At 37.3% G+C, this 72,089-nt stretch overlaps 3 protein-coding genes and 1 pseudogene across 4 annotated transcripts; 2 read left to right on the top strand and 2 right to left on the bottom strand.

The window, feature by feature from the left end:
- Positions 1-7,595: 7,595 nt before the first annotated feature.
- Positions 7,596-13,717, top strand: LOC114308826 (serine/threonine-protein kinase D6PKL2). Its single transcript, XM_028254496.2, has 3 exons — positions 7,596-8,144; positions 9,227-11,095; positions 12,668-13,717. Exons 2-3 carry the CDS (start codon positions 9,426-9,428, stop codon positions 13,527-13,529), a joined length of 2,532 nt encoding a protein of 843 aa, XP_028110297.1. The 5' UTR covers positions 7,596-8,144; positions 9,227-9,425; the 3' UTR covers positions 13,530-13,717.
- Positions 13,718-19,274: 5,557 nt separating this feature from the next.
- On the top strand, positions 19,275-22,796 carry LOC114308825 (uncharacterized). 2 transcript variants are annotated; one of them, XM_028254494.2, is made up of 6 exons: positions 19,306-19,666; positions 19,773-19,908; positions 20,368-20,435; positions 20,513-20,599; positions 21,056-21,117; positions 22,359-22,796. In XM_028254494.2, the coding sequence occupies exons 1-6, from the start codon at positions 19,478-19,480 to the stop codon at positions 22,651-22,653; spliced, it is 837 nt and encodes a 278-aa protein (XP_028110295.2). In that variant the 5' UTR covers positions 19,306-19,477; the 3' UTR covers positions 22,654-22,796. The 2 variants fall into 2 exon arrangements, with proteins under 2 accessions (XP_028110296.1, XP_028110295.2); XM_028254495.2 differs by lacking the exon at positions 21,056-21,117 and having other exon boundaries at positions 19,275-19,666.
- A 1,082-nt stretch (positions 22,797-23,878) lies between these two features.
- EDA7 (embryo sac development arrest 7) lies at positions 23,879-48,075 on the bottom strand. Its single transcript, XM_082905833.1, is given in 18 exon segments — positions 23,879-24,664; positions 24,900-25,114; positions 25,391-25,573; positions 28,161-28,256; positions 28,749-28,907; positions 29,006-29,052; positions 29,055-29,075; positions 29,078-29,174; positions 32,929-33,037; positions 33,159-33,211; positions 36,536-36,604; positions 37,054-37,174; positions 37,282-37,340; positions 38,080-38,170; positions 46,155-46,255; positions 46,680-46,771; positions 46,881-46,979; positions 47,691-48,075. Coding segments are annotated over 18 exon segments (2,124 nt in total). The 5' UTR covers positions 47,824-48,075; the 3' UTR covers positions 23,879-24,285.
- On the bottom strand, positions 31,215-32,158 carry LOC145807865 (uncharacterized; annotated as a pseudogene).
- Positions 48,076-72,089: the final 24,014 nt, after the last annotated feature.

Here is a 72,089-nt window from a genome sequence, read left to right as displayed (position 1 = left end):
GGGAAAACATGCTTTTCACATTTAATGGTGGGGACAAAAAAAAATCTTTTTATTCACAAACACAGCTCTTGCCGACAAAGAGAGAAATCAAAATGAGAAAAAGGCAAAATTAAAAGTAAGAAATTAATTTATGGGCATAGCAGAGTATCTGGGCCAAAAAGGGAACTTGTTGGGGGCCCAATTATCCGAAGCCCTTATATTAGCCTTTACACTTGGGCCAGCCAGAAAATATTAGAGACATTTGAAAATATCACCAAACCATGTTCAGCTTTTGCTATGAATGCTAACTAGTAACCCAATCTTCCACTCTTAAGGCCAATATATCTTTTCAACTAATAGACAAATGACACGTAGCACATGTAAATAATGACAAAAATCTTTTTTGCACCATGTTATTTCATTGGGGTAAATTACACCAACACCCTAAATGCCCATTTTTCCTTCATAATAAAATGGATAAATTATAATTTTCACACTTTAAAGTTTAATCAAAATTTTACCTTCATGTTTATATTTTATATCTAGTTTTAGTTTAGTTTTTTTTTTTTTTCAAGTTATAGATTAAAAGTAACGATTTTAAGGCACATATCAGTGTTTTAAGGTGCACACGTTGAAAAAAATTAATAAAAATTTAGATTGAAAAATTAAATTAAAATTAGACTTAAAGTATAGAAAGTAAATTATTCAAATTAAAACATTAAAAGCCAAAATGAAATTTAGGTCAAACTATAATAATAAAAAGTATAATTTACCCAAATAAAATCTATCTTCTCATAATACCATACTATCCCTACAACCAAACACTCCCACCTTGTTATTCACCTTCCTATCAAATACCACTATCTTCCACTTCAATTTACCCCCTATGTTCTTTCACTTCTTGTTCCTCTCTCTTAGTTAGAGTTACTTCAACCCATAACCATCTCTAGAAGCTCTACCACTCCACAACTTCGAACCACCATCATCTATACCCCTAAATCTCAAACCAGCAACCTTCACTCTCACTAATCACAACCATTAATTGACAACCTACCACAACCCATCTAGCTCCTTTTTTCACTACTGCCACCAGCTCAATATCAGTTCCAAGTCAAATCATCTCAGGATGCAGCTCAACTGCTTTGCTATCAACACCTATGGTTGTTAGGAAGTTTGTTAGAGAATCTGTTATAAGTAATTAGCACATGCGTGTGTTAGTTTGGTTAGTTAGAATATTAGATACATATCTGTTGTATAGTTTAGGATGGTGTATAAATAAGAGACTTTGTATCATTGATTAAATATGGAATAACAAGAATCAATTTTTCATCATCCTCTACTAATTTTGAAAAAAAAAAAAAAAAAAATTGGGTTGGGTTGGGTTGGGTTGTTAGAGAAGCTAGTAGAATTTGAGAAAATGAGGGTTTGTGGTTGGTGTTCAACCTCTACACTGTCATCTTATAGAGGGCATCATCACCACCGGTTATCTATCACATATTATGCTAAATCTCATGAGATGAAGCATTACATATATATATGGTGAATAAGAGAGTCAATCAAGAATGAGAGAAAGAAGGGAAGCGGGAGGAGAGATGGTTGGTCAGGTTTATCATAGAGAAGAGAGAGATAAGGATGAGATAAAAGGCTAGATCTACCACATTATTGAAATTTCAATGTTGAAAATGATAATTTTAAAGCTAAACAAGGTAGAGAAGGGTTACACAAAGCAAAAATAGAATAGAATGACAAAATTTTCTATTGATGGGTATAGAGGCACCCTTTGCTAAGCAATAACAATGTATATTAATGGGTATAGAGCCACATTTTGCTAAGCAATGACAATGTGGGATAGAGTTGTTCATACCCGATTTTTTTTTTTTTATTCATAAAATGGTTATATAGATAGGCTACTCCAACATATCTGTTAGGGAGTATTACCCCTTAACACCTACAACATATTTGCAGGGAATTTCACTGCACCTACGTCGGGATCGAAACTTAGGCCCCTTGTGCTACAGGTGCTAAAGAATATGTTTAAGTCTATCAAGAGATTATAGAGAGTCAAACCTAAGTCTTAAGCAAGGGTTTCGAAAGTCTTATCTATTAAACTAATCCCCGTTGATAAAGTTGTCCATACCAATACTCGTATCCATACTTGTATTATTGCCAACTCTATTTATTATTGTCTTTTAGTATTTAACATTGTTGGACGCTAGGAAACCTTAGGATTATGATAGATAGCTTGATTATGACTCAAATAGATTTTTTTGTGAACTGCACTTAAAGTAGATTTCTTGAATTGGACTCTCTCAATAAAAGGACAAAATTGATGGGATAGGATAAGGGGTTTCGAGTTGATGTAGAATGGAAATGATTTCATAAAAATTAAAATGACCTTTTATTGAAATCACAATTTAATTTTTTTTTTCTTCTTATTTTTCATATTCTAGTAACTAGTAATACACTTCATTTAATTGAAAACATGGTTAGGGAATTATTGTGGGTTGTTGTCATTTATTATAATATTTTTCATCCAATTGTGATGGGGCATTTTATAAGATGACTTTGTTTAGTTGAGTTTTTATAATTTATTTTTTAAAATAAAAATTATAAACTAGTTTTACAAAAATATATTTTTGGATTTTAAAAGAATTATTTTGCTTGGCAAAAAATGAAATAATATGAAAATAATGAGTGTTTTTATTTTATTTTATTTTTTTTCCAGCTAGTTTTGGAAAATTTAAAAATAAATAATTTTTGAAAAATCAACCAATTTTCAGAATCTGTTTTTTGGAAAAAGAAAAATAATAAAACTAATTTGGTGAAAAACTAATCAGATTTTTCTTGTGATTTTATATTTGTGAGAGATGGAAATAATTTTTGAAAATTTAAAAATATAACTTTCATTATCAAATTAATTTTTGCATTACTAAAAAAATTTCAAAAAACAGATTCTAAAATTGAAAAGCAAACATAATTGGTTTTGGATTTTGGACCCTTCTCATTTTCTCGATCATTTAACATATTGAATTCACCAGTTTTGCACAAGTAGAGTGGCTAATAAATTGATTTGCCTAAATAATAGTTGATTTAGATCTAAATGCAATCATTGATAAAAAAAACTAGAGCACTTATGCTGAATCAGAACTCAAAACAATGCAGATTGAGAGAGACCTTTTTTACACATCAATGCCATTTTGTTTTTGGAAAAATGGTCACAAATAGTTATTTTATTTTATTTTTTTAATAAATTTATAGAAACTTCATAATAATGATGTGTTAGCGATAATCTTTATTTTTATGAAAATTATATGTTCAAATAGTTTTTATACAGAATTCATGACAAGAATGATATGATAATGACATTTGTGAAATTATAATCACAATAGTAGGTGTTTTAATTGAAAATAAAAGGACTATAAGAAACCGCATTATTCTGTATAAAAATTATGTATACGAATTTTGTTTATATATCATTATACTTTTTTAAATCATAAGTCACATAAAAAAAAATCTTGATTTAAAATGAGTGGATGTTTTGATTGAAAATAAAAAAAAATATAAGAAATTATATTATTCTGTATAAAAATTATGTACAAAAATTTTGTTAATTTATATATCATTACACTTTTTAAAATCATAAGCCACATAAAAAAATCTTGATCTAAAATGAGTGGAATGCAAAACATCACTTTTTTACATTTGAATTATATATATGTATATTATGTTAGTACAGTATTACTATATATTTGGTGGGTTCATTAAAACTTGATTTGTTTGTTTAACTAGGTCTCAGCTGTTGGATTTATGAGGGTAAAGCAGCCAGCACCAGCAAACATCATACAACAAAAAGGGCCACACCCAACAAGCCCTTTTTCCTTTATTTGGGTGCTGGTGGATGAGAAATATGAATGACAATCTTATTAGGTCTATATATAAATATATATATATATATATAGAAAATAATGTGTAATTTATATTTTTTTTAGATTGTGTTTGAATCATAAATTTAAGTAGAGGTAGAATGGCAAAAAAAGGAGAGTAAAATGTACTTTTATTTCATTTACATTTCACCTATATTTTCTTTTTTTCTTTTTTAAATTTCTATCCAAATTCATTGTCCAAATGTAGCCTTAATGTGTGATTCATATTATAGCTTCTTCTTATTTATTTATTTTGGGAGTACAAGGCTATTTGGCATAATTTTTCTGAAGTTGAAAGTTTGGCATAATTTTTCTGAAGTTGAAAGTTGATAATAAAAAGTAGAAACTAAGGGCATGTTTGATTGGAAGGATTAAAGTATGAGATTAGGATTATTAATCCGTGAGCCCAATCATCCTATGTTTGTTTTGACATTTTGGTTTAGGACTATTAATTCAATGGATAATTAATCCAACAAATTTGTAGGATTATTAGTAATGGGGTAGGGGTGGGATAATTAATACCACACTAATTTGATAGAATTATTAATACCTCACTATTAATATTGTGAATCAAACATGACCTAAAAGTACTCCATTTCCAATTTTGAGATAATTAAATATTTTTAATTTATTTAATTTATTTCTGTCTCATAAGTAAAAAGTATAACAAATAAATTGTCATAGACTCCCAATATATATATATATATATATATAAATTATGAGTAAATTGTACCAAACAACACCCTTATCAAAATGGTGTAACTTCTGCTTGAATAAGTTAAGGATTGATATTTTTATTTTTATTTTTTAATTATCAATTTTAGGTTTATAAAAAATAATACCAAATAACTCTAAATTATAATTTGAATCATATACTCTTTTTTCCCCCATATTTTATGGTTGGTAACTTTATTGCTATTATGTTGTTATAGGAACCCTTTTGACTTTGAGAATGCATTTTTTTTAATTTGGGCATCATTTTTGGAGAAATCTATCATGTGGTGGGGCCTCTCATTATAATTTTAAATCATGGACTTCACAGCTTTACATGCAAAAATAATGGGTGTGCAACAAAGTAATCACTAAATAGATTTTTAAATTGAAAATGCTTTTTGGTGATATTTAAAAATTACAATTAATCCTATTGATTTGGTTAAATTACACTTTTTTATTACTATATTTGGAATTGTATGAGCTGCTTCTTTGTTGGGTTAAAAATGCTTCTTTGAACAAATACCATTTTGTTGGTTCATGCAAGTTGCAACTATTGACATGGTAATGTCTAACTACATTTTTTTTTTTTTTGGTTATTATTATTAGCAAATCTAGGTCTATTTTTAAATGAAATTAAGGGGTTGTTTGGGATGTTCTAAATAAGTACACTTTTCGACTTTTTATAAAATATGGATTGGATTTGAAGTAATGTGATAGAGAGATGATGTAACTTAAATAAGATGATGTGACTTAAATAGAATAATGACTTTTTAAATTTTTTTAAAAATGCCAAACTTAACCTAAATCCAGAACTCCAAAAAGATGATTATGTTTTGTGCTTCATTTCATATGGGAATTTGAAGGTATACTCTCTCTCTCCCCAAGAAAGGACGCAAAATTATAAACAAGAGCCTATGAAAGGAGCCTTAACCTTTCAACTTGGGGGCATTCAAATCCTATTGAGAGTGATTTAGGGTCTTTGTTTGTTTGTCTGTCTTATGAAAATTATTCACACACAATTGTGCTACTTTCTCCTTTATCTTTTTCTCACTTTCCATTATTTATAAAATATAGGAAATTGTAAACAAAATTTTCCTTAGTAACAAATTAAAGTTAGTGTTAGAATGTCTCGCACATTTGAGAAAAAAATATAATATATAACAGGTATATCATGTATATTCTTTCATTTATTATTTGTTAAAGGGACTTGAAAAGTCACTTTATGTTCGCCCCAAAATATTGAGTGTTCGGTTACATTAAATTTTGACCCTCACTTTTTACCACATAAAAATGAGTGAAAGAATACACCACGCCAGTTAGTCATGTGACATGTCTATTAAATAAAATATTTTTTTTCATATTTGAGAAGAAAAATGGTTGAGAGCACTAAAAGTGGTGCTCTAATAGCACTACTAATGATGTGGCAATGGGCCCCGTCCACTGCCTATGTCTTTTTTTTTTTTTTTTAGACATTCTTAATGCATTAGTGTTATTAGTGATTTTTTTTTTAATGGTATGAATCATTATTGATTTGAGAAATCACTAACTTTATCAATATTTGCCTTTTTAATGATTGGAAGAGAAAGAGTGCAATGACCTCAATACCCTTACTTCTCCCTCTTTCTCCCCTACGGAACCATATACACCACCACCTACAACTATTTTCCATGACCCACGACCACCTTCTACCACCAAATTAAACCCACACATTACACTTTAGCCACCCCCCACGGCATTACTTACTACTACCCAACTTAGCCTTTGTCATCGCTACCCTTAAATTTCCAACCGCCCCATCGACCAACCATCAACCTATGTGTAAAACTTCGACCACCATCACCATCACTCATAGGTCAAGAACCAAGCCACATTGCTTCACCTTCACTAATTTTCCCACCACCACCATGACCCTAGCCACCAAACACCGTTGCTCGTACCTAATGAAAATACCCTCAAATCAAAATCCCAAATTAGAGAGAGACAATGAAATGAGCAACCAATGATGGCAGTGAGAAAGTAAAGTATGGTGCTAAGGCTTTTGGTTGAAATTCCTAATCAACAACCCCTAAATCTCAAAGATAAGAATTGAAATCAATCATAAAGATTTCTCTCTAAAAATTTACTAGAAACTAGAAGGATGAAAAAAGAAGACAATCCTTAAAATTTGACTAGAAACTAGAGGGATGAGCAAAAGATAATTGCAGAGAATCAAGTTACTTGAATTGATCTTCAATGAGTTCGCATGCTTTATTGTCAACATGTTAGTGGAGTGCCTAGGTAGGTTCACACGATTCCTTGTTGATCTTCAATGGGTTCATGTGCCATAGTGGCTCTGGTTGACTCATAATCATGGGTGGCAATGGTGGCACAAAGGTTAGTGATGGTGGAAAGAGGAAAAAATGATAAAGAGAGAGTGATAAAACAAAATAGAGTAATATTGTAAGGCCCGTTTGATTACTTGGAGTATTAGTGATGGGATTAACAATATTATAGGATTAACAATCTCATAGGATAATTATGTGTAGGATTGTTAATATACCTACTCGTTTTTTGTATTAAATATACTATAATTTTGTGGGATTAAAAGTCCTACGTATTACTAAGTTGGATGTCATTTGTGTGATCCAAACGTAAGAATATGAATTTAGTAGGAATTAATAGTCCAATCCTATATCATTATCTCGGAATCAAACAGGCTGCAAGGGTGGAATGCTTGGTTTGTATCTCTGTATGTATTGAGAGACAAAAATAATGTAATATAATGAGAGAAAAGTGAAGGTAAAGCAAGCATTTAAAAAAAAAAAAAAATCAAACCTTGGGAAAAATTTATAATAAATACAAATCTTAGGGTGTTGTGAGTATAATTTACCTTCTCTTTCCTCTTCTCTCATGCACATAAAATTTATTCAAAAAAATAAATAAAAAAAGTAAAATTGGCAGATAAAAAAAAATAAAAGATGACATAACTTTGGCAGCATCACCATCCAATAGTGAAGTATAAAAAAAATAAAGAAAAGAAGTAGGTGGGAGTGACCTCTTCGTCCTAATGTCCATGAAACCTCTTCAAGCTGAGACAGACCAACGACTATCCCAACCATATGAGTATGAATATGAATATTATGAGTATGAACATAAATACCCCCATCTAATAATATCTGTATGGTCTACACTCTAACCCCTACCAAGCTACTCCACCACTCCTAAAACCCTCTCTCTCTCTCTCTCTCTCTCTCTCTCTCAACTTTTCATTTTCCGCCAATTTAGAGAGGGAGCAAAGGAACAGTGTGACTTCTCGTGATTTTCAGCTAATGCTTTAACCATTTTCAACTTCTCTCTCTCTCTTCATTCAATCCCCCAAGCAACGATACCCTTTCTCTCTCGTGCCCTAAACAGTCCTACTCTCTCTCTCTCTCTCTCTCTCTCCATTTCAATTACATTCACCTCATCAACACCCACCTCTTGGTTGAACTGTTATTTGATCGCTGTATCAGTGTTTTGGGTTTGGGTGGTTCTGATCTTGATTTTTGGGTAAGTGCATTTTGTTTTTCTTCTCTCTCTCTCTCTCTCTCTCTCTGTGTGACTGTGCTGATGTTCTTGTTAGACCCTTATTTTTGTTTTTAATTTACCGGAATTGAATTTGATCAAATCTCTATTGATGTTTAGTATCCTCTGTGTACTTCTGAATGAAGATATATTTTTTAATGTTTTTCTTTAAATGTATTGGAATTGAATTTGATCAAACTTTTATCTTCAGTTCTCTTTTTAACCTTTTACGGATTTACTCATTTTGATGAATTCTGATCCAAAAAAATACGACTTTTTGGTGTCAGTAGATTGTTTATTCACTTTTTATATGTTGAACCAAATTTCTTCAACTGGGTTGTGATGATCTATCGATCAGGGTAGTCCCAGTCATGGTGGAATCAGGATTTATGTTTTCCTATTTAACAATCTGATATCCAAAATTTAAATGATGAAAATCCCAAATATATATGGCCAGTCTGGAAATTCGAGAGGGGGTAAAAGCAAAATTTTAGATGAGCAAATTAAAAAAAAAAATTAATAATAATTACAGATAGAAATGATTTTCCAGAATTTTAGTGAGGGAAAATAAATTTTTTTTTTTAAATAATAGGTAAAATAATATTTTAATAATTTATTGCCTTATGGATAGAAATGATATTTTCCAGAATGTATTGGTGGGAAAATTGAAAAAATTTAAACTAACTGGTAAAATAATATTTTAAAAAATTTATAGGGAAAAATTTTAAAAAAAATTAAAAACCCCATATACAATTGGAATTTTCCTAAGTGGCCAACTAACCTCCATTGGCCATTGGCCCATTGCCGTACACTGGCTCTGCCCATGGTCCAATTTTGAAGCTAAGATTAGTTTTAGACAGTTGATAAATCAAATCATGGGCACAAACTGCACACCTGAAAATTGAGAAACAATGAGCTTAGTTCATGTTGTGGGTTTTTCTATGTTAAACTGGAAGGGAAATTGGTATTGAAGCATATTTTTACTAGATTATGAGAATTTATATTTCTTCTAGAATTAAGAGATTACTCTTAATTTGAATCTATCTGAAACTTGGCAACTTTGGCAGGATTTGGATGCTGAATATTAGATGGAGTCTAGAGATCTTAGCATGTCTTTCAATTTTGGGATTTAGTATGATCACAAACAACTTTGGAGGATAGGTGGCATGTTTTTCCGTTTATGTGGTTCTTTTCCCGGGAAATGCTTTGTTGAAAAATGGGTTAGCATAACCTTGCAGCACCACATCCATAATTTGTAGTATATAGATGAATCCAGTAAATATGGGTACTTCTGAAATTGTTGAATCAATGGAAGAGTTTGATTCAGGATTGAAAATGGATGAACATGATGGAAAGCGTCATATGCTGAAGCCTGGACAAATATGTTCTATAGAGGACGATATTAATCAACTTTTCGAGGGAATAGACGTCAGGACTTCTGGTAGGAGTTCAGGTCTGTTGCAGAAAGTTTGTAAAGACAGTTTAAGGAAGAGTGCCATGAAAAGACCAATGAGACCTGGTTCGTCTCAAGCTTCTGGAATTGGAATTTCAGAGTCTGTGAGTTTGAAACAGGCATTGAGAGGGTTATGCATCTCCCAGGCATCGGAGATGGCAGCTATGAAACGGTTATCAAAACCAGGAGGTTCATCAAGGGCCTCAGAAGCAGGAACTATCAAAAGATTGTATAGGTCGGTGGTAGTTGAAGCTGGAGAATCTGGCCTAGCCCTTAATGAAGGTAAAGGTAACTTGGTGGAAATCTCACTTGTTCCAGAAGGAAGCACATCGAATTTCTCTGAGAAAATGTCTGAATCTGGCCAATTACCTGAAGTGGAACTATTGAACCAAAGTGCTCTAATGGGAGAGGATGAGATTATTCCTTTGCCCAATCATGGTGGGTATGAAATTTCATTGGCCAAGTTAGGGCGGCATGGAAAGCCGAAATTGACACGTTCTTCATCTAGCACTCACGCGAGTGAGAAACAGACAGTGGTTGATGAGATTGTTCCTGCCTTAGCTGAAGTTCCGGTCAAACCAGTAGAACCAGACAAGGAACAGAAAGGCAAGTTGCATTTTACTTCTTCCCCGTCTAGTGACAATAACGCTAGCAATAATGTTAACAAATCTGCAAGCATTAGTCGACATATAATCAGACCCGTTTTCAGGAACAAGAACTCTGCTAAAAATAAAGAAAAACAGGATTCAACTTCTGTCCCTAGCAGCTCCAATCAATCCAATGGTGGTGTAGATAATAACTTGGGTCCTATTACTAGTAAAGAAAATGAGAAATCTTCAGTATCAACCACTACAAAAGTTAGCAGTGAAGTCAGTTCAAATGCTACAGACTCTGGTCCTGGTAAACCAGTTTTGAATTCAAATATTAGTAACAGAACTAAGACTGTAGTTTCGAAATCGGATGAAAATTCAAGGTCAAGAGAAAAGGGGGAGTTCTCTCAAAGCTCGAAGAGTAGCATCGGTGAATACAGCAGTAGTACGAGTATTAGTGAGGAGAGCACTCTAAGTGGATCGAGCCGCAGTGGGTATAGACCACACATGTCGAAAGACTTGAGATGGGAAGCGATTCGATATGTTCAGAAGCAACATGGGAGCAGCTTAGGTTTGAGACACTTCAAGCTAATTAAGAAACTTGGTAGTGGGGACATTGGGACTGTTTACCTTGCTGAGCTAACGGGCACAAACTGCCTATTTGCTTTGAAAATTATGGACAATGAGTTCTTGGTTAGCAGGAAGAAAATGGCTAGGGCTCAAACTGAAAGAGAGATACTGCAAATGCTGGATCATCCATTTCTCCCTACACTATTTGCTCATTTTACCGCAGATAAATTCTCGTGCTTGGTTATGGAATATTGTCCCGGTGGAGATCTGCATGTGCTCCGGCAAAAGCAACCTAACAAGAGTTTCTCTGAACAAGCTGCAAGGTAATTTTCATGTTGAAGTTCATCACTGATAATTTATGCATTTTCTTCCCATGTCATAATAAAGTATCTTATATTTGATGAGCTGTATACTTAAACACATTACTGCAACATGTCTGATTGAATAGACGGGTTTATTATGTGTATCATGTAATCATACTTTTCTGCATCAAATAGTAACACAAGTGTAAATTGAATGAAATTCAAAATTCATCATAACTTTTTTTTATTGTTAATATAGAGTGAGAATTTGAATTTGAATTTGATTAATGGAATATCTGCAAATAGAAATTGAGTGGATATTTGCCCAAATTAGAGCATAAACCTAAATTGATTTAGAGGACCATTCAGGAACAAGAAAAATGACATTATGATTTGGGTTGGATCTTGCATTTAACTTGGCAATTTCCCATGATACATGTACGTTGTCACATCATTTTTTTTTTCTTTTTTTTCTCCCTGTTCTATGTATCAGAACAGTTTTAATAAGGCTGAATGTGTGCATTGGACAATAATAGTAATACAAGGTATTATTTTCTGACCATTAGTATTTATTTTTAAAAAATTATTTGCTGACCATGTGTACTTATATGTACTGTTGTCATCTTTAGTGGGGAAGTTTAAATCCATAAGGCTCACTTTTTGTGCCTACATTGATTTCAATGGAAATGAGGAACTTTGTACCCTACAAGTGCTCTTACCTCAGTAAAAGACAACGCACAATTAGTACGTATTAATGTGTATTTGAGAGGGCAAAGATTAGGTAGGTACACACCTAATCTTTGGCATAGTGCACAAAGTGGTTGTCTCGAGCTAGTCAGTCAGTCAATAAAATGGGTAGGCCACCACCACCGTAGGAATGATTTTTTTTTCTTTCCCTCAGCTGATACATGAATGTGAAATGTACACAACTACCAGTGTGTGGTTCTGCATTTGGGTGTCTGTTTCATCTAAACCTTGAATTTGCTGACATTGGACATGGATTGCATCCTTTTGAATCATCACTGACTTCACATCCCTTGTTGTTTCTCTCACACCGCGTTAGGTTTCATCACTCCACCTCTCTCATTGTCTCTGTGTGTGCAATTAGACTAGAAGCAATTGAATTAGGGGGGGCTTTGACACCGGCAATAATGACAACTCACTCTTGGTCATTGCCTCTTGCTTCGGCATCCTGTATTTTCTGGGTCTACCTCTCCTCTCCTCCTAACATGGCATGACCATTGGAGGAAGACCTTGTGATGGGCCCTCACGGTGTTTGGTAAGATTCTATTGGTGGGTGAAGTGGTAACGTTGGTGGCCACAGCAGGGCTTTGCTAGCGCAGTGGCTAGTGGCATTGCTGTTGGTGATAGTAAGAGCTCAGTCCTCTTTAATTCAGTTCCATTTAAGTAGAGGTAGTGTGGTGAACCTTACCATAAACTACTCATGTGGCCAAAAAAAATTTGTTATAAAAAAATCTCATATTTTACATATAAATATTTTTGTTCAATTTTATGAAATGATTTGCAGTTTGTTTCATCCATGAATTATCTTATCCCTTGTCTTATTTTATTTTCCGGTCGAATTTCATGCAGATTTTATGTTGCCGAAGTCCTCCTGGCATTGGAGTATCTACACATGCTTGGAGTTGTCTACCGAGATTTAAAACCCGAAAACATACTGGTCCGGGAAGATGGTCACATCATGCTTTCGGATTTTGACTTGTCACTCCGATGCGCTGTTAATCCTACACTGCTCAAATCATCACCAACTGTCGAGTCTCCTAAAAGGGAATCAAGCCCATGCACGGAATCAAGCTGTATACACCCTTTCTGCCTCCAACCGTCGTGGCAAGTCCCCTGCTTCACCCCTAGGCTTATATCCGCTGCAACAAAAACCCGAAAGCTTAAAGCCGACCTTGCAGCCCAAGTCAGCCCATTACCTCAGCTTGTAGCTGAGCCGACAAGTGCCCGGTCCAATTCCTTTGTTGGGACCCACGAATACTTGGCTCCAGAGATCATCAAAGGAGAGGGTCACGGGAGTGCCGTCGATTGGTGGACTTTCGGAATATTCCTGTATGAGCTAGTATACGGTAAGACACCCTTCAAGGGACCTGGAAACGAGGACACGCTGTCAAATGTCGTGTCACATAGTCTCAAGTTCCCCGGGAGCCCCATTGTGAGTTCTCATACGAGAGATTTGATCAGAGGGCTGTTGGTGAAGGAACCCGAGAATAGGTTAGGGTCTGTGAAAGGGGCAGCTGAGATTAAGCAGCATTCGTTTTTCGAGGGCCTTAATTGGGCTTTGATACGATGTGCAATTCCACCAGAGTTGCCTAAGGTGTTTGATTTTGGGAATGTCCTTGCTGACATGTCAGCATCGCAGAATAAGGAAAGCGGTAGGTGTCAGGAAGAGTTTAAAAGTACAGGAGAGCATATGGAGTTTGAGATGTTTTAGCGCTCGAACTACTTTGATGCTGCGATAAAAAGGTGTTTGATTTTCATTTTAAAAATGAGATTTCATATCCTTGTTTTTATTTTTATCTGATATATATAGTATATAGTGTACATGTAACTTGAAAAATTGGTGGCGAGTTAAAGATTATGACATATTAATACTGAATTATTGTCCTGAGATTATGCAAAGAGGCTGAGAATTGCAGAGAGGCATTGTTCTTATGAGAGGCTGTGAGCATTTTTCATGCAGGATTTGCCATCCGTTTGGTTTGGACATGAATTGAGGTTTTTTGGAAGCCTTCTCTGCATTTTTTTTTTTTTTTTTAAAGACATTTTGAAAAGCTAATAGATTTTCAATTACTGAAAAATCTGACACTATAGATAACATGGTTTGAAATTGGGTGGAAAATATTTCCATTGAGAAGATTTTTATATCTTCTTTCTCTAGTTCAATGGATAAACTGAGATATTAATTATGAGTTTTAAGTAAGGACTTTGTAATGTGGCTAGGATTGATCACTTAAACTGGTGACATTGATTTTCCACCACAAAATGGAGATCTGGATTGGATCTCAATTTGGAAGGATGTGGATCCAAGGGGTAATTTTATTTTCACACATTAGTTCTCTTCAATTCACACACTTAATAAAAAAAATTATTAATACCATTTTATTCTAAAATAAAAATATTAGCGTAAATTACAAACACACTCTTGATGTTTATTTAAATTACAAATTACTCTATATAGTTCTAGACATTACATTATGCCCTTAAAGTTTTTAATTTCATAATAAATAGGTCTTTTTATTAATAAATCATAAAGTTAATTAACAGTTTTTAATAATGTTAAAATTTTATTGCAATTAATAATTTAGATAATTTTATTATTGCATAGGTGAATAGTTAGAAATTTTACCTTTTCAATTAATTTTGTTAAATAAAAAATTCTGTCAGGAAGGTATTTGTAATTTTTTAAACCATAGAGGGCAATTTATATTTTAAACAAATCTCATAGATGTATTTGTAATTTACCCAAAATATTATAATACTCTCATCTTCTTGTACTCAAACTCTAATTCTAAAACATCACAATCATTTTCTATCATTAGTGTCACCTCTCTTATCTGCCATCCCCTCCTATTGCCTCTTTCCCTTTTCGCCTACGATCACTTTTCGCTATGAATCATACACTCCCACAATTCTTTTTCCGCGAATTACTCAAGGTTGGCTGTGGAGGTCTAAGATGGAGGGGGATGAACTAAAAGTAGCGGTGATGGTGGTGATAGAGGGTTGAAAGTGGCGGCGGCGGCGGCGGCAATGGAGGGCTGAAAGTGGTGGCAACAACAATAAAGAAGTGGGTGAATAAAAAAAATAAGCTAAAAATAATCTAGTTATAGAATATGTTTTTAAAAACAAATAAATAAAAATTTCTCATTTCAATATGGTTTTATCTTTTTAGGGGCAAAAAAAAATAAAAAAAATAAAAAATATTGTTTTAGTATTTATTTTTGTCAAATTAATTTATAATTTTTTCAAAAAAATTTCAAAAAATTGATTCAAACATTGAAACCAAACATAGCCTAAATGAGGGTAATATTGAAGTATAGAGATGTGTACTAAGAATTTATATTTTTATAATGTGTGTATTGAAAATGTGTTCATTAAGTATGTGTACTAAGATAAATTAATGAGTAGAAATAAAGTTATCTGAATCCAAAGTAATATAAACTTGCAAGTAACTTTATTTCCCTAAAATGTCCTTTCTTTGTGATTTTCTCTTCTATAGTGTCTTCAATTATTCCGCTTAATATGGTCCTAAAACAAAAACAAAAATAAAAATAAAAAATAAAAACCCTCTCTGTTAAATTGTGAAAGGAAAATGTTTGGTAGCTCAAAATTTTGTGGTTCAAATGGCTCAAATCTGTCAAAATGACGTTTTACACTCATTTACACTCAAAACGACGTCGTTTTGAGTGATTTGAGCCATTTGAGCCACAAAATTTTAAACTACCTGACATTATTGATTATGAAAAAGTAAGATCAGGGCTATTTTGATAATCAGCTAAGAACAATAGCCCATCTCTGCAAAATTCAAAAAGTTATTCATTGTTCATTAGTTTAGGCCCAAGATTTGGTAGAGATTATTTTAAGTTAAAAATTGATAATCAGAAATTAAAAATAAAAAACACCCCTCTTCTAACTTTTAAAAAATAATTTTCTTTTTAATTTATTTAACTATTTCTGTCTAGTAAGTTATAAGTAAAAGTTACACTAAATAATTTGTCATAAACTTTCAAATTAAAATAAATTATAAGTTATTTCTATAATCTCCACCAAACACCCCGTGTTTGGCAAGCATCCGTCCAACTTATCTAACGTGATTCAATTGAATCTTAAGTGGACAATTCCAAACACCCCGTGTTTGGCAAGCATCCGTCCAACTTATCTAACGTGATTCAATTGAATCTTAAGTGGACAATTCCAAACACCCCGTGTTTGGCAAGCATCCGTCCAACTTATCTAACGTGATTCAATTGAATCTTAAGTGGACAATTTCAAGGGTGAAGTACACTAATGGTCCTATAGTTTGGGTCTTGTGTTATTTTAATCTTCGACTTTTTAATTGTGACACATTTGATCATAAATTTTAAATCTTGTTCCAAATAAGGACAATTGTAAATACTATTGGATTTTTCAAGGATAAAATGGTCAATTTGATAAAATATAAATTAATTTGACAAAAATAAATGTCAAAAAATTATTTTTGAATTTTTAAAAATTATTTCTAACTACTAAAGATAAAATTATATAAAATTAATAAATCTTTTAGACATTTATTTTTTTTTATCAAATTAATTTTTATTATGTATTTGGATGATAATTATGTAAATTTAATTTTTAAAAATTAATCATGTAATTTTAATTAATTCTACATAATTTTATTTTCGATGAGTAGAAATAATTTTTAAAATATTTTAAAATATTTTTTTGACATTTATTTTTATCATATTAGTTTATATTTTATCAAATTGACGATTTTGTCCTTGAAATTAAGCAATGGTATGTTCAATTGTCCTTATTTGAAATAATATTCAAAATTTATGGTCAAATATGTCACAATTAAAAAGTTGAAAATTAAAATGATATAAGGCCCAAACTATAAGCACTATTAGTATAATTTGCCCCAATTTCAATGTAATAGACAAATGGATACAAATTTAGCAATTTAATAAAATTAAGTTTCGGTTCCATAAATATTAATATATGTATATATTATTTATTTGTTCAATAATAAACTATCAAAACTTGAAGGGAGGCTTTTACTTTTAGAATTGTTTCACTACTTTATTTTATTTTAGGGTAAATTATAAATACATCCTTGAAATTTACTTAAAATATAGACTATTTCCTATAATTTAAAAAATTATAAATATCCCCTTATTAAAAAATTTATTTAACAGAATTAACCAAAAAAAAGAAATTCATAATTGTTCTCCTATACAATAATAAAATCACCTAAATTATTAATTGAAACATATTTATCACATTATTAAAAACTGTTAATTGACTGGATGATTTATTAATAAAAAAGACGATTTGTTATAAAATTAGAAACCTCAAGGGGTATAATATAATTTTTAGAACTACAGAAACGATTTATATTTTAATCAAACCCGATAAGGCTTTGTTTGGGAAGAGTGGGTTAGGTGGGTTTGGGACTATTTTAGTTACAAAAAGATAAAATAAATTTTTTAGTCCAATAAGATAAAATATCGCATCTAATCTATAATCATTATATTATTACTGTCATAAAAAGTTAAAAAATCATTCTCAAACGAGATTTTTTAAACCCCAAATTAAAATAGCCAAAAAAATTAACCCACTTTTCAAACAAATCCTAACTATAATTGTAATTTACCCTTTATTTTATGAAATTAAGATTTGTTCAAATAATCCGATTCCTATTTATCTGTCAAAATCCGTGCAGCCCGTCAACTTCAAAATTGTGGTTAATCAGATGCGATGAAATTTGGTCAACCCAAACCATACGGGAGTAATCATACATCTCATTAAAAGTGGTGTTGACAAACACTTTAATCAAAAAAAAAAAAATATAAGACACAAATAATAGATCCCATCCACTATCACATCATTAATGATACTTTTAAAACATCACTTTTAATGATCTCAAGCATTATTATTCGTTCCGGTGGCAAATAACAATCCAACCCGCAACTTGCAAGTACTCTACCCACATCAATTGGTGGGGGCGGGGATCTCTCATCAACTAGAACGGTCAATAAACAGGGACGTTCGTAAATAGGTTTAAATTTGACTCGGTAAAAGTTTATTTAAATTTGGTTCGTTAATTTTTTTTTACGTTCGACGTCGGACTCGTTAAATTTTTAATAAATAAGTCTAAATATTTTAAAATTTAACTTGTTAGTTGGTTCGTTTAATATTTATTATTTATATATTAAATAATATAAAAATATATATAAAAAATAAGAGAAATATGTTATTTATATATTTAAAAAATATAAATATAAATAATAGTTAATTATAAATAGTACATTTATGTAATAGTGGTAGTAGATATTATTATTTTAAGCCTCTGTTTGGGAAGTGTGTTGACTTTTTGACTTTTTAGCTTTTTGGCTATTTTAGCCTGGGGCTAAAAAGCCTGGTTTGAGAAAGACTTTTTGAATTTTTGGCTTTTTTGACTTTTTTTGTGAGAGAGGAGTGTAATGATTATGAGTTGGATTTGATGTTTTGTTTTTTGTGGCTAAAATAGCCTATTTTATTTTTTTTTGGCTATTTTAGCCCCTAACCCACCAAAACCAACTTCCCAAACTATGTAAAATATGAACTTTTTTTTAATATGTTTATTTATGCCTCCGTTTGGGAAGTGGGTTGGCTTTTTGGCTTTTTGGCTTTTTTGGCTATTTTAGCCTGGGCTTAAAAGCTTGGTTTGGGAAGGACTTTTTGGCTTTTTGGCTTTTTTGAGTTTTTTTGTGAGAGAAGAATGTAATGATTATGGGTTGGATGTGATGTTTTGTTTGTTATGGCTAAAATAGCCTATTTTGTTTTTTCTACTTGCCAAACACAGGCTATATTGTATATATAATCGTATAATCAAAATTTTAGTTGTAACTTTAGTCTCACATGTAAATATGAATTTATAAATTTTTTGGCTCGTTAAGGCTCATGAACATGCTTAAGCTCGAGTCGAGCCTAAGCCAATTGAGCTCAGCCAACTCGGCTCGACCTCGGTTCGTTAAATTTTTATTCAGCTTAAACTCGAACTCGAACTCAAATTCAAGCTCATTAAAATCTTAATAAATAAGTCCAAACATACTAAAACTCGGTTCGACTTGACACGTTTGCCATCCTAACATCAACACCGTGTTTGCTTGGCAATTGAAGAAGAAATTTAAACAGTGAAAAAAATAAGTAAAATATATTGCTATTTCATCTAATTTTACATAATTTTTTCTTCTTTTGTTTTATCAAATCATTCTACAAATCACCAACCAAAACAGCTTAAAATGTGCGCCCCCCTTCCCTTAAATTTTTATTCAGTTCGAACTCAAACTCAAACTCATTCTCATTAAAATCTTAATAAATAAATCTAAACATACTAAAACTCGGTTCGACTCGACACGTTTGCCACCCTAACATCAACACCGTGTTTGCTTCGCAATTGAAGAAGAAATTTAAACAGTGAAAAAAATAAGTAAAATATATTGCTATTTCATCTAATTTTACATAATTTTTTCTTCTTTTGTGCGCCCCCCCCCCCCCCCCCCCCCCCCCGGGGAGCATTGCGTTGCCACGGGCATCCAATATCACTCCGTTTTCCCTCACTCCGTTTTCCCTCAAAATTCATACATACACTCATCCTCAGTGACGCGCAAATACAGACCAATAATATTAATCACAGCTCCAATGGCTTCAACTCCATCATCAGCTACAGAGGCAGAGGCAGAGACCAAACCCTTGTCAGTACTCTTTGTGTGCCTTGGCAACATCTGCAGAAGCCCAGCCGCTGAGGCTGTCTTCACTCACTTAGTCAACAAAAGGGGCCTCGATTCCAACTTCATCATTGATTCTGCCGGTACAATTGGTTACCATGAGGTACCCATTTTCTATACATAATAGCTATAACTATAGATTGTTATTGTTCAATTATGTGTTGTGTGATATGGGTTTGCTTCCAATTGTTGTTGTTGATGTTTGGAAGGGTAATGAAGCAGACCCACGAATGAGGGCTGCTGCTAAAAGGCGTGGAATTCATATAACTTCGATTTCGAGGCCAATTCGACCGGCTGATTTCAGAGATTTCGATCTCATTCTTGCAATGGACAAGAAAAACAGAGGTGAGCTTAGATAAATGAGGTGTATTAGATTATGGGTCTTGTTTAACATTTTGGATTCTCTGTTTTTTGGGTCTTGAATTGGATTGGATTGATTGTTTGTTCAATTGTTAGTGTTGTGTGTGTGACATTTGTATGAAGAAATTAGGGTTTGGGAAAGTAAATTAGCATAGAGATAAGTTAAGAGGGTTAGAAAGAAGTGGATAGATTGTCCAAAAATATCCCTTCTCTATTAGTGGAAATTAACATAGATGAATGGATGATTTGAATTGATACCAGTTTCAAAAATAAGAGTTTAATTTGGAAAAAATAAAAAATAAAAAATTCTAGGGTTTAATTTGTTGTACAGGTCAAACCTCGTGGTTATTCTTAAACAAAAATGGATTGGATTTTTGTTTTATGGTCTTGAATTGGATTAATTGTATGTTCAATTTTTGTTGTTGTTGGTGTTTTAAAATGTAGATGATATACTTAAAGCTCTGGAGAGGTGGAAGTTGAGAGGGAACTTACCTGCTGATGCGCATAAAAAGGCTAGTAGAAGACGGGTGTTGCAGTGTAGTCCAGTATAGTTTTGATGGTTGGTCTTATGCATATGTTGATAATGCAGGTTCAGTTAATGTGTTCATATTGTAAGAAGCATGATGAAAGTGAAGTTCCTGATCCTTACTATGGCGGACCACAAGGTTTTGAGAAGGTAATACTTTAACAAAAATGGTACATTGGTATGGTCTACGTAGTTTACTTCTGTAAAAGAACATTTCCATCTGGTGCATGCCAAATATTTCACAATTTTTTTATGATGTGAAGGTTTTGTTTCTAATTATATTTAGCACATTGTGTGCTCAACAATTTTAGCATAAAATTAGAAGAATTCATAAAAGCTTAACTTTAAGGTAAGAGACCTTTTTTGGGGAAGGGGAAAGATGGGACACCTTCGGCCGCTCATCCTCAGCCCTTAATTGCTGGCCACTGCATCACCTAACCCTATAAACCATCTTACCAGTAATGATTTCAAATATGAACCCGGAACAAGTGGCACCAGTTTTCTCAAATATAGTGGTTTTAAAATAAAATAAAAAATTTACGTATCGGAAGATGTTGAGCAAAGATCTTAACATTGTTCCCTTGCTGAATTTTTTTTTTTTTGAAGGGTCAAGAAACGTGGCATGAGACTGGCTTTCATCAATGTGTAGAGAACCGTGTCATGAAATTGTAAGGTTGATATGTATCTCACACTTTTGTCGGAGCATAGATTGGTCCTCAAATAAGATTGAATAAGTGTCATTGTTATGGAATTAGAAATTTGTTCATAAACATTTATCATATCATCATTGATGTTAAAGAGTAAATAAAATCATTTAGAAGGGGGGAAAACAGTAGGATACATTGTGGCAATGTATGAATATAAAAATCGAACCATTAATCAGGCAATATTATCTGTGTACACTTAGCCTCTAGAATTTGAAGTACTTTGAGCAAATTTCAAATCAGCCTCATTTATGTTATTCCTGCATTAGATATAGAAATTTTTTTTTTTTTCTTTTCTTTTCATCCAAGTTTCACTTAACATACACTTATACTTCAACAAAACTCAGTCTCCAAGCTTACATCAGCTATAACCACACGAGTAGTATATTACATTAGTCTAAGACCTAAACGAATGAACTAAACTTAGTATTTTATGATTTTCGGTTTAAAACTGTTAAAAACAAGGTTGTGGGGTAAAAACTGAGATCCCCACTCAAAGCCAGCCTGAAAGGTGCTTAAGCTCGACTCTATGCAGGTTGCTTGAGCAGGTGGCCGCTTGTGTGCTCTATAAAATATTACTTGTTCTTCAGAGTTATCCATCTTAAGCCACTTTCCCATGTGCTATTACCTATTTGATGATGCCATTTGTCTCTCTACTGCATTCATTTCTGATCTATCCTTTCAGTAATAGTCAAATTTTAGGCATAAACATATTTTCTTAACAGCCTGACATTTTGGGCACCAAAAGGATTAATTCCTCCCTTGTTTTGATGTGAAATTTCTCAATTGCTAGATTTAGTAACCATGCTTGATAACCTTAGAAGAGTCCTACCATGATTCAGAGTGATCTATACGGATACTTACAAATATGTGATTTTAATGTTAAGATTTTAGAGTTGGCTCTATTGACTTGGACATTTTGGGCACAAAACGGCTAAATTCTTCCCTTGTTTTCTTGTGAAATTTCTCAATTGCTTAATTTAGCTGCTATACTTGATAACCTTAAGAGGAGTTCTCTCCCAAGATTCATGAGTGATCAACACAGATCTTTGCAAATTTGTGGTTTTGATATTAAGATCTTAGAGTCGGCTCTATTGACTTCAAATTTTGATTTCTGCCACGTCATTTTCTATCCATTCAAAATGCAGAACACAAAAAATTATTTTTTGATGATACTTATCCCCATAAATCTCATCTCATGGCAGGTTCTCGATTTACTTGAAGATGCTTGTGAATCACTATTGGACAGCATTTTGGCAGAGAACAGTAACATTTCAGATTCTCAGAGCCTCGGTGGAAGCTGCTGATGGATTCAATTTTCAGGCTCCTGTTTCTGGAATGAATATTCATTACTGTGCTAATGCATGGAATGTGTCATCTGCTTCTTGGAACTTTAGGATGAATGGCCCAAGACTGTATCATATGATCTGTGTAAAAATAACCGAATTTGGTCCAAGATTTGAGTCATCATGGAACTTTCAAAAATTAGGCTTTCATTGAATCAAAATGCTTGTGTGGTCGAGGACAGAAGCATCCTACTAAATTCTCTCATTGTACTTGTTGAACCTAAGTTAGCCATCATGTCAAGAATCATTTTGGGGTTTTTTCAAACCTTGGTGAATAATGATCTACAAGTTTATTGACTTGGCTAAGTAAAATAGGTATTTAAGGTACCTCTACCAAGGTGTCATTGAAACACCTAAGATTATCTTCACTGGTCTGCTAAACCATAAACAAGGTACCATTTCCAAAATATAGACACGCTTATTAACAAAATTGGTCTCCAACAGTTCTTGTACAGTCGCCAAACTATAACATTTTCAAGTCTTGTGCTAAATTTGGTACAATATTTGATAATTCTCAAATCTCGGTACTATGATCCGAATACATAGTATTCGTTATCCAATTGACGTGATTTTTTACACAGAAAATATTCTTAACAACTCTTAAAATGTGAACGATTTGAATTATTAAAAAAGAATTCAAAAGTAAACTCAATGGGCTGGACTAGACCCTCTAGTTCGGATGGTGAATTGGAGGCAAGCCACTGCCATTGTGAAAATATGATTGACTCTCTCTCTACTTGTCTCGTGATGTGATCTCACAAATATCATTGAGGAAATTACAGCTGAGTGTGCTTTTGAAAAAATATTCACAAATATATAAAAAAATATAAAATTTTAATTATTAATATTTATAAAGTTTACCACTGTAAATTATATAAATATATATAATTTTACACCGAATTTCTATGTCCCTAATATCATTTCTATTTGGCATTATATGAGAAAAGTACTAGAAATGACAATTTGCAACAAAATGCTCTAAAGCTGTATATCAAATTATGTGGTCCAGTGACTACCATAGAGAATAGGCAAATGGAGTTGAAATGTCAATTCTATTGTTCACTAATGGTGTGTTTGGTTGGAAGATTTGGGGAGGGATTTGGAAAGGGAAAGGGAAAAGGTGTGTGAAACTATGTGAAATTTAGGCATGTTTTATTTATATTTCACCTACCATTTCCATTTCCATTTCCAAATCCCTCCTCAAATCCCTCAACCAAACACAACATAACAGAATCAAAATAGCACAACCAAATTCATAATTTTGTTATGGATTTAGACAAAAAAAATCATAGCTGCCCAGAGTTTAAGATCCAAAAGAAAAACCTCTGACTTCCTCTCGTAGTCACTATTGGTAGTTCATGTCATTGGCTCTAGATACAAAAAAATCTAAACTGATCTGCAATTTCTAATTTCATTCAGTGGTTGTATACATTTCCCGATCAAAATTCACCATTCAACTTGTGCTTTGCGAGGCTCACAAAGGGAGGAAGAACATTACATAGAAAGAAGTTTAAAATGTAGGTGTTTTTAAAATCTAAACTTCACTGGAATTAAAAGCAAATACAGAACTCATTACCCTCCACCACATAAACCAGAAAAGAAACAGAGTTGAGGCCTTCAACGTATTCCCATATCCTTGAGTAAGTTGAATTGTACATCGCAGCTGAATCCAAACCCATAAAATTTATAGGTCTCTTTCTTGTGAATGTGTTGTTCATTGAGTCTTCCAAAATAGGCTTAGCAAATATATCCCGTACAAACAAGAACCAAATCTTCATATTGAAATTCACCACCTACCTCTTCCTCTGCTTCTTCCATGACTCCCTCCTCTTCCTCTGCCTCTTCCACGACTCCCTCCTCTTCCTCGGCCTCCAAAACCTGATGATCTATCAGGCTTTAGCCCTAATGATTGCACTCCTCTCCTCTTTGGGTGTGGTTCTTCCTTGTCCTCCTCATCTTCCTTGTACTTCGCTGAGCTTCTAGAAACGAAGGAAATCTCTCTCGATCCTCCTGGTCCCACTTTAACATCATTTGAATTACGTGAATACCGTTGCTTGTTTGCCAGAGCAGCTACCCTTTCACCCAATGGAAGAGAGTCCTCCTTTGCAAGTGAGACACGGTTCCAGAATGCTTCTGCATGTCGCTCATCCTTTACTTCATACAATCTGCAGGTTTTATTAAAAAAAATTATATATTTAGAGGTTTTAGAACATCACTTTCATGAGATTCCTCATTTAACCAACAACCACACACACACCCCCCCCCCCCCCCCCCCCCCCAAAAAAAAATGCAAACAGATGTAGGATCATAGGTTTAACATAAAATCCAAATGGTTGTAAACGTATGATGGATCTGGCTCATAGTATGTTAACTCTACATAAACCAGCTATGAACATTCACCTTGGAACTTGTGATTTGCTTTTTGATTTTCTTTTGTTGTTGGTGCGATCATCTTCTGATGACGAGGATGCTGGTGATGCATCAGAATCGCTTAAATCCTGTTCATCATCTTCCATAACAGGCTCAAAATGTTCCTCAACCAAAGATGGTTGCTTCTTGGATGCCATAGGATGCAAAGCGAGATACTCTTGTGAAAATTCATCAACTTCGAAGTCCTGGATACAACCACCCAAAAGGACCAAAGTAAAATATCATGTGATATAACACTAAGGTTTTCTATGTATTCATATAATTACAAACACCTACATACAATAGTTATCATTCATTTCGAGGTTCTTCGCATTTACAGTTTTATTTATGTTCTTGATACTAGAAATGCTGGTGAAATGGTCACTAAGAAAGTGGTGGACAATAAAAATAAAAAATACATGTCACCTCTTTGAAACAATTATTAGCATTGTCAAATGATCCAAGCGACCAATTTACCGTACCTTATTTTCAAAAATTGCTGCAAAACGTTCATCTTTAAGGTCATCACTTCTGAGTCCTTTCTTTTTCTTGGATGTTTTCTTAGCAACAGCGTCATCTTCATCCTTCTTTTCATTTTCAGCTTCTTCATTTTCAAGAAGACGAGCTGCAAGTACCCGGTTAACTTTAGGCAGTTTCCTCTTTATCTGCAAGAGAAACCAAGGAATTAAAATATAAAATATAAAGAATAAAAAAATTCAGATCTTTTGTATATGAATTATGACATTAGTCATATAACATAAAAGGAAACTGATAAATACATGAATCTCCCTCTATCCCTTACCCTTTTATTGGCCAGAGTTGCACACTAGACAGAAATATCACTCTTTAAATTTGTGGTTAAGGTACACAAATACTATGGAAATTAGGAAAGACAAATAGTAAGAAATGGAACTTCAATCCACTGTTCAGTTGATGAGAAGCATAGGGACAGAAAATGTGTTTGAATTCAATTTTCTGAAAATTGAGTGTTTTTTTTTTCATGTTTTTTTTTTTTTTTTTTAGTGAATATTTTTAAAATTTTAAGCATTTTTTTTTACTTTTTTAGATGCACCTTACTTAGATGTATCTAAAAAGTAAAATATTTGTAAAAAAATATTTTAAAAAATCAACAAATACACAAGAATATAAAAAATATACTGAATTTTCGTTTTTTTTTTTTTTTGTATTTTTGGTATTTAGTGAATTTTTTAAGGATTTTTTTTTACAAATATTATACTTTTTAAGTGTAATTATGTTAGGTGTATCTAAAAATTAAAAAAATTGCTTAAAATATTTAAAAAATTCAGTGAAAACAAAAAAGCAAGGGAAACAAAAAGTTTCAATTTTCTAAAAAGTGAATTCAGAAAACTCAAACCAAATAAAAAAAGAAAATTGGAACCTCGAATATTTGTACCTATGCCGCCATTGCCAACATAATAATATCTCATTTTCATATGATTTCCTGTGCTTTTTTTTTGTGTGTGTGGCTTTTCTCGAACCAAATAGAACACCGAAAAGCATAAATTTGAACTGCTGATCCCAGGGTTAATATTTCTTTTGTCGTCATTAATATCGTCTACCAATTTAGTTACTTCTTGTTACAAAAGAAGACCCCTCTTCTCATATAGTTGCACATAGCCCATATCTAACCTTAGCTTATACTTGATGAAGTACAAAAAGGAATTTATCTTTACTCAACACACGATCATATCCTCAGTTGACAGAGATTGCAAAATAAAAATAAAAACAAAATTAAATCGGAAACTTTCTAGCCATGGATGAAGCTTGACACTGCAAAACTAAAGGCACCTCTGAATATCCCTCAAATTTATACCCTCATAGTAAGCAGACAGGTATCCTCAAATTAGCTCAAGTACAACTTTCAAGTATTCAAATCGATAGTATACAGCCTTTCAGCAAGGTATTTAGAACAAAAAGTGTGTTCAAACGCAGATAAAACTACTGATTTACCCAACAGGTTTCCTTTTCAATGAGTTTCCCTTTATATTATTGAGTTTCAAAGTTATTCATTAGAATGACAATCTGCACTATGAATGAGATTCTCCAGTCTATGCAAAAAGCAACTTATTTTATGTTCACCCAGAATTATATAATGGTTGAATTGAGTAATGGTGTTTCACAATTAGCTTTTAGGAAAATTGTACATTATATGCATATATATATTAAATAAAAGATATGCATAATATTTTGAGGTGACGCACTGATAGAAAAATGATATTCAAACATCAATGGTGCCACTGAGATCTACCACATTACTCTGATATGTTATGAGTTCTGGTTTCTTAAAAGTGAGTTTTTTCCCACATATATATATATATATATTTGTACATGAAATGAAAAATATTCTCAGGCTAATCTTAATGTAAGAACATGAACACTTTATTCCTGAGATCTTTCTTATCATTCAATGTGGTCTATAACTTTTTCAACAATCAAATTATGTATTCATACTGCAAATCAATTTGTGTGGGCCAACAAGAAGTCAAGTCCCATCATCAGCAGAAAGAGTTACATGAACACAATATGAATTACTTCAGAAGCTAGCAAGAATAGACTCTTAAACATGAACCAAATTCTATCCAATATTTTTTGAGTTCAGTTGGAGAGCAACTCTTTTACTTTTCTGGTGTGTCTGCGTTTTGGTACTGGTGTCACTATAACCAAAGAAGACCTTTTTTTTTGTTTTTTTTTTGGGGGGGGGGGGGGGGGGGGGGGGGGGGGGGGCGCACTACTTGTTCATCTTCTCGGAATCTCTAGCCGTGTTTATTTTTTCTAGCAGTGTCTTTCTTTGCTTTTGTTCTCAAATACTGATTGGTGTACATCTTTTCTTAATGAAATGAAATGTTCTTAACAAAAGGGAGAATCATCAGATAATGTGAAATTGATAAACTAATTGCAAATCAATGGAGTGAAAGTGAAACACGTGCCTCGGTGTAAGTGAGGGGCCCAGAGGCACAATTCTCACTTGCACTAAATTGATTTGCAATTAGTTCCCCCATTTCCCATTTGTCTAACGCTCTGCCAAAAAGAGGCCAAGTCAAAGTGATGAAGTAGCTATGGTCAAAATCAATAAGATATGAATTATGTAATTTCTTGTATTTCTTAAGTTCCTGGTTCCTTAACCCAACCCCCAACACGTGCACAAATACAAGGTAGAAAAAATAAAATAAAACAAAACAAAAAGGAAAGAAAAATGAATGAGGAAAGGAAAAACTACTACTGATACAAAACTAACCGTAATTCGAGAGCGCGTCCAGCCTCCAGTTTCTCTCGTTTCCGCTGTTCTATATAAGCATCATAGGCAAATGGATCTGCCAGTGCTTGTGCCTGCAGAAGTAAACCAAAAGAATTATTGATAAACAAATTTGCCATTGCACTACTCCAGAAAGTTTTAATGGAATACCATTGACATGTTAAAACACCCACATTCCCAAAATTACATTGTTAGGCCCTTCAGACCTTCCTGCCATTTGTCTACAGAATGTCATGCATGAAAATCATAAAACCTTAATGGAACTAATAATTAGGTAGTTAGTTATGAAGCCTATGATAGAAGGCCTATTCAAACCAACACCATATTATTAGATAATTCATTCTTTGATTCCTCGAGACTGAAAAGTTCTGACCTTATTTTTTGTGCTTCTCAAAATAGATCAACTAACATATTTAAACTAGAAAGATTTCTGAATAACATAAAAGTATCTGAAGTTTAGAAAAAGAGTGAAGTTCCATAGAAGGCTACAAAGTCAGCCTTGATATTTCTCTAAAATGCAGCATTAGTTCCCATATTAAAACCAAACATAGAACGAGGATCATCACCTTTTTATACAATCGGTAATCAATAAAGAAGCCATGCATGTAGGCTCTTAGAAGATTGGTGCCAATCAAATTTGTCAAATTCAACTTTTCAAGGTCTTCTTTTGTCAAAAATTTAAAATCATCATAAATAGTTGTTTGTGCACCCTCCTCCATCTCTTCCTACAGAAAAAAACAGAAGGTAACATTACCACCAGTAATAAAGATCCAACAGGACATATAAGTCAAAGAAAGTCATTAGAATCGTCCAATAATCACACCGTCAAGTTTTCCAAGTAAGAACACCACATTGGCGCAGGTCCAAGGCTGGTATGAAGTAAGATGGTATCTGCTGCAGTCCAGAGCCAACAACATCAACCCACTTCCATTAAAGACACAAATATCATTTATTTTTCCAGCTGTTGGCTCAATGCTGGTCATGCCTTCTCCCTGAAAATATTAGAGAACTCAATAAAAACCTCAAAAATAAATCGTCTCAGGTAGGAATAAATGTAAAAAATATATGTATTATTGATTGATAATATTGTTTGATGTATTTGTGATAGTTACAAATTCCTATATATAGAAGAAAATGTGGTAGTAGGTGTAGGAGTGAAGGGGAGGTGGTAGGTGGAGTGTGTGGTAGTGGAGGTGAGTGGAGGTGGTAGGTGATGATATATTTTTAACAGCCCCCCGCAACTCAAGGAGGATAGAAACTAACCAACTTGAGTTTGAAGAGAGGAACAAAACAAGAAAATACATAAAAATAAAAAAGGATAGGAGACACTGTATGGTGTGTCAGACCGTTGGTGAAGACACTGAAAAGTGGTGTCATAACGGTGTAGAGGACACTGTATGGTGGTGTCATAACGTTGTAGAAGACAGTTTATGGGGTCATGTCGGACCGTTGTAGAAGACAGTTTATGGGGTCATGTCGGACCGTTGTAGCAGACAATGTGGTGACAGTTGTTGGGACAGTTTACGGAGTCTTGCTGGACCCTTGTAGAAACTAACCGGAATCAATGTCGGGACAGTTTACAGAGTCTTGTCGGACCCTTGTAGAAACTAACCGGAATCAATGTCGGGACAGTTTACAGAGTCTTGTCGACCCTTGTAGAAACTAACCGGAATCTATGTCGGGACAGTTTACAGAGTCTTGTCGGACCCATGAAGGAGCTAACCGGAATCAATGTCGGGACAGTTTACAGAGTCTTGTCGGACCCTTGTAAAAGTGGCACCCTCAAAAGGTGTGCCCAATTTTGTCAAAAGGCGTGCCATCAAAAGGCGTGCCCAATTCATCAAAAGGTGTGCCGGACATGATGGCGAGGCACGTGAGTGCCTTGGTTGGCGTGCCCGTTTGTCGTCTGGCGGCAAGTGGCGCGCGATACGCGTGGCTGCCTCGGCTATTTAACCAAGACGGAGGCTGAGGCCGAGGCAGAGGCAAAAAACCTGTGAAATCCTCTGAAAACCTCTTCGTTGTGCTGAGAGAGAGAGTCTGTAACACTCTGTTGCGAGAGATTATTCTGTAACACTCTGTTGCCCAGAAAATGGCCTCTTCGTCCCGGAGTCTGCTCACTCTCTTTCCCGACCTCAACGAGTCAACAGGAGAGAGAACTGGTGCGGTGGCACTGGAACCTCAACCAAGCGCCCCGGAGTTTGCTCCGTTGAACTTTCCTATGCGGTCTGTGGAGCAAAGAATGGCAGTGCAGTCGGATGTGGAGGCCAATCAGTATACTTGAAGGCATGTGTGGAGTCCATGACGGCGGTCACAAACTTGTCGAACCGGCTGCAGAGTAGGACAAATGAAGTGCAGCATTTAAACGCCCAACTGCTCTGCTCCAACGCATGTATAAGGATGCGCGAGCAGAGAAAGTGTGCTGAAGGCAGGAAAATAAGGAAGCTTAAGCGGAAGGCCACCGTTATGTTCCGATTTGGAGGGCCGCCATATGCTGCAGTGGAGGAGCAGGGAGTAGTGATCATGCCCAGTGGAGTGGGACACACGGAGGCAACACCGGCAAGGGCCGCCCAGGACGGAGGCAAGAAGAAAAGACCGGCGGCAGAGTAGAGAAGACAAAAAAATCCCACCTGTGAATGTGGTTGTTTGTTTGTATTTTTTTTTTTTTTTTTTTTTTTGTGTAAAATTGTGATCGGGGTTGATCCCTGAGATGAATAAAATATGGTTTGGTGTGCAAAGCTAGATGGTATGAATGGAATTGGAAAAAGAGTAAAAATAATGTAAAAGAAAACTAAAGAAAGAAATAATAAAAATATATTTGAAATCAAACGGAGGAGAGAGGATGATGTTTGTTTTTTTTTTTTTTTTTATATAATAAAAAGAGATATATAGATATATATATAAAATAAAGAAAATGGGGAACAAGGAGTGCACCAATTAAGCTTTTAGAATAAAAAAAAAAATTTGGGCGGTGGATGCAATGTGCTGATGGTGTTGGGTGGAAAATAGTTTAAAATGGAAAAGTATATATATAATTAGAAGAAGAATAGTGAAGTGGGTGTAATAATAATAATAATAAAAGAAGAGAGAGTGGGGGACATGATGATGAGGATAAAAGGAATAAAACAAAAAAGTGGTTGTGATGTGGTTGATGTTTGTGCTCGGTGGACTAGGATAGTGGAGGTTAAGATATTATAATGGATTGGTATAGGGCAAGTGTGTATGTAGCTGCCGGTGATAGGAGAGAAATTTAGGGTTGGTTTGAATTCCTGCAGAGAAAACCCAGATGAGTAAAATGAGTTCTGATCCGATATCGGCATCATCGGCACCGACATGGGTATGAAAGAACTCAACAAACATCACTTGAATGAGCTCAGAGATGGCTTTGAAATCATGAGATGGGTAAGTCAAGTTGAGATCTTGGCCTTCATGGATCTTAGGGTTTTGAGGTGGAAGAACCAGATCAGGAAGTTTCTTTGATAAAAATGATGATGAAGTTGTTGTTGATGAAGGTGAAGATGAAGATCTCTTGTTCTTTCTTGAACCTCCTCCAACAGGAATGTTTCTGAGAGATCCACCTTCAGTCCAATACCTTCTACAAGTCTTGCAAAAGTACCTTGGTTGTGTGAGACTGTAGTTGTTGTAGTAACAAAACTTGGTGTTAGATGAATTGCACCTTGGACAGTTCAAAGCTTGTTCTTTCTGAGGCCTAACCTTCCTCTCCACTGAAGAAGGCGGCTTTAGGAGAAAAAGAAAAAGAGGTATGGATGGATTGGGGCAAAAGTTGGCTGCTTCGGGGTCTGTACAGTTTGTGGTGGCCATCTGGGTCATGTATTTAAAAGTGAAGGCTTCAACTTCTGTTCATATTGCTGTTCGGAAAGAGCATACTGATCAGCAAGCTGCTTCAAATTACTTCTTAACCTCATAAAGGTGACTTCACAGAGAGAGAGACCACGCAGATGCCAACATCGTCATCATGCTCATCGGGAACAAGACTGATTTGAAGCATCTCAGAGCGGTTGCTACAGAGGATGCCTAAGGTTTTGCTGAGAAAGAAGGCCTTTCCCTTTGACTTTCCGTGTGGGTTTGGCTCCTTTGGGCCTTACTCGGATCTGAGTTCGCCGGTGGAGTCTGTGATGAGCTCCACCGAGACAGATAGTGATGAGGAAGGTATGTGTAGAAAATAAGCTGAATAGGTTGAGGCCCGGCGGGCGGCCAAGGCGAGATTGCCGCCCGCCGGGGAAGTGAAACTATTAGGTTCTAAACCTGCTCTGATACCATGTAAAAAATATATGTATTATTGATTGATAAATATTGTTTGATGTATTTGTGATAGTTACAAATTCCTATATATAGAAGAAAATGTGGTAGTAGGTGTAGGAGTGAAGTGGAGGTGGTAGGTGGAGTGTGTGGTAGTGGAGGTGAGTGGAGGTGGTAGGTGATGATATATTTTAACAATAAACTATAATTTACAATCAAGAATATCCATCAGATTAGGATAACCTAGAGTTGCAATAAATAAAATGAATATGGTTGCAATCCTTAGAAGTGTTGGTTTTTTTCCTCCTTTTCAATAGCCCACTTCATCACTTCAATTTCAAAAGATTGAAGATAATTTCATGACATTACACATGACCAAAACAAACAATCAGAATAAAGAAACAGAGAATCTCAGATCCATAAACTAAAACAGGATTACCAAATTGCTCTCACTACTCACATTTGAAAGAAGTTGGAAGTATTCCTTACCGTCTCAGGGTCCCAAATCCTGACAATATGATCATCAGTAGTAATTAACTTTGGTTGCTCAGAGTTAAGAGTTCGATGCCACTTAATATTTAAAATTGGGCTGCCATACCTATAAAACATTGGTAAGTTGCAAGAAGCAGCATGTTAGGAGCAAAGAGAAATGTTGGCCATTCAATGGGTACGAAATTAGGAACAGCTAGAGACAATAACCAGCCTTAGAGGTAACTCACATGTGATCCTTCACACGCATTGGATGTGAAGAACGCAAGTCATAAATCAGTACCTGCATATTAAATAGCAAGAATGAATACATGGTTTCATACTAGAGATGATTAGTGGAGAAAAAATGTCAGACACAAAAACAATAAAATTATTAATAAAGAGGAAAACCACAATAAAAACTGATATATGTTTATAGAACAAAGGATTAGTTCTATGCCAGATGACAATGCAAATTTGAAAATTTTATTTTATTAGTGCTAATTTTGAGAAATTTCTACCAGATGCTCTCCACAGAGGAGAACAGAAGATAATGATCTTGAACCTTCTCTAAGCCAATATTGCAACTGCCCCAGACTTGAGTACGCATGTCCTATGATCCCAACCCACCTTTCATCACCAATTTGAGTAATATCTTCCAAAGCAACATTATATAAGGGTCCTCAAAACTCCCCAGATATTCAAAAATGGTTAAATCTCCCATAAAAAACTTCATTTATCTATGATGGAGACCATTCCCTCACCTGCTCTGGCTCCTCTCCGGTGAAAACACCAACATATGTTTTCTGCTAATTTTTTGACTTCCTAAATGCTGATCTGAACCTCAATTTTTCAATTTTTACAATGTTATGTCCCAAGATGTCTTGTCTTTATGCACTTACGATTTCCTATCTCCTTAAAAAATATAAGCCCTACACAACCCTTTTAGGAAAGGGAACTACAGTTGGCATATCATTTCTTGTTGGCCTCACAGAAAATAGACAGACAAATCAATCAGGCGACTTAAACAACTCCAAATCACAGAAGAAACTCAATACCATCAGGAAACTATGTTCCCTGATTACATTACATTGCATGCATACAAATAAACATGCACTTGTACCCACATTCACTATCACAGGGACACGGGTATGCATATGGTGCTGAGGTGGATTCAATTCGTTGAATCCCTATATGTCACAAAATGGCAACACATCCAAAAATTATCACCATGGTCAGGTCCTATGAAGCACGGGTACGGGTACGGGTACGGGTACGATACGGGTACGTCGATACGGTAAAATCCAAAAAAAATAGGGTACGGGTACGGCTTGGGCTTGGTATGCTTGTAAAAAATATTTATTTTTAATTTATAGTAATACAAAAATTAATTAAATAATTTAATTTGTTAAGATTCAACTTACAATTAACATTTAATGCCAAAAGTAAATGTATAAATCAAAATTAAATGTCAATATATTTTACAAACCATAGTTTAATTTTAAAAACGTGCCAACTATAAAACTAAAAATAAAAAAGAAATCTAGTAAAAGGAGTTTTATCTCTATAATAGAAGAAAATATTGTTTCAATTGAGATACGGTATGGCTTGGGTATATAGTAGGTACGTCTGGGTACGTCAAAAATTAAGAAGAAAAAATTTGAGTATATGTTTCGTGTACCCGGTATGTATGTAGAAGTACCATACGAGGTACCATATGCCGGTAAGTACCCAGTACGGATACGGTATGTTTTTTGAAGTACCCATGCTTGATAGGTCAAGTCCATTCATCATTGGTTTAAGGTATCATCTATGTTACATTACATGGACTCTTCTAGTTCCCCCAAAGTACTTATGTCCATCCAATATGACAAGGGTGTGGAATATCTGTCCTAAACCCATACGCAATTTAGACACTTGGATCCTCCAACCTTGTACAATATTTGAAGAATAAGAAACTCACATTTGCTAGAAAATGAACATTTATAACCTCTTTCATAGATGAGAGACAAAAAATTCCACATTTTTTCTATATCTTATTTAATCTCAAGTACATTTTTACATAATTTACATCATCTCATCTAAGAATATTACATAATATTTAATATGTGTGTGTGTCCATAACCAGTTCACATACCCATATCCTAATGTGGATAATATCCGAACATCCTAAGATTTAAGTTTATGAAGGTCTAACATTTAGAGACGCACCTATACCTGATACTCATACCCGATTCCACGTCACATGGGGTATCATGAAGTTTCTAAGCAATGGATTCGAAGGCATGAATATCTACACTTATGAAAAATAAATATAACGGGAGGTAAAATCTTAGAAGATATTCAATAAAAGTGAACTGTCAAATAAGGCAGTATTCCATAATGGAAAGTGCCCTCTCACTCCCCATGTCTATCTATATAACATCATCATGCAACAAGGGTAAAAGGCCATCCTTCAGTGCTATCACTAATGGAGGCTACTAGGAACGATACTATGCATACATACCTAACCTTAACTATTAGCAGGAGGTGACTGACTACTGCCCTCAAGCTTCAACCATTGCACCAGGCAGAGCACATTGCCAACAAGGGTACACAAATATTTGAAGTATCCCTACATCACTATCATGAAACCGAAATACATATATATATATATATATATTTCAATTTTTACAGAATTTATAAAATGCAATTTCCAGAATTACTATCAAATACTAAACACTCATTTCCATTGCAACATTATTTCATATGTTATTATTGCAGACAAACTTTCACAACTGTTATTCTCCCACATGCAGTCCTCCATTCACCAGCTATTTCCTTCCTAAACTTTTATACAGTTAGCTGCCATTTACAATTTTAAATTCCCAAAAAACTGATTATATTATATAACTTTTTACCAGCAGTTCTAGAAATAGCAGTACTATATGGGCAATGATGGCATTATTAGTAAAAATTAACAATAGTATAACAGAAACGCCATATCACATCTTTCCTTTGAAACTTCCCAGTTCCCACATGAATGGAATGTAAAATATGACCTAATACCTTTCCATTTCAATATTTCAGTAGCATAATCATGGTTCATTATGTGAATTCAGAATTTTATAATTCTACATCCACAGATGTTCCTGTTCATTTGTGTAATCAGAATTCTTCTGCACAATTTTTCCTGTTGCTCTACTAGTTTTACTGTTAGATTCCACACTCCTTTTCCATCACTTCTAGAGCAACAAGGTTTCCTTGCTTTATATCTGTTACATAAGAAGAAAAGCAACTCCGTGCTCTCTATTACAGATTCTAGTGGAAGAACAGTTTAGTCACATTCAATTCACCCAGTCAGAGAATTTAATCAGTATAGCACTCAAAATCCAGAGAAGAAAAGCAACTCCGTGCCCTCTATTACAGATTCTAGTGGAAGAACAGGTTAGTCACATTCAATTCACCCAGTCAGAGAATTTACTCAGTATAGCACTCAAAATCCGTAGACCCCCCCCCCCCCCCCCCCCCCCCCCGCGGGGGTTGTGATAAGATTGATAAGTTTAAAGTTATGTAGCAAATATTGTTAGGATAATACAGAGAATATGATATAATTACAATCCATTGCCAAATGATGATTTAATCATACCTTTCCAGCACTACTTCCAACAGCCATGAAATAGCCTCCTTCTCCATCAAACTCTATTGCAGTAACCTCCTACGAATCCATAGATATTGTTAGAGCATACTCTTAGTCACGGAAATTCACTATTGCAATTGAAACCTAAAGCTTCCTCCTCCTCCACATGGTGGAAGATGATTTGAAAAAGAAAAAAAAAAAGAGAGAACTCCAGCTTCCTTTCATTGTTTTTTCAAAATTAATGAGGATGAAGATAAGATTAGGACCCGCCAGAGGAAATTTAAATAAATGAACACTGATATCATAGTAACACCATCAATACAACTTCAGCTTAAAGAACATGCCATCCGTACAAGTACCCAGCAAGTGGTCAATAACATAGCATTCTTGAAAATATAAGCAACAAATTCAACTTCATCTTCATCAAATTTGACCCTCAGGCATCTTGTATTTATGAAAACAATTTCACATGACAATGTATTGCCCCATTTCCACAGATATCACTGAAATTTTTGTATGAATGCTACCTGGTCAATATCACCAGCAGGCGCAACAGCATTTATCCTACCAACTGAAGATCTCAGTCTCATGTCAAAGCATTCCACAGCACCGTCATCGCCACCACAAGCAACTAAACCGTGAACCTTGCTGAATTAGAAAATAAGACTGTCTCAAAACTCGATAAGTGAAGGGAATCCCCAAAGCAAACAAACGTATGATGACTTCGCACTACAGAAGGCATAAGTTATACCAACCTTCGAGTGACTACATTTAGGGCTGGGGACTGTGTGTTAAGTGATGTGAGGAAACGTCCCTGTGAAATAAAATTTCAATTTTTTTAATCCTGAACATATAGTAGCTAATAAATCTGATTTAGAAATCAAATGGATTCAAAACGTTCCTACAACATACAAATATCAATGGAAAAAATATTAAGCATTCCAAAATTGAATCTTATGTAACGATAGAAGGTGAGGCCATATCTGTGGTAAATACAGTTTATAAGAATACAAATATGCCATTGTAACTCACTAGGTAATTGAAAAAGAAGCAGATACATGACATGAGCACTAGCATCTAATACAATGGCCTCAAAGAAATTGAATTGTCATTTAATCAAAACTACATCAACATGCATTAGCACATTGGACACCATCAAGGAAAGCGGAAAGGGGTGGAAAATGCTAAAATTGCTTTCCTTCATCACACAAAGGTCAATCTAAGTTCACAAGGTCTCCATTGGAAAGGTGAACTGTAGATGCATAACCGTGGATACTTTTGACAACTTCCTATCCGCTAAATACAGTTGATCTGGTTTAGCATGAAAACATGGTCTCTCAAATTGTGATATGTCCAGTAAAGTTCAGATGTTCCAGTTGCACATTTTATATTCTAGGAACCAAACGAGAGTGTCTCAGAAAATTTGTTTTCCTAGAAGATGCCAGATATAGATGAAAAGAATTATACTAACAAACATTAGACCGCTATAATGATGAAAGAGGCCATGGAATTATACTAACAAATATTAATGATAAAAGAGTTCAACCAAAAACCTGTTCCAAATTTATTCTGTATAGATCTGGAGAAGAGGCAGCACAAAACAAGTCACAAGACCAGGAATCATATGCAATATCCCTTCCCATCCTGTTAAAAAAGTGACACAGATACACAGGTTAAGTTGACACCCATACAAAAAATGAAAATAAGTTACAGGTAGAAAAGCAGAATGCATCCATTCCAGACACCGGATTACATCATAACAGATGATCATTCTATGATATTTTAGTAAATGTAACCTGAAGAATTCAGTCATGTAACTTCTTTTTTTTGGTACAATACAGACAGTTCATAATTTCAATAAATAGGGATAGTAGAAACCAAGGTTGTTAAAATTGGGATCCTAGGTAGGATCATTAGAAGGGACTTGTGATTGGATCGAAGATCGTAAGATTCTACTTTTAATGTAAAATAAAATGATAAAATATCTATAATGATAATGTATGTTAAATAATTGTAAGGAATGAGGGTGGCATTGGAAAAGGGAATTCTCTCTCTAAAAATGACCGTTACTGAGGCTCTGAAGGAGGGCAATCGGAAAAACGACCATGGGTGCTCGACGAAAGAGAAAGACCACCTAATCCGAAGCACTAAGAAGATCAAGGGCAATACTGATCCTGATGATGCGATCATGGGTGAAGATGTCTCCATGGGGAACCCATTAGGGGAGATGTTACCCAACCCTAACCCATCGATTGAAGCTACGAATCAGGTGATCTCCCCTCTTCACAAAAGGTAACTAGATGCTAAACAGATGGAGACTACTGGGGATTTACAAGCCCCAAAGTCTTTCAAGCAAGCACTACTGAGATCGCGGTTCAATGAGAATGGTAATGAAAAGAACTTTGATAACGATGTGGAGGTGCTTTCATCTGATGATGAAGATGCTGCCACGCCGAAGGCATCTGAGAAAGAAGACGAGGAAATGCAGGAGGAGAGGGATTGGATCCCTAGAGTTAGGCTACCAGCAGTCCTATTAAAGAAGATAAGGGAGCCATGGAAGAAATGTCTGATTTGTGAGACTATTGGGGAAAACCATAGGCTACAAGCTGTTCATGACAAAAATGACTAAGATTTGGGGCCTCCAAGCAGATTTCGAGGCTCTAGATATAGGTAATGGCTTCTTCATAGTCAAGTTCGACCTAATGGATGATTATACTAAGGTATTTACTGGAGGCCCATGGATCGTGATGGACCACTATGTGACTGTGCGAAAATGGCAACATGAATTCAAGGCTAATGAAGCCGAAGAGGATACCACAGCGATATGGGTGAGATTCCCTACTCTACCCATTGAGTATTACAATGAGAAAGCCCTCTTCCACATCACTAAAGTGCTAGGAGTCCCTCTGAAGATAGATATCAACACAGCGATGACTGCAAGAGGAAAATACGCTCGAGTCTGTGTGGAAATGGACCTCTGACAGCCATTGATATCCCACATTGCTATAGGTAAGTATACTTATGGGGTTGAGTATGAACATTTGCACTCATTTTGCTTTTCTTGTGGTAGGGTTGGGCACCGGAAGGAGGTCTGCAGTGAGAGAATGGTGCTGGAAGTCAAGGCACAGGGGCAAGAGATGACTGGAGAAGGAAGTCAAGTTCAACAAGCCCAAACAAAGGATGCAACCAGAACTACCTTAGTGGACAACCAATGTGAGGCTACCCAAGAAAGATATGGGCCATGGATGACTATATCCAAACCCAAAAGGCAACCAAGAGGCCCAACAACTCAAAAGAAGACCAATACGCCCAAGCACAACAGGTTTGAGGTCCTTACTGAAGAAGGTGAAATAGCCACAAGCCATATAGCCCAAACAGGTAAAGGAAAAAGTTCAAATGGAAAGGCTCATTCAGAGGCAGGATTCAAATACCACACAAGACCCTATGAAAGGAAAAATGACACTAGCTCAAATTTGGCTAAGGAAATGATCAGACTGGGGAAGCAAAGTGCTACTGACATGGAGATTCAGTATCCAGGGATAGTGCTTGGGTTAGGTAAGAACTCACCCTGTAGTAATATCATTGATCAGACAACCCTGAACCAAGTCACCCAGAAACCACTCACCAATACCCAAATCAACACCAGTCACCCTATTAGCTCTACCTCCATATCACCAGACACCCACAACAGAGTTGGCTTTAGTAAACCCAGATTCAGAGAACCACCAGATAAACATGGAGGAGGAAGGGGAGAACTATCCAACGGAACACCACAAGTTGACCCAGCAGAGAGTATTAGTGTGTCTTACACCAGGGAAAGAAGCATTTCACCTCATCACCTCAGAATGGTGGAACGAAGAAGTAAAGCTGAGGATTCAAGCATGGAGACAAGTAGATGCAAGCCAGGAACGACACTACATCTCAATGAATTCATTGAAATCAATGATAGAGAACCACCAAGCAATGAAGGGCTATCTGAGGATTGATTCCCAGAGTCCTCTACCTAACCAAGAAATACCTTCCATGGATTTACTGATCTAGAATTGCAGAGGACCAGGGAATAAGAAATTTAAACGAACATTGAGAGAGCTAGTTCAAATCCATAAACCAGAACTAGTAGTTCTTGGGGAACCCAAAGTGGAGTTTAAAGACATGGGCATGTTCTTCAACTGCATGGGCTTCATGGCATCAGCACATGTAAACCCTATTGGCCGAAGTGGGGGCATTTGGATGGTTTGGAACCCTAATGTGGTGAATGTCAAAGTCGCGGAGGCTTGCTCTCAACAAATCACAGCAACTATCTCTAGACAAGATTTCCAAGACTGGGTTTTATCAGCAGTATACGCCAGTCCGAATGCCAACATGAGAGATGAGTTATGGGAGCAGCTACAGGTTCTAGCTCAGCCCATGGAGAAACCTTGGTTAGTTGCTGGGGATTTTAATGACTTCACCTCCCTAAATGAGAAATGAAGCTTTCAAGGAAATAATTCTCAGAGCATGAGTCAAGACCAAAGAAGGAGCAGAAAATTCAATGACAGTCTTAACAATTGTAAACTGATGGACTTAGGTTGTGCAGGCTGAGGTTGACATGGTCTAATAATCAGAAAGGATGGGCCAACACTATGGTTAGACTGGACAGAGCCATGTGCAACACTGAGTGGCGAACTTCATTCTCGGATGGAGCAGTCAGAAACCTACCTCGAACTTATTCCGACCACTCCCCAATGATGGTGTTCACTCAAGGTAAGTCTCATTTTAACCCTTCTAGTAGGCCCTTTAAGTCTATGGTTGAGAATAGTTGGGCTATTCCCTCACCTTCCCTAAGTAACAGTCTTGAGATTCTTTCTCAAGAAGCCAGTATTTGGAATAAAAAGGTTTTTGGAAACATCTTTAGGAGGAAGAGATGGCTCCTTGGGAGGATTGAGGGAATCCAAATAGCTTTGGCATCTAACTATTCCCATAACCTTCACCAATTGGAACTTGATCTTGTTGAACAATATAACCTTGTTTTGTATCAAGACGAGCTTCTATGGTTCCGAAAAGCTAGAGCCAAGTGGATTACACAGGGTGAAAGAAATACAAAATTTTTTCACCTCACTACCCTGGCTAAAAGAAGGAGGAGGAAGATTGAGATCCTCAAGGATGCTAATGGGGTGTGGGTGGACCAACCTGACCAACTCAAAACTTTGATCACCAACTACTTTGAGAATCTCTTTAGCCATACTTCTTTTGACTATCTCACATCCAGTTGGAATAACCTGGTTAGGTGTCAACTGACTCGGGAGGATAATTCTGCTCTTACCCATGACATTTCTGATGAGGAAGTGTGGAGAGCTGTCAAGAATATAAGTGCCTTCAAAGCACCAAGGAGGGATGGGTTCCAGGCTGTTTTTTACCACACTTATTGGTACATTATTGGTGCTTCTGTGTGTGATGTTGTGAGATAGTGTTTTCTGACTAACCAAATCCCTAGAGAAGTGAACAAAACTCTTATTGCTTTGATTCCTAAAATCGGTAACCCTGAGAGTGTGAAACAATTTAGACCTATCAGTTTTTGCAATGTGTCCTATAAGATTATTTCTAAAATCATTGTTAATAAGCTAAGGCCCCTCTTAAATAAGATTATTCGTCCTAACCAGAGTAGTTTCATCCCTGGTAGGAATACCAGTGATAATGTTATTATTACTCAAGAAATCATTCACTCTTTGAATAATAAGAAAGGTAAGAAGGGCGGCTTTGGTTTTTAAAATTGACATAGAAAAAGCGTATGACAATATTTCTTGGGATTTCTTAAAACAAACCTTGGAGGAATTTAACTTTGATTTAAATCTTATTGAACTTATCATGTGTTGTGTGATCACTGTTAGCACTGCTGTCATCTGGGATGGGGAACCTCTGGAGGAATTCACACCCTCTAGAGAGTTGAGACAAGGTGACCCCTTGTCCCCATATTTGTTTGTGCTCTGTTTAGAAAGACTCTAATATGATTAGTCTTCAAGCTGATAGTAAGGCTTGGAAAGGTGTGGAGACCTCCAGAGGGGGGCCTAAACTTACCCACCTCTTCTTTGCTGATGACTTAATGCTATTTGGCCAAGCTACTACAGCGAATTGTAGTATAATCATGAAAATTATGAATGAGTTTTGTGAGCTTTCTGGTTTGAATATCAACTCCCATAAATCCAAGCTCTTTGAATCCCCTAACATTGATAGGAGGAATGCCAAAGAGTTCAGTACCTTGTGTGGCATCCCTCTTACCTCTGACTTAGGGAGATACCTGGGTGTTCTTGTTATCTATGGCAGAGTTTAACATGAGACATTTTTCTGACATCTTGGAGAGGATGCAAAAAAGATTGGCTGGTTGGAAAACCAACACTCTTTCTATGGCTGGTAGAGCTACTCTCATCAAGTCTATGGCCTCTACTATCCCTTCTTATTCTATGCAGACAATGCTTTTGCCATCACAGATTTGTAGTGAGATTGATAGGCTCAACAAAAATTTCCTCTGGGGACACACTATGGACAAAAAAACAATACACCTTGTCAAATGGGATGTTGTGTGCAACATGAGGAAATGTGGGGGCCTTGGGATTAAGAAAGCTAGAACTCAGAATCTAGCTCTGCTCTCGAAGCTGGGCTGGAATTTGATTAGCCACAAAGACAGCTTGTGGTGTGAGATTTTGAGGACTAAATACCTCAAAAACAATTCCTTATTTAACTTGGAAAAAGCACAGCATGTTTCTCATGTTTGGAGAGGCATTATAAAAACCTATGTTACATGGACTCGGGTACGGGTGTCGGGTGCGGGTATGTATCTAGAGGTCGGACTCATCAAATCATAAATTTAAGGATACGCGGACTCGGCAAAAAAATGTCATATTTTTATATTTTTAATCTAATATGTGAGATAAAATGGTATTATATGTAACTTATAGTGTCAAAATGACATTTATAGCAATTATATAACAATATATACATATAATAATAGTGTTATATACAATTATATAAGAAGTATCCGTTGAAAAGTATCCGACACATATCTCATACCCTTGTCCGAGTGTCGGGTGTCCGACACGGGTATTTGATTTAATTTGAAGAGTCCATGTAACATAGATAAAAACCAGGAACATTTTAAGGAAATGTGTGAAGTGGAATGTTCGTGATGGTAAAAGTGTGAATGCTTGGAAGGATTGGTGGTGTGGAAACAGTTCTTTTGAGGAAATTGTCTCTGGTACCACTCAAACTAACCATGCTATTGTTAACCATTTTACCAACTTGAGAGAGCTGCTAGGGGATGATGGGAATTGGGATGGTAACCTTGTGAGGTGTAACTTTCCCCCACCCCTAGCTGCCCTTATTTTGGGGACTCCACCCCCTGTTAACACTGGGCTGGACTTACCCTTACGGAAGAGGTCCGCTGGTGGAGAGTTTTCTGTTTCATCTGTGTATAGCTTACTGCTGGATTATGAGAACATGGAGGAGGACTGGACATGGGTGCGGAAACTGAGATTACCTCAGAAACTGAAAGGCTTCCTGTGGACTGTTCTGCATGGGAAGCTTCTCACTAATCACATGATGAGACTGAAAAGGGGATTAACCAATAACCCTCAATGCCCTAGGTGTAATGGGGTTGAGGATATTAACCATTTATTTAGAGATTGTTATGTGACAAAAGAAGTGTGGCTCACTGTTTTTGATAGAAAGTGGTACTTGGATATGCTGAAGAGGACTTGGATGGATTGGCTTAAGAGGAATGCTAAGAGCAAATCCCATTTTTTTGACCAACTCTCTTGGTATTCTATTTTTGTGGTGGCTTTGTGAAAGATTGGGAAAAACAGAAATGGTTTTGTTTTTGAAGGAAAATCTATTAGTCACCAAGAGAGTGCTAAATTCATCTTTGACTACTCTAGAGCAATCCACCAAGCATTCCTCCAACATGTTCCACAACCCAGACCTTCATATAGACTCATTAACTGGTGCTTACCTCCTGCAGGAAGATTGAAACTCAACACTGATGGCAGCAAGAAACTCAGTGGAGATGGAGGCTTTGGTGGGCTGATTAGAGATGAACATGGAGCTTGGGTGTGTGGCTACTATGGCTGCTTGCAACGAGGGACAAGCCTAGAAGCTGAGCTTTGGGCTCTGTATAAGGGACTCACAATCATTCTTCAAAAAAGCATGAACAATGTCATCATTGAGACAGACGCGATGCAAGTGGTGCAACTGATGAATGAGGAAATAGGTGACCACTGCCCATTCCCGAATCTGGTTGAGGATGCTAAAATTCTACTCCGAGGCTGTCAATGCACTGTCCAACATGTATGGAAGGAAAGAAATCTTTGTGCTGATGCCCTGGCAAAATTTGGAGCTCAACAACCCGAAGACATGCTGGTGGTGAATGAACCACCAGCTGAAATTCGAAGTCTGCTTGTCGCAGATATGATAGGTTTATCTAGGGAACGGGCCTAGTCCCGATCAGTTTGCTTTATTTTCCAATGTAACCAAAAAATAAATAAATAAATAATTGCAATATCATTGAAGAAAAATGATTAATTTGATATAATGCATCTTTTATTTTATCATAAATTAGAAGAGATATTTGTAGAAAGAATTTATAATCAAATTTCTTATATACATATATACATAAATATATAAGAAATAAATAAAAAGATTTTTTTTTTTAAGGATCGAGATCGTAGTGCGATTCTATACAATTTTATGACTAGGGTCGTAGTCACTTCAAGATCCTACTAAATTTAAGATTCTAGTGCGATCCGGATCGTTTAGCCCAACTAGAATCTTAGGATCTTAAGATCCTACGGTCCGAATCAAGATTTTGATAACTATGGTAGAAACAATTGTTACAACAAACAGATGGGAAGATGAGGCAGCATTTCTGATACCCTTACCAACCTTACCCATGTCATTACATGCAATCTAGGAAAGCACGAGAGCCCATGCAACACATTTGTTCAAAACTAGTATAATTACTAAAATAAGACAATCAAAAAGCAAATAAGAATGAAGTCCAGTTCTAAAAGACTCATTTTGGGAGAATTCCTTGTAATCATGTGTAGATATTTTCAAAATCCACGGTAAGGTCATAAAAGCAAGCCTCAAGAAATGCTAACAACGACAATAAATCAGAGGCAGCTTGTTTTATACTATTCAACTCAACACAACAAGCCTTAATCGTAATTACTTGGCATCAGCTACATGAATTCATTTTCTCCAATTGGCTCTGTTAAAATCCATCTCGGATATATTGTTTATAAACAATTAAATACATATTTTTCAAAAAACTAGTATAAAGCAGAAGAGAGCATAAAATCTAAGGTTCAACTGTACCATGTAGATGGTTCAAAAATTCAAGACATTGACGTTATTAAATTGAGCCTGAAAAAGGGCTCACAAAAGCAGCTGCAGTTTCTTGACAAGTAATTCTCAGTAAAATGTGCCAGAAAGCAGAGGTTCAACTTGTATTTATATTGCCAATAAATTATCAAAATATTGGCCATATCTCACATAATACCAACAACAAAGACTGCCACTTCAAGCAATAATGACTCCCATATTTTGTATGCAGACAAACAAATTAAACATATTCATTGGCATAGGAAAAAAGAAAGACCTTGGAATCCGCAAGCTATAGTGACTCCCATATTTTGCATGTAGACAAACAGACCGATCAGCACATAGAAATGCAATCTTTGAGTAGTCATCGGCCAACACCTATTCAAGCAACAATACACTTGATCACCATTGTCTAAACAAGAAAGGAAAACAAACAAGATAAATAAACTACTTTTCTCTAGCACCATGACTCGTGAAAGTTTGAAATATATTTTGGACTCAAATATGAAATTGCAACTAAACCTGCAACTAAAAATAACAAAAAGTCTTGCAAAAGTTTCAATCCAAATTGCAAGAAGACGTATCATTTACCATAAAACTCTCTTGGGCAATATAAAATCATTGTTACCAAATTTTATGCGTTTTTTTTACCACAATGCTACATATTTTTTAGAACTACAAAGTCATAAAATACATCTTGCAAAACCATACATCCTCCTAAAATTTTGTTGTGTTGTTGGTCATTGACACATTACATGTGGTCAAGAATAGAATTGTTAAACATGCCACAGGAAAAAAGTACCTGAAAGTTAATTATCTCTGAAATTAGGTGTCTCTCAAACTTCAATGATAGTTCCCTCAACTCGTATACTTTGACTTGTGGTGGGTAAATACCTGAAATCCAAGTGTAAAAAAGCATGATGGATACAAATAGGACAATGAAACAAGTAATGTGAAAACACATCATCTATACAATAGAAATACAAATTTACAGTTTCAGCACCTGAAGCAATAACATACTCCCCATCAGGAGTTGCCTTGATTCTACTTGTTGCTGTTTCAAATCTCAAATCCTGGATCAAATCCACCCTTTGCAGATAGTCTGGCATAATCGGAAAAGCAATTAAGTCATAAAGGGGCAAAATAACACAAAAGGTAAGCAAAACCTAAACTTGGGACCTTGGACGTTGCCTAATGCTGTGTTTGGTTGGGGGATTTAAGAAGGAAAAGAGAAAATGTATGTGAAATTAGGTGAAATGTTGATATATTTCATTCACATTTCACCTGTCTTTTTTCCTTTCGGTTTCCAAATCCATTCCCAAGTCCCCGAACCAAACACAGCGTGAAGGAAGGGTTGACCTTGGTTTACATTTGATAAGCACTTAATTTATTTGGGAAGCAAAGCCTAGTGTAACTTAAAAAGAAAAACCAAAAAAATGTTAAAATATAAATGACACACCTGAACAAAATTCATATAAATAGATAATTAATAATTATGCTGCCCATTGATATCTATCAGCCATGGAAATCAAATTCGGACCCTTTCTAATAATATCATACCAAGGCATTCAAAATCCCTAGCACAAGCTTGACAATAATTCTAATTCTAGTGTGATTATGCTATCTATCCAAATTCTAACAATCACTTTTCTTATTGCCTCCATCAATATATACATAACTGACTAATATTTTTATTACATTTTACATGTGAATTGGTTGTTGCAGAATAAAAAATTTAAAATAATAATAATAATTCACATAGCTACAAGCTTATAAGCAAGGGAAAGAGAAGAGGAGTAAAAAATTGTGGTACCTTCGTCTTTGCGAAGGGCTTTAAGTTTCTTAGGAGCAAGCCAGGTGGCCAAAGAACGGTTTTGGGAAGTGACAGAGTACATCTTGACCCCATTGATGGAGGTCGACTTCAAGTTACCTCCATCGTATGACATCTTTCGATGCTTCCTCAATCACAAAAAATGGTTTTACAGAGAGAAACTTCTAGGCGTGTGTAATAGCATATATATATATATATAGAGAGAGAGAGAGAGTTTATCAGAAACACAGTTAGACTACGGTGGTGTTGGGCGGCAGTGACGGAGGAGCGGTGGTGGTAGCTCGGTGCAGAGAGAGAGGGAGATAGCTTCGGCGGTGGAGGCAGAGAGAGAGAGGAGGAGGAGGGAGGTTAGGTTAGGGCAAATCGCGGGGAAGAAACGGAAAATAATTAGGGCAAATTACATATACACCCCTCGAGGTTTGGCTAAATTACAGATACTCCCTTGAGGTTTCGGAAATTACATCCCGCCCCCTGAGGTTTGTATTTTCATAACAATTTGCCCCCTGAGGTTTATATTTCATAACAAATTACCCCCTAATTTCTTATGCAAATATAGCATTCAGGGGGGAATTCGTAATTTCTCAAACCTCAGGGGCATCTGTAATTTAGCCAAACCTCGAGGGGTGTATATGTAATTTTCCCAAATAATTAATAACAAAAATCTAGGAAATCATAAACGACGTCGTTTTGTGTTAAATTGTTTAACCTTTTTGTTTGCTTTTTTAACTTGATCTTTTTAATGATTTTTTAATTTTTTTATAAGGTGAAAAAATAATATATATATATATATATATATATATATATATATATATATATATTTATAAAAAAAAAATACGAAATTTAAATCATTACATATATGACCATAAATCATTTCATAAAATATATTTAAACATAAAAAATAAGTTTGTTTAGAATGATTTTTTAATTAAATGAATAATTATAATAAAAAAATATAATTAACTAATGTATATGATATAATATTTTTATTTTGTGGTTTTTTTTACTTTCTAAATTATAAAAGCTTAAAGCCAAACCAACTTGAATGATTGGTTTGAATTAGCAATTTAACAGGATTCACATAAATCATTTTTAGTTAAGAAAATTATTAAAGAATTTATGAAAATTTGAGATTGCTAATCATTGAAAGCTACTAGAGTTTTCTTTTTTCGCTACATCGGAAAGAAAAAAAAACAGAGAAGGGGCTAATCCCTCACCCTTCCAGCACCTAACATATCTGCAACCAAAAGGCTGTGAATCTCAGTTAGAAGCTCATTAACTACTAGTAAATCTTCAGGTTGTTCCGTCCCAAGCTTTGCCATCGCATCAGCACAAGTACTTTCGTCTCGCATGACATGAATAACTTCACACTCGCATCCTCTCAGAATGATTCTTGCATCCTCTACTAGTCCCCAAAATGAAAAGTTGTCGCCTGGGCCTTCCTTTAGCAGCTGGACTACTTGCTCCGCATCTGTTTCGACGATAAGTTTAGTGAGCCCCCTTTGAAATAGTATGGTAAGACCCTTATAAACCGCCCACAATTCCGCTTCGAGACTACTGTGGCTCTCAATTCTACCGCAATAGCCACTGATCCAGGCTCCTTGTTCATCACGGAAAAGACCTCCAAAGCCTTCAAATCCGAAACTTTCTCGCAAGCATCCATCCGAGTTCAACTTAATTAAACCTGCAAAACGAGGAATCCACCTAATTAGAACAGAGGATTTTTTTGGTATAACAATAGATTGACTAAAAGCCATATGAATTTCTAAAGAAAATTCAAAAATAAACTTCACACTTTCGAAAGAATTAAAAAATTTATTTTCGAAAATCTTTTTGTTCCTGTTAGTCCAAACTCTCCAAAGAGCAATAATGAAAATAGTTCTAATTGAAATGTGATTGCTATAAGGAGTTTTGTTTTTGGCATTCACAATGATCCAATCTAGCAAAGGTATATTAAGCATTCTCAAATACCATTGAGTATTAAAAGTAGAGGCCCACAGCTCCCCTGCTTGAGGACAAGTTCTCAACATATGATTTAAGTCTTCCATATTATTGCAACTAATACAATTAGAATCATTCGTGAGTCCCCTCCTCATACACATATCATTGGTAAGGAGTTTTCCATTAAGCACCACCCAAAGAAAACCTCTAAGTTTTTGTGGAATTCGCAATTTCCACAACCACTTCCAATCACCCACATGTTGGTCTTTTTCAACAATAATATCATAAGCTGCAGCAGAAGTGAAACCCCTATTCTGGGATCCCTTCCAACAAGGTTTATCAATGAGATTCACCAACCGCGGAGGGTAGATACGCAATATGTCAGGAATTGCTTCCTTCGGTATTTGGTTAGTAATCAAATCCATATCCCACTCTTTTTCCTTATTCAATATTGTACTAACAGTGGCAGAGTTGGATAATTCATGGTTGGGAATAGCCTCATCCAAGGCCGTATCCCCACACCACCAATCTTTCCAAATCCTTACTTTAGTACCATCACTAATGGTTCATTTCACCCCTTTACTCAACACATTTCTAGTAATTAGAAGTCCTCTCCAAATATGAGAAGCTTTTCTTTTCCTAGGCCAATTATGAATGGTATTATGTTTCAAATACTTAGCTTTCAAGACATCTATCCACAATCCTCCCTCATCACAAAGAATTTTCCAGCTAAGTTTGGTAAGAAGAGCGAGATTATTATCTCTAGCTCTCCAGATACCAAGCCCACCATCCTCATTTTTCTTGCAAACTTGATCCCATTTTATAAGATGAATTTTCCTTTGTTCAAGGGTATTACCCCAAAGGAAATTTATGTTCAAATGATCAATATCATCACACACCCTTATAGGGACTTTCATCGTTTGCATAGTGTAAGCCGGAATGGCTGAAGTTACTGATTGTATAAGAGTGGCTCTCCCAGCCAAGGATAGAGTATTGATTTTCCATCCCGCTAGTCTTTTTTTGCATTTTCTCCAAAATGAAGTTGAAATGGCTGTAACTAACTCTACCATGAAGAAAGGGGACCCCAAGGTACTTCCCCAGATCCCTAGTTAAAGGAATACCACACAAGGAACTAAGGGTGTGAACATAGCTACAATTCACATTTGGAAAGACAAACATTTTGGACTTGTGAGTATTAATTTGCAGGCCAGAAATATCACTAAACTTATTAAGAGTTTCCATGATAGTCTCACAACTAGTGGGGTTCGTTGAGGCAAATAAAAGCAAATCATCCGCAAAAACACAAATGAGTGATACACGGGCCTCCGTTACCAATTAAAATGCCTTTTCAAGTATTAAGGGCAGCCTTGTGGCAAATCATGTTAGATAAACGCTCCACACAAAGAACAAAGAGATAAGAAGACAGAGGGTCTCCTTGTCTCAAACCCTTTCCCAGAGTGAAATCCTCCAAAACCCCATCATTCCGCCAAATAGCAAATTGAACAGTAGTAACACAACTCATAATAAGCATAATGAGATTGGGATGAAAATTGAATTCCTGAAGAGTTTGTTGCAAAAAATCCCATGAAATATTATCATAGGCCTTCTCAAGGTTAATTTTTAAAATCAAATCACCTTTTTTCTTCTTCTTGCCCATCAGAGTATGAATAATTTCCTGAGTGATAATGATGTTATCACTAGTTGTACGGCCAGGAATAAAACTACTTTGGTTGGGACGAACAATATTATTCAAAAAAGGTCTAATACGACTCACAATAATTTAGTAATGATTTTATAGGTAACATTATAGAGACTAATGGGCCGAAAACTGTTTAATAGTCTCAAAGTTTTCAACCTTAGGACTAAGAGCAATCAAGGTCTGGTTCATCTCTCTAGGGACAGAATTAGTATGAAAACAATTCTTAACAAACTCACACACCGAGGGGCCAACAATATCCCAGTAAGTATGGTAAAAAATAGCTTGAAAACCATCACTACTAGGGGCTTTGAACGCTTTCATATTCTTAACTGCACTCTAAATCTCCTCATCGGTGACCCTTTTACAGATCTCATTATTATTCTCATCCGTGAGCTTACAAGAAATTAACCCATTCTAGTAATTAAGTATAACAGTGGGAATGGCCTGAAAAAGGTTGATGAAAAAATTTTGAACTAAAAATTTTAAATCATGAATTTGGTCCACCCACTCACCATTGTCAAACTTGAGCATCTCAATTTTCAATCTCCTCCGTTTAATAATGGTGGATACATGGAAATATTTAGTATTTCTATCCCCTTGAGAAATCCAGTTGGATCTAGATTTTTGGAACCACAACAGCTCCTCTTGATAAAGAGCTAAATTGTAATAAAAAATTAACTCTTTCTTGAGAATACACAGATTATGAGAAAAATTATTGGCTTGGGCTTTTTGAATTCCTCCAATACGCCCAAGAAGCCATCTTTTCCTTCAAAAAATATTACCGAAAACTTCCTTATTCCACTCCAACGCTCTATCAGCCATCCCTTTCAAATTAGCAACTAATGATGGATATAGGTGTTTCCAGTTAGCAGTCACAACATCACGAAACTCCCCATGGGAAATCCAAGCAGCTTCAAAACGAAACAGTTCCACAAAAGAATTAGAATGGTACATACTTTATATGAGAACCATCAATGGTGAGTGGTCGGAGTAAGTGCGTGGTAGGTTGCGGACATATCCATCCTAAAATAGGGTACGCCATTCAGTATTGCACAATGCTCTATCCAGTCGAACCATAGTATTGGCCCATCATTTTCTTTTGTTAGTCCAAGTCAACCTAGAACCCACACATCCGAGGTCCATCAAGTTACAACTATTTGTTCGTTCCACAAATTTTTGGCACCTCCTTTGGCTTTGATTAATGTTGTTTAGTGAGGTTCCAAAAATTGTTCTCTTTTCTGCCTGAGAACTATAGTCAATGAAGTCTCCTGCAACAAGCCAAGGGTCATCATTCTGCTGGGCTGTTTGTTCAAGTATCTGCCACAAATCCTCTATTTTCCTTGCATTTGGACTAGCACAAACAGCTGACAGTAACCAATCGGGGTAGTTTTGTCTTGAGACAGTGGCAGTAATAATCTGAGAATTTGCCTCCGATACTCGCACATTAGCCTGAGATGGGTTCCATAACATCCAAATGCCCCCACTTCGACCAACAGGATCAACATGAGCTAAGGCCGTAAACCTCATTCTATTAAAAAACATGCCCATAGAATTTAACTCAACCTTAGTTTCCATAAGTACCAATATTTCTGGCTTATGAATCCTCACTAACTCTTTCAGAGTTCTTTTGAACGTATTATTACCTACACCTCGACAATTCCAGAAAAGCATATCCATAGATGACATAGGATTTTCAGGTAAATAGGAGTTTTTTGGGACCCCTACTAAAGCCTTTACCTCATTATATCTCTCATCCATTGACTTCATTGGATGTATTGTGACGATGTGTTCGTCGATGTGCGCATTGATCTACCACCATGGTTTAATTATCACCTTCACTTCTTCGATCCACCATTCTAAATCTAACTGGTGACACACTTCTTTCCTTGGTTCCAGCATCAGAAGAACCCGGTCCAAGTACACTCGATGATAATTCACGCTCAGTTGATCTTCTTCTTGATTTAAATTCGGGAGTAGAGTGTTGGTTCAGTCCTTCATCCTTATCAGGTGGTAATCTGGGGCTATGCTTCTTCAAAAGGTCAACAACAGAACTTTTCTCAGATGTGGGAGGTAGGTTAGAAACCGAAGTGGTGGGGATGGTAATAGGTTTTGAGCTACAAAGCTGAATGTTATTTATGGACTTATCCTCAAGACCACTGACAGATTCATCACGTGCTAGCTTGCCATTGCTTACTTGTTTCCCTCTCCAGATTTCCCCCTTATCCTCCCCCTTGATTGTTTTATTTCCTTCAAAGTTTTGGGTTTTCTTTCCTTTACTTGCTTGGGCCTTTTCTTTATACTTGAAGATGGGCCCTTTCCCATTAGTATCACGCAAGGCAGACTCGGGTCTATTTTGGGTCTCTTGATTTTCCACCAGGCTAAGATCTTGCTGAAGTGCTCCAAATCTATTGTGCTGCATGTAATCCATTCTTTGGTTTTTGTTGGGCTTGTGCCATCTTTTCCTGCTTGGAGCTTTGGTCCATGGGCTATAACTAAGTTAGTCTTGGCCTTCTTTTGCTGCACTTACATTATCATTTATACTACTTGATGGGCCCAGCCTATTTTGATCTGCGTCACTTGCAATGCTAATGTTTTGGTGCATCGTCACCGACGTTGAAAGCCACCATCGCTGCATTTTTCCCGACAATGACCAATCTTGCCACAAGAAAAACAAAATGAATGAAGATGTTCATATTCCACAGTGTATATATATTTACCTATTGTAAAATGGGAAATCAGTGGCTTTCCCAGGTCCATTTCAACGTAAACCTGGGCATATTTGCCTCTGGCCACCATAGCAGTGTTAATATCCACTTTCAACGGAGACCCAAACGCCTTAGCAACATGAAATAGGATTTGTTCGTTGTAGTATTCGATTGGGAGGTTTGGAAAATGCATCCATATTGCTGTACTATCCTCCTCTGTTTCATCTGGTTTGAAATCATGTTGCTATTTGCGAATCGTAACATAATGGCCTATCACCACGCAAGGTCCCATTGTGTAGACAGTCGAGTAATCCTCTATCATGTCGAATTTTACAATAAAAAGTCCACTCCCAATATCTAATGCTTCAAAATCCGCTTGCAACCCCCAAACCTTTTTGATCTTGTTTACAAACAGAGTATAACCAATTGTCTTACCTAGCAATCTTACAATGAGGCATTTTTCCCAAGGTTTTCAAGCTTTCTTCAGCAGTCTAGCAGGCACCCGGATTTTAGGGATTTGGCATTGTAAATCCTAAAATTCTTCCATGATCTCCTCTTCAGCTTCCTCATCGCTTCCATCTTCCTCATCCGATGGGAAATTAGCCGAATCCTTCTCAAAATTTTCGAAATTCTTTTCATTTGGATTTTCGGTAAATCGGGATCGGAGGAGAGCTTGCTTAAAGGATCTAGAGCTGGAGCCATCAGCGTTAACCTTCAATGCGCCGCCTTGCTGCATCGAACTTAACCCTATTACACAATTGGCCTCTGTGATGGTGGCGATGCCCTCATTAGGGGTGTCCACCATGGCATCTTCCACGATATTACTGCCCTTTTGTTCAGTACATTCCATGTTAATTTCTTCATGACCTATGTAGACGTCCCCGGACGTCCCGGGAAAATCCCGTTTTGTCCATTGAGCTTACTACAGTTCGGACTCAATGTCACGGTTCTTAATCTAATCTCGCAAAGTGCAATACGAGATTGATAAATCACCAAAAAGTCCAAATCTGAAAAATCGTTTTGAAAAACTGATTTTTAGAAAGAAGTGCCAAACATGGACTGCTTTGCCAAATACAGAGTCGTCACCTAAATATTTTATTTTGGGAGAATTTAGGAAACCCTCTTGTGCCTAAGGCCACATGTCCGTCATCACCAAAGTTGCCTCGGCTCGGGAACTTGGGTACGATTGGGGAAGGTCATGCAATGAGCACCCTCGCTTGCTTGATCAAAGATCGGCCACTACTAAACATGATATCTTGTTTTTAAAAACATATGTGCTCTTATTCCGGTTTATTAGCCTAGAATTACTACGTGATGCGTACAACATACAAGTATAGACTAGATCGTCTAAGTTAGAACAAAACATCTCATGTTTGTTTTTGAAAACGGTTTGCTACTCGCAAGTAGGCTAAAATGCAGATTTTGCTACCCTCAAGTGGGCTTAGAAAACATGATGTTTTGCCACTCTCAAGTGGGCTTAAAACTCGTAATCAATGAATTGCTCTAATTTAAGTAATCCAACATTCACCCACAGACATTCAGGCAGGTATATCACATAAGCAGTTAGTCTCTTGGCAAGCATGCTATCATGGCAGTCACTCACATACATGCAAGGATGCTAAAGCATAAACACTTACCGAGTACTCCGAGCCAAAACAAAAGCTATGTTAGAAATCAATGCATGATCCTAGCTATGCTGAGAATGCCTAATGCAACACATGCAAAATGCAACTAAGATAGGCTCGGCTATTCTAAAATGTCATGTGAAATGAAATTTGATACATGTATTCAAACAGGAATTGAAATACAATGCAGTTAGTATGATACGCCGAGCCCGGTGCATGCAAGACAGATGAATGAATGCAAGCATGCGAAGCATAAGGATGTTAATTGAAACATGCCCTAAAACTAACCATCATAAGCTAGTAAATAAAAGGGAGAAAGAAATGGGGGTTAGAAGACATGCATCACACACACGCACACTTATTACAAAATGTGCCCTCTCGACGGAGGGTCTGAATAAATAATACAGAACCAACTAGCTAATCTAAGCTAATCTAATTAAACTAGTTATTACACGACGAATAGAATAACAAGTTACAACTACTTATTACACAACATTAACTAAGTAAGCAATCTAAATGAGCATGCAAACTAAATGAATGTGGGTTGCCCCAGCTCTGCTTTGAATGACAAAGGATGCATGCATGCTTGAATTGCCTTGTTCGGAAATCCCTCGCGATGCCCCGACTTGCCTCTGTTTGCAATTGACCTCAGAACACTGCACAAAGCTCCAGAAGGCTGAAACTCCACCCTGGGAATCTGTGGGAAGGCTGCCGACCAGCTATTGGCCTTGGAGACCACCTGCCAACCACTTTTGTGGTGAAAAACCAGAAAAAGTGGTCGGCCAGCCACTAAATCTGGTTGGCCGACCAGTTTCTGCCCTTGGTTTCTGATTTTCTGCAACAGAAGGCAAGAGAGAGAGATGGCAAAGTATTCGCAACACATGTGTGCATGACCACTCTCCCCATCATCGCATAAGCTCAAGGGAGTGTAGTCCTTGACCCTCGGGCCACCAATCACGCATCTCGATGCATGATGGCCGAGGAGTCGAATTACACGACTCAATGTGAAATGAATGCACATACAAGCACCTAAAGCCTAAAACTCCATCATGTATAGTCAAGAGTGTCGGCAACCGAGAATTGAGGCACGTTTCATCACTTCAAGTATGAAACGTCCCTCATTTTCCGTGTTTGGACTAACTCCTATTCCAAACACAATGTAACAAAACTTGGCATACACAATGCAGCTCTAGCATGCAAACATGCAATGCAACAAAACAAGCATGCAAACAACATGCAATGGACAAGCATGCAAACATGCAATGCAATGTAACTTAGCATACTCAATGCCAATGGCATGCACAATGCACAATGCTAAGAACCACATGGCCCACTCAATGCAATGTGGCATGATTAACTTAACAAAGCTAATGACACGCAAATTATGCTAATGTATGCATACTCAATGCAAGACAACATAAGCATGCAACAATATGAATAACAACCAGCATACACAATGCGAATGGACATGGCATACACAACGCAATGAACCATATGGAATACACAATGCTCGATGGACTTAAACCAAAATGAACTGACCTCAGTCATGCCTAAATCAGTGGCCATAACACCAAGACTAAGGCATCAAACGGCAAGACACACATCTGCACATATTGGTCCACAAGCTAGGCAACAAGAACACAACCCTTAGGGGCATTCAAGGGGTGACAAAAGTGGGAGCATGACAAGTCTATATACTCTGAAATTACATGCAAAGTGAAGCCATATTATGCAAATAGCTCAAATAACGCATGCCAAGAGACTTGAAATACAAAGCTAGTCAAGGGCTTTACACTACAACCATACCAAGCAATGCTCAAATGACCTAAAGCACTCAAAATAGACCTAATGCAGGTCAAAGCAGTGGCTGAAATGGACTGAAATGATAGTATGTTAAACAAGAAAAAGCATGCCCAAATGATGGCTCGCAAGCAAGGCACAAAGCTCAACTCTCAAATACAATTAAAGAGTGATAAACATGAGAGTATGGAAAATATATAAGCTCTGAAATTCCATGCCAAATGATGCCAATGTATGCAAACATCACAAATATAACATGCTAGGGACCTCAAAACTCAAGACTAGCCAAAGCATTTGCGCTATAACTATACAAAACATGAGTGATATGACCATGGCAGCCCAAAAGAGTCCTAGAACAGCCCAAAATATGAATAAAATCATGTTGGAGCATAGCCAAAATATGCTAGAATGATGAGCCAAAATAACATGCATACAAAGCTAATAAGCAAGATTTATACTACAAGTACATGAAGCATGCAAGAGGCTATCAAACCAACTTTAGACAGAGTTATGACATGCTAAATAATGACCAAAAACCTGCTGAAATGGAGCCCATACATGCTAGAAAGGCATGCTACTTTGATGAGCCACAAATGGGATTGCACTACACGTATGAGAAGCATGCCAAGGGTGACCAAACTAACCATGGATAGAGTCTAGGAAAGCCCTAAAAGTCACCAAGAAGTGCCTGAACCAAGCCTTGAAAGTATAAAAATGTATGCTCATTTGGTGGGCCAAAAATGCAAGTAAACAAGACATGAGGGGGGGGACAACCCCCACCCATTTGGGACCTCAAAGTAGGATTTTACCACTGAAATCCTCTGGATTTCAATGGTCAAAAGGGCACGAAAAGTTGTTTTAAAAGGCCTTGAAAGATGGCTCAAAAGCTATACAAGCTAAGGAACAAAAGGGAGAGACAACCCCCTAGCCAAATAAGGCTTAAACCACCATTTTTAGGAATGAAAAATAGAGGTTTTTGTATTTCAACACTAACCCAAAAACAGCCTCAAAACAAGGGAAAAAGGGTGGTGAAACAAGTGTGCAAAACAAGTACAAAAGAGGAGATGTGCTTACCCTTGTAGCATAGCAGCAAAATGACCTCTTTGCTAGCTCAAATGACCTTCCAACAGTCCAAAAATGAGCTCCAAGGGACCTCAGCCCAATGATATGCAACTTTGATGAAGGATGCCTTGGCAAACTAGTTGTATATCTCTACTTCTATACACTTCAATGTACAAAAGGAGCAAGAGAGAGAGGCAGAGATCTTGCTTTGGAAGTTTCGTAGAGAGAGAGGGAGTTAAGTGAGAGAAGCTCTCAAGCTTTTCCAAGAAGTATTTTTTTGCAAAATGGGAGATATGGCTCATATATAGCAAAAAGCAAGAGTTGGTTCGAAATATCTGTTTTTGGGACAACTGGAGGTTGTGGAGAACAGCTGGAGATAAAATATCTTCAAAAAATCTGAGTTTGGGACCTGCCAACCACTTTTTTGGTCGGCCGACCACTTTTTCTAGTCAGCCGACCACTTTTCTGGTCGGCCAACTAATTTTTTTGGTCGGCAGAAAAATTCTGCTCTCCAGGTCCAACTTCAAATGGGCATAACTCCTTCATCTGGACTCCTTTTCAGGTCATTCTTGTGTCCAAATTGAAGCCCCGGAAGTAAGATTTCCAATGGAACCAGCCTTGCATCAAAATTCTAACTATGCAAAAAGTTATTCCTATTTTGGTGAAGCTGCGCAGTTGTGGTCCTACCCGGATTCATGCCGAACTTCTCCCAAACTAGTTTTCTTCTCTCCTTTCCTCTTTTCTTCAACTCCAAACCCTTAAACAAAGTGTTTTGAAAGATTTTTCAAAGATTTCATCTCTCTTTCATTAATTTCCACTTTCTCCTTGCTCGGTTTACTGAAAAGCGTAACATTTAACGAAATGTGAGCGTTGGAACATCGTAGGTTTATTTTCAAAACATCTTGAAAGAGAGGGTTTCAAGGTCTAAAATCTTTTGATCAAGATTGTTTTGGTCCAAAAGGGGTATGAAGTTGAGATTTGTCTCTCTTCTTACTGAAGAAACTGAACTTTTGCCCTGCACACATTTCTTCACCAAGTAAACCATCAGTAGTGCCCAAATCTTAAGGGCGGTCAAAAATGGGGTGTCTACAGTTGCCCCTCCTTGACAGAACTCGGAAGTCAAGAAGTGACGGGAGTGAATGTCAAAGCCTAGAGACGACCCATTTTTGGCAAGGCTAAAGACTTAGACAAACAAACAAAATACAGATGCAGTTGGTTGAACCTGCAAGCTGCCTACGTATCCCTTTACAAGGAATCAAACCGGCGTAGTTCAGGGGCAGGATGCAAAATGTTATGCAGGAAGATTTTGATAATTGGACTTATACGCTACGCGAAGCCGATTTGGGTGGTGCAAACAGATAGGCGCACCTGCTGTTGTTAACCGATTTTGATAATTGGACTTATACGCTACGCAAAGCCGGTTTGATAATTGGACTTATACGCTATGCGAAGTCGGTTTGAAAATTGGACTTATACGCTGCGCAAAGCTGGTTTGAAAATTGGACTTATACGCTACGCGAAGCCAGTTTGATAATTCAGGATTTATGCAATGTAATACAATGTAATAGCTAGGAAGTGAAGGTACCTTACAGGGGCAATTGGTAATGACCTACCTCATGCTGCTGGGGACCTTCCCCTTCTTCTCGGTTGAACTGCAGGTACTACTTTTCTCCCTGACTATGGTCGCAGCTTTCCCTATTCTCCAATAGGGTGACAGACTAGGTTGGTTTAGTATCCAGAATTGAGGCGCATACATATGCTATCTCAATCTATGGGGCTACCATACAGATTTCAAGTCGAGGATATACCCCTGGGTATTTAAACCAGACTTTAGTCTCGAAAATCCCAAACCTTTGCGTTCTAGGCATGAGCCATTCGAACTCTAGTTTCTACCGTCTCAGTTGGTCTCCTAGGAACTCACCACAAACACAAGCAGGTGGCTATACCAGACCACTAGAAGTCGTTCGAGCACGACAAACACCAAAGGAATTGCACCTTTAGAGGATTTAAGGTCTCTTAGACCAAAAAGTGCACAAGACAGTGTGAATAAAGATATAGGATTTAAGGTCTCCTAGACCAGTATAAAATAGATATGATGCAATGGATGTAACGGATAGAGCAATAGATGCAAAAGAGGTAATGCACTCCAACCACACTGGAATCGTGAGAGGAGGAAGAACAAAAAAAAACCAATCAGGAGGGTGTTCCACTCAACCGGAGATAAATTCCAAACACGCTGAAATTGTGTGAGGAAGGGGACACTCTAATCATGCTGAAATCGTGAGAAGAGGCCTGAAAACAACCGCCTAGGTGCATACACAACGCAACCTGAGATGAATTCCAAACACGCTGAAATCGTGTGAGGAAAAGAACACTCTAACCACACTGAAATCGCGAGAAGAGGCTCGAAAACAACCACCTAGGTGCATACACAACGTAACCTGAGACGAAATCCAAACACGCTGAAATCGTGTGAGGAAAAGAACACTCTAACCATGCTGAAATCGCAAGAAGAGGCTCGAAAACAACCGCCTAGGTGCATACACAACGCAACCTGAGATGAATCTCAAATATGCTGAAATCGTGTGAGGAAAAGAACACTCTAACCACTCTAAAATCGCGAGAAAATGCTCGAAAACAACCGCCCAGGTGTGTACACAACACAACCTGAGATGAATTCTAAACACGCTGAAATCGTGTGAGGAAAAGAACACTCTAACCACGCTGAAATCGCGAGAAGAGGCTGAAAACAAAATGCCCAAGCACGTACACGACGCAACCTGTGATGAATTCCAAACATGCTGAAATCGTGAGAGAAGGTCCGAAAACAAACTGCCCAGGTGCATATACGACGCAACCTGAGATAAATTCCAAACACGCTGAAATCGTGTGAGGAAAAGAACACTCAAACCAAGCAGAAATCGTGAGAGGAGGTCCGAAAACAAACCGCCCTAGTGCGTACACGACGCAACCTGAGATAAATTCCAAACACGCTGAAATCGTGTGAGGAAAGAGACACTCAAACCATGTTGAAATCGTGAGAGGAGGTCCGAAAAGAAACCGCCCAGGTGCGTACACGACGTAACCTGAGATAAATTCCAAACACGCTGAAATCGTGTGAGGTGAGGGACACTCAAACCACGTTGAAATCGTGAGAGGAGGTCCGAAAACAACCGCCCAGGTGTGTACACAACGCAACTTGAGATAAATTCCAAACACGCTGAAATCGTGTAAGAAAAAGGACACTCAAACCACGCTGAAATCGTGAGAGGAGGTCCGAAACAAACTATCAGGCGCGTGCTTGGCGCAATCTAAGAAAGTCCCGGAGGACAACAATCCTAAACGTAGCTCAGCGTAAAAGGATAAATGGTACAAGATAACACAAGATGCAAATAAACGCAATAAGTGTGATGATCCAGTACATGTTACAAGCAATGTAGAGCATGATGTTTAGGGAATGCAATAAACAAACAAAGCGGCGCTTTAGAAAGCACCTCATGGGGTGAGTGGCGATGAACCGCCCTACTCTGATGGGGATCTCCACTCGTGCTCTTCGAACACTTACCTTCAACTTACAGTACAAAGGCTCTGAAATACTGACAAGGGTTCTTCACGTAGAACACTTTGGATGCTGTCTTTCTTCCTTATTATATTCACAACTTTCCCTCATTGCAAACATAGCCAAGATAACTTTGACGGGGAATGGTACTCAGGGAGAGCACTTCTGATCGCCATTCTAGCCTGAAACAGTGAAACAGTCAACACAGTATTCTGTTCACTTTGAACACACAGCTCGTATCAGCACACTGCTCATTCTAAACACGCAGCTCATAACACAGTATTCGGTTTATTCGGCACACAGCTCATACAAGACACTGCTTATTCTGAACATACGAGATGCAATGACGGAACTTACAGAAGTTGAAACAAACTCAGATGCCCGACATTTTCCCCCTTTTCTTTTGCTTTGCAGCCCGAAACTTTCATAGCTTCAGATAGGTCCTGGTTTTACTATTCTGACAAGACCTGGGTTGAACCCTACAGTTTTATGAAAGAACCAATCCTGTTTTGCACAAATGTTGAGAACGGCACAGCACTCATAAGCACAAAACGATTCATTTTGAAATTGAGAAATGAGTTCTTAATCGGGTATTGAGCCTACGACTGAACACAGCGCACTACGACTCAACCAAAAAAGATAAAAGGTAAACAACCTAAATACAAACACAGACACTTGAAACGACTCAAAACAAGAATCGAGACAAACAAAAATAGGAGACACGACACTCAGACGTGTTCCAATGGCGAGAGACCTCTCAGTTCGTGAGGAGCCAGTTTCTTCGGGTATTGTTTCTCACCCTTTCTCATTTGTGATTCTCACATCACTCGGCCCTCAGGCTCTGTTTTTCTAAAAAAGCCCTTTACTCACTTTTCCTCTCAGCGCACATCTCTTTATTCTTCAATCTCTCATGTTTTTTATCCCTCCCCTGGGTGGTTGATGGATAAGCAGGAAGTTGTGGGCTCTTGCCCCTAGTATTCTACTAGATTCTTATTCTTGTTCACAACAGTGAGTTTCTCCCACAGAGGGGCTGCGCTACAACTGGGTGTGTAGCAAATCTGCAACTGACATCGGTTCACGATGCTCTGTTGGGGAGTTTAGACGTGATCAGATCTTGTTCAGATGAGGGAGTGAAATATCTTGCCCTATTCCAGTTTGTGCTTCGCACTTGGCTTAATACTTCGTTGCTTGGAGGATGTGAGAGTTTTTTGCCCTTTTGTGGTCAGCTTCAGTGGTGCCCTTTTCCGGCAGGTATGATGCCCTTTCTGGCAAGTGCGTTGATAAAGGGGAAAAGACAAAAAACCTGACTCAACTGTGCCCCCAGTTCATCGTTTTGACCATTTTTTTTTTTTGGCTTCTGCTAAAACAATTTTGACCAAAATGAGAGTTAGATTAACACGCTTGTTCGATTTTCTAATTTGAAATAATGCAAGTCAGGTTATGAGCACTGAAAATTTCCTTTTTTGGGTCCAAAAAATGGTCCAGTTTTAGAAAAATAGAATAATTTTCAAGAGAATTAGTCAACCTCATTAAAAATTCTCAAAAACTATTTTTGCAAATGGGCACTGCTCGACCAATGCAAAATTTACTCTTGAGATGCACAACCTCAGATCCAAAACAAATGGAAAATTGCCCCTTGTCTGAACGGCACTGCATGGCAACTAAAAGTTGCCCCTAGTCTGAATAGCACCGCAGCACTGCACGGCAACGAAAAGTTGCTCCTAGTCTGAATAGCGCCGTAGCACATGGCAACCAGTCCTCACAGTGACAATTATGACCAAATTCTTGGATACAGAGAAGACAAAGATGACCAGAACCATCACATGGACGCAGTCGAATTTGAAGTGTTTTACGGCTGGACTTCAAAATGAAGTTGCCTACGTATCCCAAAGATGGGAATCAAGCCTTACGTAGTTTGGGGGTAAGGTAGACTCGGGTATTAACCTCTCCTTTTGTGCTCTAACTTTTGCCAAGGCCGCCCTTTCTGGGTTTTCAACCTTGCGAGCTTTGTTCTTCTTTTCTTTTCAATTCTTTTCATTTTTTTTCTTCTTTTTTCTTTTTCATCTTTTCTTTTCATTTTTCTTCATTTTTCTTTTTTTTTTTTTTATTCTTTGCATTTTTTTTTTGTTCTTTTTGTTCTTTTTCTTGCTCTAACTTTTGCTTGGGTCGCCCTTTCGGGTTTTTGGTCCAGCGAGCCTCTCAAGGGTAAAAGTGTAACTTTGTCCATGTCAAATGGTTTTGAGATCCTGAAGTCATCTGAATCCAGGAGAATGACTGTTGTTCGCTGACGATGCAGGAGTCTATCCAATGGGGGCTGAATTTGGCCCTAGTGTTGTGGATAGGGACTCGGTTATCCTTCAGCAATACTTTCTTCTTTTCTCCTTCTGGGGTTTGGCATTCTTGCCAGTCTTCCCTGGTTTGCAGAAAAGACTCATCTTTGACTCTTCGAGCGCATCTGACATTTTTGCCCCTAGTTTAAGGGCTGCTTTTGATCTAGCTTCGCAAGCTTCCTTTGATCACATCTGATATTCTCGCCCCTAATTCATGGGCTGCTTCTGATCCGGCCACACGGGCCTTATATTATGGTTGACCGTTGAACATTCTAAATTAAGGTTCAAGGTTTGGAAGCAAAGGGGTTGAGTCTCGAGGTTGAGAGCGATCCTAAGCTGCACAATCTAAAGAGCGATTCCACACAGGTCTTTGTAGAACCACGCAAACCATTTTTGGAAATCTTTTAAGAAAGTGACTAATCACTCGCGTCGAAGACAATGCAAAACCAATCTGGATCAAGCCAGGATCCTTCTCAGTACTCACATTAACAAACATGATCTCAATCATTAAGGGCTTAGCATGCCTTTCTTTCTCTTAATTGATAAATTTTTTTGCAAATCCCGAGGAATTCCTTCCTCTTTGTTTTCATCACAATGTTCAAAAAGTTTTGAAAAACTCAGGTCAATGTAATGATTTCAAAGCACAGAAAAGACACAATTTTTAGTCAAATACTGTCATCTCATTCAGAACTTCTGGCACAACTAGCACAAGGCAGAAGCAAACACAAGAGTGTGAAAATCACTGTTGTTCATTCAAATCTGTTGGCATTACTGGCTCCAAGGCGAAAACAGACTCAAAAGAAAACGAAAAGACAAACACAAAACAAGCAAGTGATGTCCGAGGTAACACCCCCGAAATCACCCGACTCCAACAAAACAGGACTGACTCGGTACAACAAGACATACCCAACTGACTTAGTAAGAAAAGACTGACTCTGTACAACATAACAAGACTGACCCAATACCCAAGTCAGAAAGTAAAGTAAACAGCGTTCGCAAATGCTCAAAATAGTGCGTGCCATCCCCACAGCTAGAGTGAACTGAGTGTCATCCACAGGTGGTTCATCCCCCGATCACATGGTCACATTATCCCCCAAGTTCACCGATCCAGTGCCGATAGACTTTGCAGAGCTTGGCGCAGCAATGACCCCGTCGTCAATCAAATCTTGCACTTCGTGGCGAAAACGAAAGCAATTGTTAGTGCCATGACCGGTTTGTTGATGGAAGGCACAGCACTGGGCAGTATCATGCGTAGCCGGAAGAGGATTCGGGAAAGGCCGAGGCTCAAGGGGTTTGAGATGGCCTTGTCCAACAAGGATTTGGAGAGCTTTGGACAAAGGCATATAGAGGGCATGGAAGACCCTCTGACCTCGGGGTTGGTACTTCAAGGTTTTGTGGATTTTTGCTGGACACACCAGCAAAAGGATTGGCAGGTGCTGGCCTGGTTTGCTGACCTCTTCCGAGTGGAGGATTAAAGCTAACAGGATCGTTTCTGGTACAATGGCCCTTCTCCCGATTTTTCCCTTGTTTCGAATTGCTCTCATTCTGAGTGATGAAAGTATCCTCCACAATCTTTGCAACAACTGCGAGCACTTGCTGTTTGTTTAGCCCTTCCGCTTTCGAAGCCTCTAGAGCCCACAAAAGGTGTTCATGGGGATCAATGCCTGCCCCTACCTTGTTCTTACCTCTTGCCTCCACTTTGCCAAGGGATTGGCCTTTTTCTAATACAACCCGTCCCAAGATTGGGGAGCCTTTTGTCGTGAAACTCCTAGCATGTGATGTGGTCGATGAGGGAGCCAATATCTCGGAGGCCAGATTTGTCACAGTTCTTTGAAGATCTTCAATCATTCTCATCAACTCAGAAGTAGTGGGTTCACGGGTTTGAGATGATTGGGGTTCAGGTGCACCCATCATGCATAAGTCTACGCTTTCTGGAATGAACACCTCAGGTTTGGGTAGATGGGCCGAGGTGATGTATATATTGGGGTCGAAGGTGGATGGTAGTGTATAGATGAGGTTGAGGTGGGGAGGTGACGAGTCAGTACTAACCTGAGGTCCGTTGGGTGGAGCTAGGGTCTCTTCGTCAATAAGATCCTGAATCTTATGACGGAGGCGGATGCAACGGTTCGTATCATGACCGTGTTGTTGATGATAGGCACAGTATTTAGCTAGGTCATATCTTGGTAGAAGAGGATTTGGAAGGGGTTGGGGTTCTAGGAGTTCTAGGTGCCCTTCTTCTTGCAGTTTTTTCAAAGCTTGGGAGAGACTCATGTAAAGAGGATTGAACTTTCGGGCTTGGGGCCAATTTGAAGTGATTGGTTTCTAGCCATTGAGGGAAGTGGTGATAGAGTCTACTTCTGAGCATTTTGTAATTGTGCTACCATCAGTAGTAGCATTGGAACTGCGAACAACATTCTTCTGCAAAGGCTCATCATCTTCCACAAAGATTCCTTGTCTGATGGCATCCTCTATTTGAATCCCCATTTCATGAAGGGCTGGAAATGTGAACAAAGGTAGAACCACCATCTTTTGCAGCAACTTGCCATGCAAATTCTGAACAATTATCCTGATCTGATCTTTGTCAGAAGGCCTTGTAGTTATCATTGAGGCCTTTGCTCTCCATCTCGTCACGAACTCTGAGAAACCCTCCTTTGGTTCTTGGTAGGTGACTTCGAGATCACGAGTTGTGACCTTGATCTGTGTGTTGTAGGAGTATTGAGTAATAAAGGCCTCAGCCAGCTCTTCCTAGTTCCATTTCACAGAGTCCTCCAATTTCACATACCAGATTGCGGCCATCCCAGACATGGTTCGACCGAAGAAAGACAACTTCTAGGCTGTGGTCAAATCCATTGGCCTCAGGATATCGAAAAACAGGTGGAGGTGCACCATTGGGTCTCTAGAGCCGTCGAAGCGGTCGATATGCGGCATTTTGAATCGGTCCAGCAGAGTCACGGCCGAATCAGTGTACCCATCCTCAATATCCAGAATGGACTTCACGCCCTGAGACTTCTTGAACAACTTTTCTAGCTTGCTCACTTTTAGTGCTGTGGGGTCCACTTCGAACTCAAAGGGAGAATCTGATAGGTTGGTGGGTGTGGGTGCCTTGGACAGCTGGGATAGGATTGGGGGCGGAGCCAGCCCCGTTGGGATGTCCGTATCTTCCTGGACATTTGTTGTCTCCCCCGAGTATTGGGACTCTTGGTGGGAGAGGAGCTGGATGTGAAGCAGATGCCCCAGTTTGCTGCTGTAGCCTGGCGATTAATTCTGCCTGTTGGGCCATAACCTCGGCCTGGCGTGCGACAAATTCTGCTTGACAGGCAGCATCCTGCTGCATGGCTTGCATACTTTCCTGGAGCTGACGCATCATCTCTTCCATACCTGCCATAAAGTGTTGGTTTATCTGAACAACCTGTATATCTATCCCTGCAGTAGAAACGGAGACCTCAGCCTGACTGTTCATTGGTGGGGTGGATAAAGGCCACTGATCTGGTAACTGCTGAACTGGTGATCTGTGCCTGACTAGCCCTTTTACCCTGCCTCTGGCAAAGGAACACTAATTTCCCTTGAATTGAATCTCTGACCTGACAAAGTCTATCAGCACAAGTTCGATGAACCTCGGGGGATATTGGAGACTTCTGAAGCTACGGTTCTAAGACTACCTTGCAAAAGAGAAAATAGGCAGCATCTCAGCCCAATTTCACTGGAATAGATGTGAGCATAGCTGAATGACTGCACTCTCTACTGAATTCTGCCCAAAATTCTGCTTGTAAAATGATACCCTCAGGTAAAACTGATTCCCCCAAAATACTGATGCCCTCAGGCCTGATACCCATACTTGTAAATTGATACATGCATTCTTGTAGAGACACACTCTAAAAGCACATAGCAAGCAAGTGAGAGCCAAAACATCCCTATGGAGGGGTAAGGTTTCCCTGTCCTAGTTTCGTCAAGAACTAGGGTTTCACTACGCACACAGTGGCTTCAAACAACCTATAATAGGGTAAGCAACCTGTCATAGTTTGGAATAGTCACTATGGATTCCAAATATGCACTAGGTCGAATGGTCAAAAAGGGTGCCCTGGTAAAAACCGGGGTTTGTGTTCCCATCGTGGCAGAGCCCGTAATCGGTCAGCCTTATGGCATGCTTCTCAAAGCGAGCCTCCAGCAAACCGTTCAGAAATAGCAGATGGCAAACACGGTGTCCTAGGCGCACCAATACAAATACAATGCAAAGAGACACATAAGTGTAAACAAAACAAGATATCATGAGTTCGAGTCAAGTTCTCTAACTCCCCAGCAGAGTCGCTAGAAACTGTAGACGTTCCGGGAAAATCCCGTTTTGTCCATTGGGCATGCTACAGTTCAGACTGAATGTCACGGTTCTTAATCTGATCTCGCAAAGTGTAATACGAGATTGATAAATCACCAAAGAGTCCAAATCCGGTAAATCGTCTTGAAAAACTGATTTTTAGAAAGAAGTGACAAACATGGACTGCTTTGCCAGATACAGAGTCGCCACCTAAATATTTTATTTTGGGAGAATTTAGGAAACCCTGACTCGTGCCTAAGGCCACGTGTCCGTCATCACCAAAGTTGCCTCGGCTCGGGAACTTGGGTACGATTGGGGAAGGTCATGCAATGAGCATCCCCGCTCGCCTGATCAAAGATCAGCCACTACTAAATATGATATCTTGTTTTTGAAAACATATGTGCTTTTATTCCGGTTTATTAGCCTAGAATTGCTACGTGATGCGCACAACATACAAGTATAGACTGGATCGTCTAAGTTGGAACAAAATATCTCATGTTTGTTTTTGGGTTTGCTACTCGTAAGTAGGCTAAAATACAGATTTTTCCACCCTCAAGTGGGCTTAGAAAACATGGTGTTTTGCCACTCTCAAGTGGACTTAAAACTCGCAATCAATGAATTGCTCCAATTTAAGTAATCCAACCTTCACCCATAGGCATTCAGGCAGGTATATCACATGAGCAGTTAGCCTTATGGTCACGACCCAAACCCGTCTCTATGGGTTTAGCACCATTACCGGCCAGTAATCCGAGATTACCGAAGGCCTGCTTAACAGTAATAACAATAATACAGAGTACAGGGGCTAGCGGAAGCCAAAACAGTAATAAAAGATGTCCAATGAGCTGTGACAATCTGTATGCAAAAAGATTTTTCATACATATTCACATAAACAGTACATATACATTTATTTACAATCATACAGCTTAGGGACCAAGGCCCTACCATAATAGTACAGTAACAGTCTATACAGTGCTTCAAAACCAGATACAAAAGGGGAAAACTAAAACACCCCAAAAAGCCCTACCTTGAAGGACTTGGAACCTCGCAGTGAGGCACGGTGGTTGGCTTGACAAAACAAGAGCTAATCAGACACTCCTAACTCCGGTCCGGTGCCTGAACACCTACATATATATATAAACAGTAAGCTAAAGCCAGTGAATAACATATGCGTAAAGAGGTTAAGAATGAGTGTCCTTTCAGTATTGAAAATAGTCATTTATTAGTATATCAGTCATTCAGTTTGTGGCTCATAATTCATGCTATAACAGTCATTCAGAAACTATAATAGTCATATGTGGTACATCCAATAGCAAAACAGTACAGTAGGTCTTAATAGACCGAACAGTCAATGATAGCCATCATATCAGTAAACAGTAGTGGTTCCAAACATGGGAACCGACAGAGATCTCTATAACAGTAACAGTAACAGTTCAGTAACAGTAAATTGCTATGGATGCCACGAATACAGTTCACAAATAGGACAAACATTCATTCAGTAAACAGTGTCATTTCATAAAGCAGTACAGTCATTTGTTTAGAAAATAATCTCAATTGAACATATCTTTACAACATAGTTACTTACAGAGCACTGGGCTATAAGCAGCTAGAGGGTCCTCGGATGCCAACCCTACAGTTTCAGAATGAACACACACTAAGCTACACAGTTGGGAAAATAATAACTTAATCCCTAATTTGCCTCGGTGTGGTTCTACATCAATATCCTCATTAAGATGCCTTAAACTAGACCTAGGAGTGCCTAGGATGAAATGAGGATGCAAAGATGCACTTTAAAACACTTTTCAGAATTTTCAGAAAACAGGGGTCTCGCTCAAGCGTGGCTTTCTACGCTCGAGCGGACATGCAGACAAAGGAGCTTTGCTCGAGTGTGACTTCCGTCGCTCGAGTGAACTGTAAGCTACAGTAAAAATACTGGATGCACAAAAATCATGCTCGACGGGCGCTCGATCCACGCTCGAGCGTGAGACACAAGTCCTCGCTCGAGCGTGAACTCTCTCGCTCGAGCGAACTGTAAACACATGCAAAGTACTAGATACACGCATTTCACGCTCGAGCGCCACTTTCCTCGCTCTAGCGGACTGCATGAACACAAGGAGTACGCTCGAGCGTGGAGTTCCTCGCTCGAGTGTGAGTCCAAAATCTGGAATTTCCAGATTCGAACCTCAAGCTCAAAACTCAACTCTAATGCATCAAAACTCAACCTCTTGGGCCTATTTTTTGGAAAAACACTTTAAACCCATAATATAACATGTTTTGAAGATCAATTTGTAAAATCAAAGCCCAAAGGTAGTTCAATTAAAACACAATTTCATCAAAACTTCAAGAACATGATGAACATGCAACATGCATGAATTTAATCAACTTCAAAGCTTCCAAAGCATGATCAAATGGGTTAATTCACTCCCAAACATGATGAATTCATGGACTATAACCCAAATATGGACATGCATGCAAGAATTTCCATGAAAAACAACTCTAAACTTCAAGATATACACATGCATGCATGATATAAGCTTCAATTCAACAATCTTAAACCAATTTATGACCTTAGGCTCCTATCTATCATGAATCATGCAAGAGCCAACTCAAATTCACAAACTAAAGGATGAGTATCCTACCTTAGGTCCTCAATTACAAGAATGGAAGCTCAAATATACAATCTCACTTCAAAATCTTCAAGTCTCCAAGCTAAATGCCTAGATGAACTCAATTTCTTCTACCTCTCTCTCTCTAGTCGGTTGTAGCTCTCAAAATGGCTGAAGAAGTGTTGTAACAAAAGTGTATGAAGTGTGATTAAACAAGTCCTAGAATTGTCCACTAAGTGGCATTTTGGTGCATAAGTTCAATTCTTGAAAATTAGCATTATTTAATCCAATTTAAACATACCAAATCACATTTCAACTAAATATACCATAAAATCACACAAATTCCACTTAGCATAAAACATTAATCAATTTCAGATTCGGCTGCCGATAAGGCTTTCAATTTACAGTTTAAACATAATGCATGAACATATAATTTAACAGTCAAACAGATAGACATGCATTTAAACTAACACACTCAATCAATTAACTCTGAATTTCAATCAATTCAATTACTTATCATGATCAGTCTCAGTTTAGCAGTAATCAGTGGTGTTATCAGTAAACAGTAGTGAGGGTTGTCACACTCATGGCAAGCATGCTATCATGGTAGTCATTTACACACATGCAAGGATGCTAAAGCATAAACACTTACCGAGTACTGCGAGCCAAAACAAAATCTATGTTAGAAATCAATGCATGATCCTAGCTATGTCGAGAATGCCTAATGCAACACATGCAAAATGCAACTAAG

This window comes from Camellia sinensis, chromosome 14 (genome assembly GCF_055761805.1).
Source record: "Camellia sinensis isolate YWXY chromosome 14, ASM5576180v1, whole genome shotgun sequence".
NCBI lineage: Eukaryota > Viridiplantae > Streptophyta > Magnoliopsida > Ericales > Theaceae > Camellia > Camellia sinensis.
Note: the sequence above shows the minus strand (reverse complement) of the source record. Positions and strands in the feature narration are given on the sequence as shown.

Bases quoted from the DNA above. Each gene is read 5' to 3' on its own strand.
- LOC114308826 (XM_028254496.2), top strand. From the start codon at position 9,426: ATGAATCCAGTAAATATGGGTACTTCTGAAATTGTTGAATCAATGGAA. The intron at 11,096-12,667 runs GTAATTTTCATG...AATTTCATGCAG, and splicing joins TTCTCTGAACAAGCTGCAAG to ATTTTATGTTGCCGAAGTCC.
- LOC114308825 (XM_028254494.2), top strand. From the start codon at position 19,478: ATGGCTTCAACTCCATCATCAGCTACAGAGGCAGAGGCAGAGACCAAA. The intron at 19,667-19,772 runs GTACCCATTTTC...GATGTTTGGAAG, and splicing joins GTACAATTGGTTACCATGAG to GGTAATGAAGCAGACCCACG. The intron at 21,118-22,358 runs GTAAGGTTGATA...ATCTCATGGCAG, and splicing joins GAGAACCGTGTCATGAAATT to GTTCTCGATTTACTTGAAGA.